This window comes from Rutidosis leptorrhynchoides, chromosome 6 (assembly GCF_046630445.1).
Source record: "Rutidosis leptorrhynchoides isolate AG116_Rl617_1_P2 chromosome 6, CSIRO_AGI_Rlap_v1, whole genome shotgun sequence".
Taxonomy (NCBI): Eukaryota; Viridiplantae; Streptophyta; class Magnoliopsida; order Asterales; family Asteraceae; genus Rutidosis; species Rutidosis leptorrhynchoides.
This window is the reverse complement of record NC_092338.1, coordinates 425,903,173-425,975,261: the sequence shown is the minus strand read 5'-3', so window position 1 is coordinate 425,975,261 and position 72,089 is coordinate 425,903,173. Positions and strand designations below refer to the sequence as shown.

The 72,089-nt window shown below is 33.9% G+C and overlaps 1 protein-coding gene and 1 pseudogene across 1 annotated transcript; both read right to left on the bottom strand.

Annotated features, from left to right (window-relative positions):
• Positions 1 to 1,657: 1,657 nt before the first annotated feature.
• LOC139855201 (heat shock 70 kDa protein 3-like) lies at positions 1,658 to 3,693 on the bottom strand. Its single transcript, XM_071844441.1, has 2 exons — positions 3,474 to 3,693; positions 1,658 to 3,036 (listed from the first exon to the last, which is right to left on the bottom strand). Exons 1-2 carry the CDS (start codon positions 3,691 to 3,693, stop codon positions 1,658 to 1,660), a joined length of 1,599 nt encoding a protein of 532 aa, XP_071700542.1.
• An 11,618-nt stretch (positions 3,694 to 15,311) lies between these two features.
• LOC139855200 (heat shock 70 kDa protein 3-like) lies at positions 15,312 to 68,945 on the bottom strand (annotated as a pseudogene).
• Between the last annotated feature and the right edge of the window lie 3,144 nt (positions 68,946 to 72,089).

Below are 72,089 nucleotides of genomic sequence, written 5' to 3'. Positions count from 1 at the left end.
ATATGCAACTTTTCAACGAAAAGATGTAACTCTTCATTTACATCTTTTAGAAATGACATCACTCTTCATGAAGAGATGTAACCATTCGTGGTTACCTTCCCATGAAAAGATGTAATTTTCAATACCTTATTGAATTAACTCGAACGAGCGTGCACTCCACACTCTCCAAACTCGTCATTGAGCTTAATTCGATAAGCCTTTGCTTTCTAGTAAATCCCAATTAACTAAAATGATTGTTGATAACACTAAAATCACCAACAAGTTTATTTGCAGGTAATCTTTTAATGCTAAAGTTTCAATTTTGTGCTACAATCAACCTCCCACTCGATCTTTAAAATTTGTTTTTTCTTCAACCTGTTTTCTTACAAAACATTGCACACTATATTTTCCTTATTTTTTCATGTAAAGGAAGGTTTGACTCACCCGGGGAATGACGAATTGTAATTATAATTTATTGAAACAATTTTAATATATATAAAGAAACTATGTATTATTACAAACGAGTCGCCGTAATGCGTGGGCCCTTTTCCACTCGTTGTTGATAATAATAATAATAATAATAATAATAATAATAATAATAATAATAATAATAATATTGCTAGAGGTGTGGGGGCCCAGATTGTCTCTAGGCTTTCCACTAATTTTTTGTAAGTTTAAAAACTTTTAAGTTTATAATAATAATAATAATAATAATAATAATAATAATAATAATAATAATAATAATAATAATAATAATAATAATAATAATAATAATAATAATAATAATAATAATAATTTGTATCAATCGTCATAGAACATACAACGAAGAGTCTTGATAAATGATGATTGAGACGAGATTTCACATCTTTAAATCACGAAACACTCGGCTGACTACTATCACTCAATAATCCGAGGCCTGGAGAATCAAACATTCACGTATCTGGGTAGTAGGCTTGGAACAAGAAGGTTCGTCGTGGCTTGTTATAGAGCGAAATCATTTACTGTACCTTTTTTCCCCCATTTATTAAACATAACAACAACAACAACAACAACAACAACAACAACAACAATAATACACCAACAAATGCTTGCTTCAATGGTATCATGCCTCAGTGGAAGGATCCGCGATAGGAGTTTCCTTATAGTGTGTGCGGGTGCAAATGATGAGGGTCGTTGGAATAAATGATCCACTGATGCAAATTCGCCGTTCAAAAATAAAACAACAACAACAATACCCAATCCCGCACATGCGAGGTATGTGGGAGGTGAGATGTAGACAATCATTCCTCACACTCTAAAATAGAAGAGCAGTCGTTTCTCTAACCACGAGTCGAGAAAGAATTCTTCACCCACAAGAGTAATTATAAATTACCGAATCAATATTTAGACCATTTTTTGAACCAACATGCGGACCTACCCACTTCTTAGAGCTAAGATCTTAAATCAGACCTAAAAAAAATAAAAAATTAACAAAAAAAAAAAAAAATTAACAAAAGAAATAATAGAACTTTTATTCTTGAACCACCTTATTATTCTACAAGAGAAAAAAATTAATGAACCTAATTTACACGTACAATTAACCAAATGTATATTTCCATCTATATACGGAGTAACATATAAACATGTGTCATCTATCTTGAAGTCAAAATACCTTACAACTAGATACATCATTCTTGCTCTATGTTGTTTCTTCATGTGAACCTTCAAGAAAGAAATGTTCACTCCCAGCAATTCTTTTACTTGTTTTTTGACCCGTGGATTTCACCTCGGTCTCGAGTACGATAATTCCATTTTCATCTATATTAAAGCCTATGATTACCTTCTGTGTGAAGGCAGGGGATGGTGGAATGCCGTCTAGATCAAACGATTCGATCAAGAAGTTTTCATCTGTGTTTATGCTCTCACCCTGATATACTTTGATCAACGCACTTGGTCGATTGGCACGTGCTGTGTAGTAGCCACGCTTCATGACGGTGGGTATCAGTGTGTTCCTTGGGACTATAACATGCATTTCATTATGAAAGACCAAGATGCCAAGAGACAGAGGGGTCACATCAAATAAAATCAAATCCTTCATCTTTTCATTACCATTACCATTGCCACTCAAGTTTGACGCCAATACTGCTGCACCATACGCCACAGCTTCATCCGCATTAGTGCTCTTGCAAAGTGGTTTTCCGTCAAAAAACTCGATCAGCATTTCTTGTACCTTTGGAATTCTTGTAGACCCACCAACAATAACTACATCATTAACATCATTCTTGTGCATATTCCCATCTTTCAAGCAGTTCGTCACATGCTCGACGCACTTCGTAAAGTAACCATCATTCAGTTTCTCAAATTTTTCCCTGGTAATCTTCATCGAAAAATCAATTCCCTCGTATAAGGAATCAACTTCGATTGTTGTTTGAGTTGTTGACGACAGATCCCTCTTCGCTTTCTCACATGCAACTTTCAACCTCATCATTGCTTTTGCATTCTTACTAATGTCCTTGTTTTCCTTCTTCTTAAATTCTTCTACACAGTGCTTCACCAACGCCTTGTCAAAATCTTCACCACCCATATGAGTGTCACCGCCCACCGCTTTAACAGTAATGGTGCCATCCTTGCTAATATTAAGAAGAGACACATCAAACGTCCCTCCACCCAAATCAAAAATAAAAATGTTTCTGTCTTTGGGACCGTATTTATCAGCACTCTTATCCAGACCATATGCAATTGCTGCTGATGTTGGTTCGTTAATCAACCTCATGACATTGAGGCCCGCTAGTTTAGCGGCAACCATGGTTGCCTGTAGTTGCTTGTTATTAAAATATGCAGGAACAGTAATCACCGCATCCGTGACTGTTGTTCCAAGGTAGGATTCAGCCGCCTCTTTCAAATGTTTTAGAATCAATGAAGATATATACTCTGATGAAAATTCCTTGTCCCCATATTCATGTTCAAATACAATAATTGGCTCCTCTTTACACCCTTCCTTAACCTTAAAAGGCCATAGCTTCATGTCCTCCTGCACTCTACTATCACCAAATCTGCTTCCAATTAAGCGTTTAACGTCTGAGGATTTGACAAAAAAAAAAAAAAAAAATGTTAGCGAATTCAAACAAATTACTATATGATCTGTTTCAGAAACATGAAAATAGACGCATATGAGTAACTCTCAGGCATCATGCACTTTTCATTTATGTAAATTTTATCTTTTTTTCTTTTCCTTCAAATGGTATACTTTGTATTTAAACTGTACAATATATCATCTCTCATCCAAAGAGCCCAGATTACTAAAGTGAAGTCAAGATTTAGTTTATCGGGTTAACTGAATTAAATCAGGTAACGGTTTGTAAATAAAAATTAAACTAGTCACATAAATTAACACATCTTAGTTACGTTGAGGTCATGATAATTAAAGTAGCTATATACTGTTTTTTTCCTATACCTTATAATAACTGAAATTTAGAAAGCACTAAATAATGAAAGTTATTGATAGCCGAACTTACCAAAAACAGTGTTCTTAGGGTTCCTGGAGATTTGGTTTTTTGCAGCCTCGCCAACCAAGAGATTTGTCCCGTCCCACGCAACGCATGAGGGTGTAATCTTGTTGCCTTGTTCGTTAGGAATGATCTCAACACGATTGTGTTGATCAAACCACGCAGCCACACACGAATATGTTGTTCCAAGATCAATGCCAATTGCAGTTCCACCAACTGATTTCGACATCTTTATACAACAAAACTACCAGTCCTAATGTATTATCTACCCATAATTATCAGAATTTAATACGTAAACAAACCTAGCTAGCTATTAACTATTTTGTTAGACGTACAACTGAATCGACTCAAATTAAATTTAATAACGGTGACGATCGATGATGTATTTATATTGATTGATTCATGTGTCCTACGTAATATGAATCCCAGTCCAACTCTATCTTCGATACTACGTATTTCATAATTATACCCTTCAATTTATGTTATTTTTTTAGTTACCCTCCAACTATTTATAAATATTTTATAATGGTGCTACATTTATATTTTGTCATCAATAATAACCTTATCAATGTTTCCTGTTAACATTTATCCTAATTCTAATAATTATAATTATACCATTGGTCTCTACATATATTTTACTCAAAATAATACCGGTTGTCATTTTCTTTCCAAAATTATATTGGTAGTCCGTGTAGTTTTTAAAATACAAAAACAGTGTTCCTAAACATAATGCTAGTTAATTTGTTCGGTTAATTAATTAACTGGTGTTAAGTTCAAGACCACTGATGTGCACTTTTAAAACCACTACGTGTTATGTTATCGTGCACTTTTAGAACCACTACGTGTTATGTTATCGTTCTCCTGATCTCAAGCTTGCCCTAAACCACGTCATCTTTTACAAATCTCAAATCTCAAATGCTCTTTTTCCATTGCAATACAAACTTATATCGTTAACTCTCCTCCACAAAATCTAACCACCCATAAACAAGTAAAAAATTATTCATTAAGAAAAGCTCATAACATTTACTCAAAGTCCCTAAAATTCATCTGAATTCAGATCTTAAAATTGGTAATGCTAAGCATTCAATTTTAATACATGACCTATGAATTAATTAATACTGTCAGAATTAAAATTCTTATAAATCACCTACTAGTATTGATGAATAAAGCACCATTACATTGCAACTTATATTTTGGTATTAAGATAAGTATTCATTTAAACATGTATACTTGTAAGTTGTAACAGTCGTTGTAGACATAGTAGCTAATAGTATTAGATAATTATTTTAGTTACGTATTAGCTAATCATGGTAGTTTATAAGCATGTATCATTTAAGTTCATAGTCATGTTAGTTTCTAAGCATATAGCAATCACGTTCATTGAGCAACCAATCATGGTAATTTCTAAGCATGCAATAACTAATCATGTTAATGTCTAAACACGAATAAACTAATCTCTAAACACATAGATGTATACGTGTACAATAATGTACAACTTATATTTAGGTAGAAAGAGTACGTTTATGAACTTTCACTTTTACTTTAGCATTACTTGTCATTGCTTATGATTGTTGTCATCATCAAAACATAGATTAAAATTTGGATATATACGTTGGATCTTAAACCAACCTACACAAATCGAAAATTAAATTTAACCAGAAATCGAAACGACTGCAGAAATCAATCAACGGCTAGAAGAATCAAAGATGTGAAGTAAATTTAAATCATTTATTTAAAACTAGTGAAATGACCCGTGGAACCACGAGTTTGTTTAAACGAAATAATTTAATGATATGTTTTGAGTATTAAGTGAACGTAAATGCTAAAGTTATTTAGTTTAATGACCCGTGAAACCACATAGTCCGACTAAGAAACTCGTCAGCTGAACATTTCATCAAACACCTAAAATGCATATTAAACAATCTACATCCAATCATAAGAGATAATATTGGTTGTCATTTTATTTTAAAAGTGTAAATTAAAATATAAATTTAGAATTGATTTCCTTCTGCCTAGTTTTTATACCTTCTCGTACTCAATTCAAAAAAATTAGTTAAAATTAATTAAAATTATTTAAATTAAATAATTATTAATATGATTTAATAATAAATAATTAATTAATTAATAAGATTTAATTTTAATTTAAAATTATTTAGATTAATGACATTACCCACCATGCTTAGATTTTTTTCTTTTTGATTTTTTCTTAATAAAGGAATTAGTCTAATAATGACATCATCATTATATGATTTTAATATTAACTATAGATAGATGAGGATGAGGATGGGGGTAAGATGGTCAATATACTCACCTTTAACGTTCATTACATATTAACATTCATTACATCACCCATTACCACCACATTCCACCACCACGACCATCCACGACCATCGCCACCCACCACAATCACCCACCCTCACAACCTACCACCACCAACACCACTAACCACCATCACCTATCAACACCACTGTCACCTACTATCGCCACCACCAACCCACCACCACCCCACCACCATAACCTACCCTCACAACCTACCACCACCACCACTAACCACCATCACCTATCACCACCAATGTCACCCATCATCACCACCACCAACCCACCACCACCCCACCCTCACCGAAAAATCGTGAAAATTCAAGAACCGGCTAAGTTTTTCATTATCGTGTAACTTTCCAGATACTGTATTACTTGTTGCGGAAGTCAAGCTCGTCTAACATGTTTAGCGTCTAACTCCGCCTAAGTTAGTGTTAATATCGCCTAACACTAGTGAAGTTACATGGTGTCCACCTAATCGAACCCAAATACCGGTTAGCTTACACCCTAAAACCACCGTGGAAGTACTTATCACATAAATTTTATCGTCAAACACCTAAAACCGCCTAAGATTTTCCGTGTAACTTTTACACGGAACGTGGGTTTAGGAGACATATTTGGAGAACAAACCTTGGTTTGGTAAATATATTTTAAAAATACCCCATTTATTATTTTCATAAATACTTAATGAGAAAACAATACTGTGGGTAATATTTTGAGAGACGCAGACTAAACTCTGGAATAGGCGGGCCAGTTTCTTTTCCTTTGACCTGGTTTGACCCGTTTTCTGACCCGATTCAGTCATAACCTAAGTTTCAAACTTAAAAGGATTCAATTTTGACTCTGAAGTTTTTAACGACGTACTGAACCGTTAATTTTGTGAGCTGACTGACGACGGCTTACCTGACTTTGATCAAATATTAACCTTTGACTTAAAATTCAACCGCAAATATACAAAACTACCGCTATCCAAATCATTCGCTCATCGTGTTACACTCCTCCTAGTAACATCAATCAAATCAATCGATTCAAATCGATTCTCCCACCAAAATTCGCCGGAGTTGTCCTCCGATTCAACGGATTATTGAGTTCTTGTTGCCGGATGTCTTCATCTATTTTAGATTTTAAGAGGTTTAGAAAGATAATAAAAAGATGGATCATTTCAAGAAAATCAAACAAAGTGCAGATAAGGTGTTCGATAAAATGTCAAGAAAACAAATCAATGGCGTTGATAATGGAGATGGAAACGACAATGATAATAGGATAAAACAAGTCCTAAAGAAACTAAATGAAAAAGCGTCACGAGTACCTAAACCTTCTTGTGCTAGATGACGTTGAGAATCAAGGTGGAAATAACAAGAATTGCATAATGCAGAAAGTTGTTAAGACACTGAAAGAAAAAGTGTCAAGAAGATCCAAACCTCCTGTGTCACAACCTATACCACGCCCGATCCCAACTAACAGGGAGAATGACGATAGGACAGCCAAAGACGATGCTTACTTTGCTGAGTAAGTATATACTCTTTCAATTAATATGTAAATTGATTGATTGGTTATTTATTTACATGCAGCTATGGCTTATGAACTGTTTCTTTTTACTATAGGCGTTATGTTCTTCTAGTGTAGAGACAGGGGTAGGTTAAAAGGTTTAGAGGAGGTTATAGGTTAGTGGGTAATTAGGACATTGACAATATGAACTGGATACAAGGACCCGATTAAAATTCATGTCAGGATTAGGTAAAATTAAGGGATCTTGAACTCATATGATCCACAAGGTGAGCTACTCGGTTTGATTACTCCAACTCGCAACAACTCTTCTACCTGTTTTTTAAATTCCCCATTCTCCAAAACTCGCAGCCCCTTAAACTTGCCACATTATAAAAAGTGAATCCTTCATAAATCTTTTTATTTATGTTAGTTAGTTTGAGTGATGAAGGTTTGAAATTGTTTGATTCTTTTTTGATCATTAAGCTTGAAGCTTGATGAACAGCGTGATGTTGACTTGATTACATCATCATAATGTCGACTTGATTGCATCTTCGTAATATTGACTTGATTGCATCATCGTAATGTTGACTTGATTGTAGTGATTATAGTTATTGTAGGGCGTCGATTGTGAATGATTCTGGACGAGAGTGTAGATTGTGAATTATCCATCTGTTTACAAATTCATTAGTGTAATTTCGTTAGTTTTATTAACTAGATGCAATTTTCCCGTGAAGCCTCTCGGTTGTGTTTTCTAAGTGCTCACTCTGTTTTCTCATAAAGAAGAAGCCTATGTTAAATGTTTAGGTCTTCATTCTAGAAAAGGAACAATTTTTTTTTTTAATATTTAATACATGTTATACTTGTATAGATACTGATTTTTGTTATTATTATTATTTTTTTTTTCTTTATGAAGATTGAAAGCGTATATGAAGATGCTGGTCGTACCCTTTCCTAGTATTCTGGCTTTCTATGGCATACTTGCCACGATGTTGGGCTCTGAGAGAACTGACACGTATAGTCCATTCAATCATCATAAGTGGCTCATTGGTATTTCTATTGGATTAGTGTTTTACGCATTTGCTGTTCTTGGGTTTTTCTACGTCCTCCGTCTCTTCCGTATTACGATATGTACTAAGCGGGTCGTGATTGTTGTCATCATCAGTATGGTACTTGCGGCAAGAGCGTCATGCTTTTTACTGGTTATTGCTTCTTTTAATTGACTATATGATTTGATTTGTAAATAGAACATTAATACTGATCCGTTACATATTAATGTGGCACAACGTTATTGTAAAGATGTTGACAGTAATTGTCTTTTAAGTGGTTGACGAACTTGTATCTTTTGTAATGGGAATGGAACAATAATAAAATAGGAACAATGAATATAGGGTAACAAATATTTTTATTATTTCTCTCTAAACTACATGGAGAGGCTTAGTCCGTTTTTCTCTCTAAACTAGTGGGTAGAGCTGATGCACGGGTTTAGTTAGGTTCCAATATTCTCATATATTTAGAAATTGTTTTAGTATAAAGTTCATTATTATAACTCAAAGAATAAAAAGTAGTTAAGTATGGTTACATATAATAGTTACACTTTTTAGATAATGTCATACGTACTTACATTCACAACTCACAACGTTTGATTGTTTATTAGAAAAAATCTAAAAATATATCCAAGAAAATACTCAAAGAGTAAAGTAGACGTTTGATTGCGTTCTTGCTACGGTATTTTGAAAAATAGTCTACAAAAGCGTATATTGGTGTTTTCTTATTGTTGGTAAAGAAAATCATAGATAGACAGGGTTAATCTGCACAGGTGATCGTTGACATGTGGGTTTAGGATTGGACGTGTCTAGAGCGATGGGCGAGGCGATGTTGTCTCATGAAATAATTCTATAACTGAAGTCTTGCTCACTTCAGTTGCTCTTATAGTGTAAAAAGATGATCTTCTAGGTTCAAGAAGATGGTGGCAAATGAAACCGAGATGACCCAAGCTACTAATTATGAGATTGGATTTACGCTCATCGGTGTTTTTGGTGTGGAAAGACTTCATTCTATTGTAGGTTAGCTGTTAGAATGTGGTGTGATTTGGGTGTCTCATTCGATGGTATCAAAAGGAGTTGTTAAATCGACTAATTTAGAGTTATTGTGGGATTTGTCTAAACATAGTTGACGGGCAGGGCCGGACTTTGGGCGGGGCTGAAGGTGCAACCGCACCTAGGCAACATAATCCAAAGGGCATCATAGTATTAGTCCAATTTCATATATACTAGGGATTCTTCTACTTTTCTTATGACCGTAGACTTAAAATTTAAAACTTTTGAGCATCATCTTCATCTAATGCTTCAAGAAATCTGCACCACTAGCGACTCTTCTATTGGAGGTTTTATTAAAACTTTCGTGTAGGGTAAAAATAATCGATAGCCGGATAAATCACTGAATCGTGGTATCACTTTCCGAAAATAATTATTCGACCCTTATTGCCTGAGTTACACGAATATCACTTTGGGATAAGACAGAGATTAGTTCTTGTTATTGACAGTAAACAAGAACTCTTATGCATAAGAGTATTAAGGTGTTTATATGTTTTTATTCTCATGAATGATAGTCCATATTTATAGGCACCCAAAAACAAGTATTATTCCACGATGGAGATGTTTCACCTACTCCACGATAGAGATGTTTCACCTACTCCACGATGGAGATGTTTCACTAACTCCACGATGGAGATGTTTCACCTACTCCACGATGGAGATGTTTCACCTACTCCACGATGGAGATGTTTCACCAACTTTTTAACAGCAAAAGTGGGTGCAGGAATAATACTTCCGTAATCACTCAAATTTGTGATGATGGAAAACCACTTTCGGGTCCGGGTAATCTATCACTTAATGGGTGTACACTTCGTACCTCCTAACCCATTTACAAGTGTAGATTAAATCCCTTAATTACACTAAATTTCCAACAATCCTCCCCAATTTAGTGCAATTCGTTTCATGAGAATTAAACAAATTAAAATAAAAACTCATGCATAAATGAAAATATCTTGAAGATTGAATTTTCACCTTAGTACATTACACATTCCAAATATTCGAGAATCAGGGTGTTCTAAGAATTGAACCCTTCAACCCATTTGAATAACTGAAAATAATATACACATAAGTTTTCAAATACTCTAAAGCTATCCTGACACTTTACAAGCCATGTGTCCATATCCTTTCATGAATGTATCTAAAGCAAAAGTCCAAGCCTTGTTAAAGCGGCAAAACTTCACATTCACATAGATACTTCATTTCAGTCATGCACCTGCTCATGCACTTTTTCAAATAAACTATCAAGAAGCTAGACTTCAACCTCATCTTCAGCAGGTCCGAGTACATACCTTACCTTGGGATGATATAAAATTTATGTACTCCAAATTTCTAAGTATAAGCCTTCCACATTGAATTCAGCTTCTGATTTTCATCAGAAGGGAATTGGGTATCTTATAATTAGAAATTTATGTGGACTTTAAACCCATCCCCATAGCAGACTTGTCAACCAAGTCTCTTGCCAATCCCTTCGTCAAGTGATTAGGTAAATTCTGTTGTGACCTCACGAACACTATAGAAATCACCCCATTCATGATAAGTTCACGAATCATGCTATGTCTGACACCTAAGTGTCTAGACTTTCCATTGTACATCTGGCTATAAGCCTTTCTCAATGTCGCAGCACTATCACAATGAATAGACATAGGTGCTATAGGTTTAGGCCATAATGGTATCTCATGGATCAAGTTTCTAAGCCATTCTGCTTCTTTACCAGCAGCAGCTAAAGCAACAAACTCAGATTTCATCGTTGAGTTGGTAATACATGTCTGCTTCTTAGAAGCCCATGAAATAGCACCTCCCCCAAGCAAGAACACCCAACCACTCGTTGAAGAATGATCTTCAATATTGGTTATCCAACTCGCATCAGAATATCCTTCTATTACCGCAGGAAACCCATTGTAAGATAAACTATAGTCCATAGTTTTCTTCAAGTACTTCAGTACCCGCCTAATTGCTTGCCAGTGATGAGTACTAGGATTACTAGTATATCTACTCAGTTTTCCCACTGCAAAAGCAATATCCGACCTTGTACAAGTCATGGCATACATCAAACAGCCAATTACCTGAGAATACTCAAGTTGTGATACAGCTTCACCTTGATTAGGCATAAACTTCTCACTTGGATCCACAGGGGTACTCACAGGAGTACATTCAAAGCAATTGAACTTTTTCAACACCTTCTCAATATAATGAGATTGACAAATCGAAATTCCTTTACTTTCACGTTTGATCTTAATGCCAAGGATAACGTCAGCCTCCCACATATATTTCATGGAGAATTTTGATGACAAAAATTCTTTTGTTAAATCAACTCGATTTTGGTCAGTCCCACAGATTAACATGTCATCAACATATAGACAAATTATAACTCCTTTACCAGAATCATCAAATTTACTATATACACATTTATCTGCTTGGTTTAATTTAAAACCACTAGATAAAACCACTTCATCAAACTTCTGATGCCATTTCTTAGGTGCTTGTTTCAAACCATATAAGGACTTCACAAGTTTGCACACCTTGCCTTCATTTCCTGGCATGAAAAAGCCCTGAGGTTGGTTCATATAAACCTCCTCATCCAAATCACCATTCAAGAATGCTGTCTTCACATCCATCTGGTGAATAACCAGATTGTGAAGTGTAGCCAAAGCAATCAGTAGTCTAATGGTAGTGATACGTGCCACAGGAGCATAAGTATCAAAATAGTCAATTCCAGACTTTTGTCTAAAGCCTTGAATGACTAACATTGCCTTGAACTTTTCAATAGTTCCATCCACCTTCATCTTCTTTTTGAAGATCCATTTGCAACCCAAAGGTTTGCAACCATGAGGTAGATCAGCTAACACCCAAGTGTTATTGCCCATGATGGAATCCATCTCATCATTAATTGCCTCTTTCCAGAATGCAACATCCTGAGACCTCATTGCTTCATCATATGTTTTGGGATCATCATCAACATTGAAACAATACGAATATTGAGTAGAAACATCATCCCTGGAACCTTCAACTAAGTATAGTTGAAAATCTGGTCCAAATGATTTAGGTTTCCTTTCTCTTTTGCTTTTCCGAAGCTCAAGTGACTGATCAACAGCCTTTTCGGAGACTTCATCATTACAATCCTTGTTGATTCCATTGTTACTTGGAATCATATTCTTTGGTCTATGTATAGATGAAAATTGATTTTCATCAAAGATTGCATTCCTTAAATCAATCACAGAATTGACTGAGACAAACTCATTAGGCTCTATTACCTAGAACCTATATGCCTTGGAATGTTCAACATATCCAACAAATATAAAATCTATACCTTTTTCACCTAAACTTTTCTTCTTGGGATCAGGCAGTCTTACTACCCCCCTACAAACCCATACCCGAAGATAATTCAAGTTAGGTTTCCTTTTATTCCAAAGTTCATAAGGTGTAATCCTGTTTCTTTTGTTAGGAACTCTATTAAGCAAATAAAAAGCTATTAACATAGCTTCCCCCCAAAATCCTTCACTTAAACCCGAATAGGATAACATGGAATTAACCATTTCCTTGAGGACCCTATTCTTCCTTTCAGATATACCATTTTGTTGTGGAGTATAAGGAGTTGTGGTCTCATGGATAATACTAACGGATTGAAAATACGATTGGTCAATGTATTCACCTCCCCTATCCGTTCTAAGTTATTTAATCAAAGCCTTTTGTTGTAATTCTACTTCAGTTTTAAATATTTTAAATTTATCTAATGATTCATCCTTAGTATGTAACAAATAAACATAGCAAAACCTAGAAGCATCATCAATAAAAGTCACAAAATATTTCTTGTTCCCTAAAGTAAGAGTAGCATGCAAATCACAAAAATCACTATGTATTAATTCCAAAATTTCAGTATCACGATGTACATTTTGAAATGGTTTCTTAGTGATCTTTGTTAACATACACGTTTTACACTTTTCATTGTTCATGTCAAAGGCCGGTATTAATCCATCTTTAGACATATATTGCATTCTTTTAAAGTGTACATGTCCTAGTCTAGCATGTCAAAGTGTAGAATTATTTATGCTAGAAGTAGATATAAAAGCAAAATTAACATTCAAGAAATAATGTTAAGTCTAAACATTCTATTGCATAAATAACCAAAACCAACAAACATACAATGTTTTGACAAAATAAACTTATCAGATTCAATCACTTATTTATAACCACAACAATTTATCACACTACTGGAAACCAAATTTTTCCTTATTTGTGGTACATGCAAAACATCAAACAAACAAACAAACAGTTTTTCCAGAACTAAAACACAAATCCACACTTTCACGTCCATGAACAGAGGCTGTTGACTCATTTCCCATATGAAGAATTGATCCATCAGTCACGGACTCGTAAGTCTTTAACCAAAATATATCTTTGCATACGTGGGTGGTAGCTCCCGAGTCAACCCACCACGCGACATCATCATCCTGCACAAAATAAGCCTCAGATATATATGAAACATAATAATTCTTATTTGAATTATTAAATATATTCTGACCTTTTGAGTTGTGGTTGTTTAAACCATTTCCCGAACCGCTTGTGCTAGATCCTTTGGCATTATTATTACCAAAAATAACCTTGCAATCCCTTTCATGTGTCCAGTTTTACCACACTTTCAACAAGTCAATTTAGACTTCTTATTCGAATTAGCCTTGTTATAACCTTGATGTTTACGTTTGCCCTTTTTGTCATTATTACCAGTGAATTTTTTATGTTTCACCATATTGACAACAGACGTACCAGCAACTTCGTTGCTCTTTGGCTTGTCATTATCCTGCAACCTGAGGGATTCCTCAATACGCAGATGACTACCTAACTCAACAAGAGTTAAATCCTCCTTCTTATGTTTCAAAGAATGTTTAAATTCTTTCCAAGATGGAGGTAGTTTATCAATTATGCTCGAGACTTTAATAGACTCATCCATATTCATTCTATGTTGTGTGAATTGACCAAGTATACGAATGAGCTCATTGTATTGTTCCAAGACCGGTCTAGAATCGACCATCTTGTAATTATTAAAATTACTCACAAGGAACTTTTTACTAGAAGTATCCTCAAACATATACTTGGTTTCTAAACAGTCCCATAGTTCTTTAGCAGATTCAACATTTTGGTAAATATCAAAAAGGGAATCAGCCATACCATTGAGGATTAAACCTCTAGCGATGTAGTCATCGTTCTCCCACTTGCACCTTTTCCGAATTTGTTCAACAGTGGCATCATCACCATGATCTTCAGGAATTGGTGTGCTGAGTACGTACACCACACTTATGCTGCTCAGAAAAAAGTGCATCTTCTTTTGCCATCTCCTAAAATCAATTCCCTCAAACTTATCAAGTTTGGAGAAATTCGCCGTCATGTGTTTCATCGTAGCCGCCATCGATTATAGCAGATAATTACTTTCGATTGTTGGAGGTTTTATTAAAACTTTCATGTAGGGTAAAAATAATCGATAGCCGGATAAATCACTGAATCGTGGTATCACTTTCTGAAAGTAATTATCCGACCCTTATTGCCTGGGTTACACGAATATCACTTTGGGATAAGACAGAGATTAGTTCTTGTTATTGGCAGTAAACAAGAACTCTTATGCATAAGAGTATTAAGGTGTTTGTGTGGTTTTATTCTCATGAATGATAGTCCATATTTATAGGCACCCAAAAACAAGTATTATTCCACGATGGAGATGTTTCATGTACTCCACGATGGAGATGTTTCACCTACTCCACGATGGAGATGTTTCACTAACTCCACGATGGAGATGTTTCACCTACTCCACGATGGAGATGTTTCACCAACTTTTTAACAGCAAAAGTGGGTGCAGGAATAATACTTCCGTAATCACTCAAATTTGTGATGATGGAAAACCACTTTCGGGTCCGGGTAATCTATCACTTAATGGGTGTACACTCTGTACCTCCTAACCCATTTACAAGTGTAGATTAAATCCCTCCATTACACTAAATTTCCAACATCTTCTACTTTTCTTATGACTCGTTGACTTCACCTCGGTCGTGACATTGACAATTCCATTAGCATCTATATTAAAGCCGATGGCTACCTTCTGTTTGGATGCACGGGATGGGGGAATGCCATCAAGAATAAATGATTCAAGCAGGATGTTTTCTTTCGTGTTTATGCTCTCACCCTGTTATACCTCAATTTTCATAGATACTTGATTGTCGTATTTTGCATTGTAAATATGCTCCATGATGGTGGGTATTGTTGGAAAATCGTGTGTACTTTTACCAATTCAGATTAACGCAGCAGATAGTTAAAATAATAATCTTTTATTATTTTATGAACAAAATTTTAAAAGATTAAATATTCACTTATTTAATGAAACATGCACACGATTAATCTTTCTCAATGATCCAGTTACACCATAATAATTGTCATGAATATAAAACAAAAGAGGAGTAAACGATATACCTTTCTTGAAGAAACAGATTGAAGGAGAGAAACCTACGATAAAAAATATGACCGTCTCTTAGGATAGTCCACACTACACTTCAAACAACGTCAATGGATGCTAGTCCAAACCCAAGTAATAATTAATCAACCTTTGATTAATATTATGAACTCAAAATGATACTCCGTATGAAACAATGTTATTTTTCTTACTTACTCTCTTTTCAATTCTCTCGTCCATATATATAATATGAAGTAAAGTGAAGTGTATCAAATAATTTAGATCACGGATATATTTTCCTTTATAAGACAAACAACTTTTTCAAAACAAAGATATTGAAATAGAAATAAGATACGGAGTGTTAAATTCATTAAACGATAAATTCGTATTTCTCAAATACTTTAGGGGTATGTTATATAACTTATAATTAATAATTTCTATCATGTCGCTTTCATGTGAATAGTAAATTAATTAATTTCGTTTCATTTACTATTCATATGAATAGTAAATGAATTAATTTTGATTTACTATTTTGTTACTTGAGTAATATATATATACATCATATATATATATATATATATATATATATATATATATATATATATATATATATTTTATTTGACGTCTCGGTGTGTATGTGTGTGACCCCGAAGGCTCAAATGAAGTTGGCCATATAGTTATATGTTGTACCTTGCACATTAATCCTTCAGACTCCCACTTGTGCATGGCACAACACCAAATAACTATACAAACAGTGGTAAGCATCTAGCAATACGTCATTGTCCCCAAATTCACGTGAGGGTAGTTTCTCGAAACCGTTTATGGTAAGTGTTAAATGTCATTCATTCTTTTGTTTCAGATACTTTAGTTAAACTTGAGATATGGATCATCGGTCATTCTCATTTGTTTAACAATTTTGTTTCTCGATCTTAGAACTAAATTAGATCACCAAATTAATTAAGTATCATCTTAATTACATCTGGGTGAGGCCACACAAATATCTTATTCATTCATCGAGGAGCTCAAAAAGTATCTAACTCCAAACATTTTAGAGGAACAAATCCTATATTGCATACACGTGTCTAGCACGAGCTTTACATTATACCCAATAATGGCCTTTATAACAGCCTTATTCAGAACAGCGTTTAACCATATCAAAGTACAATGCTACACTCATCAAGACGGGCGTGTATCTCAAGTCTAAGGACACAAAGACATAATCACTAAAAGATTCACTACTGACTACGATCCATGTAGTGACATCTCATGGTTGGGTCATTCCAATATTCATCATCAATGAATACATATGAATTTTGGTCTCAACAAGTTAACTATTCATCATCAATGAATATAACCAAAATTTCACATTAATCTTAATTCATGTTATTCCCATAACATGACCGATTATGGAGATTTTGAATAATCAACAATTAATAATGGATTAAATATGCTAATATAGAATACAGTGATATAAATGAAACTGATCATACCAACTATATATCAATTAATTAAGATAAAACTGCTTAATATTCTAAAAATATCCAAAATACTAAATTACAAATTAAAAAGATCAGCAGCATAACGAAGTCCAATACTACTAGCATGATCATCATGCTTGTTGTGTGTCATGGGCTTCGTGAACGGGTCAGCCACATTATCATCTGTATGAACCTTAAGAATACTAATATCATTCCTCTCAACGACTTCTTGAATGTAGTCAAACTTTTGAAGAATGTGTCTGCTACCTTTACATACACGTGATTCTTTCGCAAGTATAATAACACTTGAATTATCACAGTACATTTCCATAGGGGATTCAATGCTGGGAACTACTTCGAGTTCAGCAATAAACTTTCTAATCCAGATAGCTTCTTGAGAAGCTTCTGAGGCAGCAATGTATTCTGCTTCTGTTGTAGACTGTGCAACTGTGTTCTGCTTTGAGCTTCTCCAATCAACTGCCCCGCCATTCATGACAAAGACATACCCTGATTGGGATCGAGAATCATCTCTATCAGTTTGAAAACTAGCATCTGTATAACATCTAATACTCAACTCTTCTTCCAAACCATCGTAAACCAAGAACATATCTTTAGTTCTCCGCAAATACTTAAGAATGCTCTTAACAGCAATCCAATGTTCTTCACCTGAATTCTGTTGATAACGACTCGTCAAACTCAAGGCTAACGAGACGTCTGGTCTAGTACATAACATGGCATACATAATGGATCCTATAGTCGAAGCATACAGAACACATTTCATTCATCTTATCTCATCAGGTGTGATAGGACTTTGAGACTTGCTCAAGGTTATGCCCTTTTGCATGGGCAATGCTCCGCGCTTGGAGTTTTGCATGTTAAATCTTCGTAAGATTTTGTCAATGTATGTACTTTGACTCAAACCAATAAGCCTTTTGGATCTATTTCTATAGATCCAGATTCCTAGAATATACTTAGCTTCTCCAAGATCTTTCATGGCAAAACATTTTCCAAGCCAAGATTTGACATCTTGCAAAGTTGGAATGTCATTTCCAATAAGTAGTATGTCATCAACATACAAGATCAAGAAGACAACTTTGCTCCCACTAGCTCTAATGTAAACACATGGCTCATCTCCGTTTTGAGAAAAAACAAACTCTTTAATTTTCTCATCAAACTTAAGATTCCAGCTCCTGAATGCTTGCTTTAATCCATAAATGGATTTTAGAAGCTTGCATACTTTAGTAGGATGCTTAGGATTCACAAACCCTTTCGGCTGAACCATATATACGTCATCGCTTAGGTTGCCATTTAGGAAAGCGGTTTTGACATCCATTTGCCATATTTCATAATCATGAAAAGCAGCTATGACAATAAGTATCCTAATTGATTTAATGCTCGCGACTGGTGAAAAAGTTTCCTCATAATCAATTCCTTGAGTTTGAGTATAACCTTTTGCCACCAATCGATCCTTAAAAGTGTTTACATTACCGTCCATGTCAGCCTTCTTCTTGAAGACCCATTTACTGCCCACTGTCTTGCAATTGGGTGGAAGATCAATCAAGTCCCATACTTGATTATCTTTCATGGACTACATCTCTGCCTTCATAGCATCTCCCCATTTGTCAGATTGTGGATCTGACATGGCTTCACCATAACTAGAGAGTACATCATAATCCCCTAGATGAGGTTCATCTGAATTAATTAGAAGATATAACCTCTCAGGTTGATGAGGAGTTCTACTAGATCTACGAAGTATAGGCGCAACACGTTCTGGCTCACCAACTGTGAAGACCCGGAAATTTCTGACCAAATTTAAACTTTATCTTTAAATGATTTAATGTTTTCGACACGATAAGCAAAGTCTGTAATCTCAAGTTTTAGAACTATATTCATGTAATCAATTATTCTTTGACTGTTCTCGAAGATTCACGAACAATATATATATATAACTTAATGTGCATATATATATATATATATATATATATATATATATATATATATATATATATATATATATATATATATATATATATATATATATGATTTCAAGTTATTTAGTAAACGATAGTAACATTCGATTATTGATTCGATTGATATTTAGATAAGTTAGCTAAAACGTTTAAAATGAACCAGTAAAACACTAATTTGCTACAGTATTTTCGAATTGCTACAGTACCCGAAAAGCTACAGTGTTTTCAAAAATCACTATTTACTACAGTAAAAAAACTTTGCTACAGTAAAACACTATTTCAAAATGAAAATGTATATATGTATATGTATATACTACGAGACGATGATTTATAGAAGCAAATAACCGAAACACTAAATTGATTAAAGCTACACTTCGAGTAACATAGTTTATCAATGATTAAGTTTAATTTTTTATAAAGGTACACGTCGCGTAACGAAAAGTACTAGTTTTCTAAGCGTACGAAAATGCATTCGAGAAACCGGAAGCGGGACATAAGTCGAACGTAAACGTACAAGACATCAGAACTAATATTACAAGTCAACGTTGCACGAGAATATAATATAATATATATATAATTATTATAAATATTATATATTATATATATAATTAAAAATTATGTCGACAAACTACAAAACAAAACAATGTGAGCTGGACAATGGAGCCATGCGATCACATGGCCATTGCCCACGAAACCCATGCAATCGCATGGTGGCTGGAGGTAGGAAAAGTTGTATAAATTGCTCGACTTCTGGCTCAGTTTTCACACTCTATCTCTCACGATATATAAATATATATATTTATATTATTATTATTATTATTATTATTATTATTATTATTATTATTATTATTATTATTATTATTATTATTATTATTATTATTAAGATTAATATTATTATTAATCTTATTATTATTATCAATAGTATTAATATTATTATTATTATTAGTATTATACATAAAATATTACGACGAGTGCTGTCCAAGTGATTTCAAAATGGTTTTTCAAGTAAGTTAAAGCTAAAAAAATTATGGGTTATAGCTATGGAGGTTATGGGTAATGGTCATGGGTATTGTTTGCAAGTCAAACCAAGTGTTTATCATCTCCGTTGTGTCTGCGTACTTTCCTGCAATATTGAATCACAATATTGATACGTTGAGATCTACAGTTATTTGGTATTCCAAGTTTCGGTCACATTTCGATGAACGACTTTATGTGCTGCTAAGGTGAGTTTCATTTGCTCCCTTTTTAAATGCTTTTACAATCTATATTTTTGGGCTGAGAATACATGCACTTTATTTTAAACGCAATGGATACAAGTACATACTTAATTCTACACTGAGTTTGAACCGAAAATCCCTTAGCTTTGGTAACTAGTAACTGCTAATTATAAGAAATGGTAGGCGCGAGTAGTTGTATATGGATCCATAGGGCTTGACATCCCCGTCTGTTCCAGGTATAGAAACCCTAGCCTGAACTATAAAACAGACGTATGCTATTTGAGTTTAGTACACGTTGAATTGCGTGTATTGTACATGTTGGTTGCATGTATGTTAAAACAGGGGTACTTATTATAACATTAAAGTTTAGTTACCAGGGTGCTCAACTTCATAGAATATTTTGATAAACATTTCTGGATGAAACAACTGAAATCTTGTGGTCCACTTTTATATACAGATTATGTGAAACACTAAAACTATGAACTCACTAACCTTTATGTTGACACTTGTTAGCATGTTTATTCTCAGGTTCCTAGAAGTCTTCCGCTGTTTGCTTATATGTTAGACAAGCTATGTGTATGGTGTCTTACATGACATATTTTTCAAGGAAACGTTGCATTCACCAAATCATCACCATGTATCTTATTTTGACTGCATTGTCAACGGAAGTATTATTGTAAACTATTATTTACTGTGATTGTCTATATGTAGAAATCATCAGATGTCGAAAACCTTTGATTTAAATATTCATTTATGGTGTGCCTTTTCAAAAGAATGCAATTTTTACAAAATGTATCATATAGAGGTCAAATACCTCACAATGAAATCAATGAATGACGTGTTCGTCCATATGGATTTGGAGCGATCGTCACAGTTGGTATTAGAGCGTTGGTCCTAGCGAACCAGGTCTTGCATGAGTGTGTCTAACTGATAGTTGTTAAGATGCATTAGTAAGTCTGGACTTCGACCGTGTCTGCATGTTAAAAGTTTTGCTTATCATTTCTTATCGGAAATTACATGCTTATCATTCTTAAGTCTAGACACGTTTTCCTGCATTTATTGCATAAATAGTGTATAGACAAAAATTCATATCTTAGCGTATCTGTTACTGTAAACTTTTCCTAACACCTTCCGAAAATTTCTCCGTGATTTATGGAATTTGGTATTATATATACATATGTAAATTATGTATTGAAGAATACCAAACTAAATTCTATAATCTAATTCATATCAAAAATTATCCCCCTAATTATACAAGATGGATCCCGTATCTAGTTCAGATTCCTTAAACTCCGACAGCTATTTCGGTATGGATATTCACCTGAATTCCGAAGACAGTGTAACCGGAATGGATCAATCAATCAGCCATCACCTATTCTGGATGAATTAGGGATGGGTTCGTAGCCTGCTTAGTCATTGGAGACAAGAAGAAGGTGATCCCTTCCATCCACCACATTGCCCTCTTGGCGAAGAACCTGAAGCACTTACCGGCGAACCTATTCGAGACACCATTTTCTCTCTCATTTCCAGAGTGTCTCGTCACGATTATATATTATCTCAAATTCTAGATCTTATTCGTCCACTCGTCCGAACCGACAATCACCCCGGTGTAATAGAAGAAGTCAACGAGCTTCGCGCTCGAGTAGTGGCTTTGGAGAATGTGGTGCAAAGGTTACAAGCACCAGCAGCAACAGTACCACCATCATCAACACCAACAGTACCATTACCACCAATAACAACAACATCCGCATCCCACACCTCAACATCATAATCTGTACCTCGACCATCAACGTCATACGCAACATAGATACCAAGGAATACCAACAACAACAAACGATGAAGTATTGATTCATAACTTCATCGAAGAAATATTCTGCAGAGAATATGTAGTTTCTAAAAGTTTTAGAGATTACTTATTCTAGTTCTAAACCAGATTAATGAGCGAATAGAAATAATGAAATAAAACCCTGATCGGAATGGTGCACGATTTACAAACCAGATCTCTTTTACCAACAGCATCAACAGTACCGTCAGCATCACCAGCATCGTCAGCATCAGCAGCATCTACAACATCATAAGCTCCGCCAGATCCATAATCACCGCAAACATCATAACTAATCAACAACGCGTATATCGTATCAATGAGTTATGAAGTATTAAATCATTCCCTCTGAAGAAATTATATGTATATTATATATATATATATATATATATATATATATATATATATATATATATATATATATATATATATATGTATATATATATATATATGTATATATATATATATATATATGTATATATATATGAATCTTGAGATCAAAATAAATCTTTTCGTACTAAGCTATTACGTGTGAATCTTAACTACTCGGTTAGTTCATGTTATTAATATGCTATGATGTACATCCTTCGTTAATGACTTAACAATCGTTAACTATAATCTCTGCTTCGACTTAATAGATTCCATTTCATAATAAATCAAGTGTATTATTCAAACACATGTTTGATTTTACACTTTAATTTTCAATGTACTTGAAACTTTCCAGAAAACATCATTCGTACCTTGCGAAGTTAGCAAGAGTTCCATAAGCACCAACATGATTCACTGAGGAAATATCAATAAAACTGAATAACGAAGTATTGATTATATTAGTGAAATACTCCGCGAAAATTATGTAATCTCTGATGGTTTAGAGATTATTCATTTCTAATTCCAGCCAAAAAACAAATAAGCTTAATATGATATTAACTCATTAAATCCGTATTACATCTGAAGAAAATATACATACATATATTTTCATAAAGACTGTAATGAAAATTCTTTTATACAAAATGTTACTTGTGAAACTTTTAACGGGTAGGTAATATCCGGGAGATATATAAAGTCACAATTAATATGTTCGATTTTGATTCAGCAAATCATCAACTATACTCACTACTTTCACAACGATATACATTTTTTCATAGAAATCAAAACAACCATTCTAACCCAAATTTGATTACATATTCGAATTTTGACAAATCAGAATCCAAGTTAAGATTTAACAGAAGATATCACTCTTAGATTCTTACATCTTTCAAATGCCATACTTTGAATTCAAAACTGTACTAGAACATCATATGTATACATATAACATTCATCTCTTAGAATTATGAGCTTTCATTCTGAAATTCTGAAAAGCAACCAGTCTACGAATCAATACTCTGAATGTTGAAAAAGCCGATGTAGCAGCAAAAACTGTAAACGACTTTAACAGTCAAAAGTTTGATAATAAAGAATAGTGTGTTGGCAAAGCTCAGAAAAGTTGGAACTGGAAAACGGATTGAGCAAACCATGAAGGAGGCTGTGGACAAATCACAAAGACTAAACCTGCCTTCAAAGAATCCAAATGATTCAGTGTCTGATGAAGTCATTAACGAATACCTTGCTCTTGACTCTAAACTTTTACGGACAAAATCTTCTTCATCATCTTTCGATATTAGAAATTCTAAGATATCACCATATATTTCATTATAAATATCCTCGATATTTCTGAAGATATTTTCATAACTATTCTTATCTGAAATCATTTATCTCCTCGCGTTATCTGTATTACATCATAAAGGAAACTGTTTAGTTTCTATATTCTGTAAACCTTCGAGTTTAAATTATGAATATTTTTGAAGCAGTGTTGGGAACTGAAGCATGAATTAGTATAATATAATGACACTTGATCAACGTGATTATATTACAGTAAGTCATGCTGAGTTTCTAATAGAACGTGATGATTCACATATCACACCCTCATCATAAACCATGTTACATAACTCTTTCATTCTATCTAATCTCTAAACATATCAATAAAATATTTTTCTTGATGATTCGGTCTTTTCCAGATATTCTGGTAATTTGACAAATCAAGATCGTGCCATTACAATTTCTTTCTTAGAACATTAGCTACATTCCGAAATGTATAGCTACGAATTCTGGACCATTATTCGCTTGACTTAAGGTTGGGAAGAGAAAATGAAAGCATGAATTTCCGAAATATAATGGAAAATATAAAGCCCGATAACAACCCCGAAATTACAAACCGTGTATATCAATGCGTATAGCAATATACAGACACGGGAGAATGAAAAACACTATAACCCCAAGGTAATAGTAGAAAAAAATAACCTCCTCTGGTGGCAGATGAAAAAGAAGAATGAAGGATACGATAGCCAAGAAAATATCAAGAATCAGAACTGGATTAAGCATTTTCACAATCTATTAGGAAGTATGAAATAAGGAAGAAGCTTATATGAGTGGTGAAAATAAATGAAACGGAAGAGGTCAATTTATAGTGAAATATCAGACATAGCAATCAAGGCAGATTACGCATTTAATTAAAAAAGATCTTAATCTCCTTAATTCCCGAAGAATCAAATCTTATTTAGAATATGAAGATTTTCTATTCCTTAAATTCCAGAAATCAATCGTTACTACGCTAAAAATTAAGACGAATCTCTATTCCTTCATTTCACTCTTTTACGATAATTTCTCTCATACGCTTCTAGTAATTGAATTGTTTTATCCATATTATTCAGCGGTGATAAAACTCTAATTATCAACTCATATTCGTCATGAAAACAATTTTATTGTTAGCCATGACGACCTTACTCAAATTTCGGGACGAAATTTCTTTAACGGGTAGGTACTGTGACGACCCGGAAATTTCTGACCAAATTTAAACTTTATCTTTAAATAATTTAATGTTTTCGACACAATAAGCAAAGTCTGTAATGTTGAGTCTCAAGTTTTGGAACTATATTCATGCAATCAATTATTCTTTGACCGTTCTCGAAGATTCACGAACAATATATATATATAACTTAATGTGCATATATATATATATATATATGATTTTAAGTTATTTAGTAAACGATAGTAACATTCGATTGATATTTTGATAAGTTAACTAAAACGTTTAAAATGAACAAGTAAAATACTAATTTGCTACAGTATTTTCGAATTGCTACAGCACCCGAAAAGCTACAGTGTTTTCGAAAATCACTATTTACCACAGTAAAAAAAACTTTGCTGCAGTAACTTTGCTACAGTAAAACAATATTTCAAAATGAAAATGTATATATGTATATGTATATACTACGAGACGATGATTTATAGAAGCAAATAACCAAAACACTTAATTGATTGAAGCTACACTTCGAGTGACATAGTTTATCAATGATTAAGTTTAATTTTTGATAAAGGTACACGTCGCGTAACGAAAAGTACTAGTTTTCTAAGCGTACGAAAATGCATTCGAGAAACCGAAAGCGGGACATAAGTCGAACGTAAACGTACAAGACATCAGAACTAATATTACAAGTCAATGTTGCACGAGAATATAATATAATATATATATAATTATTATAAATATTATATATTATATATATAATTAAAATTTATGTCGACAAACTACAAAATAAAACAATGTGAGCTGGACAATGGAGCCATGCGATCGCATGGCCATTGCCCACGAAACCCATGCGATCGCATGGTGGCTGGAGGCAGGAAAAGTTGTATAAATTGCTCTACTTCTGGCTCAGTTTTCACACTCTATCTCTCACGATATATAAATATATATATTTATATTATTATTATTATTATTATTATTATTATTATTATTATTATTATTATTATTATTATTATTATTATTATTATTAAGATTAATATTATTATTAATCTTATTATTATTATCAATAGTATTAATATTATTATTATTATTATTATTATTATTAGTATTATACATAAAATATTACGACGAGTGCTGTCCAAGTGATTTCAAAATGGTTTTTCAAGTAAGTTAAAGCTAAGAAAATTATGGGTTATAGCTATGGAGGTTATGGGTAATGTTCATGGGTATTGTTTGCAAGTCAAACCTAGTGTTTATCATCTCCGTTGTGTCTATGTACTTTCCTGAAATATTGAATCACAATATTGATACGTTGAGATCTACGGTTATTTGGTATTCCAAGTTTCGGTCACATTTCGGTGAACGACTTTATGTGCTGCTAAGGTGAGTTTCATTTGCTCCCCTTTTAAATGCTTTTGCAATCTATATTTTTGGGCTGAGAATACATGCACTTTATTTTAAACGCAATGGATACAAGTACATAATTAATTCTACACTGAGTTTGAACCGAAAATCCCTTAGCTTTGGTAACTAGTAACTGCCGGTTATAAGAACTGGTGGGCGCGAGTAGTTGTATATGGATCCATAGGGCTTGACATCCCCGTCTGTTCCAGGTATAGAAACCCTAGCCTGAACTATAAAACAGACGTATGCTATTTGAGTTTAGTACATGTTGGATTGCGTGTATTGTACATGTTGGTTGCATGTATGTTAAAACAAGGGTACTTATTATAATGTTAAAGTTTAGTTACCAGGGTGCTCAACTTCGTAGAATATTTTGATAAACGTTTCTGGATGAAACAACTGAAATCTTGTGGTCCACCTTTATATACAGATTATGCGAAACACTAAAACTATGAACTCACTAACCTTTGTGTTGACACTTGTTAGCATGTTTATTCTCAGGTTCCTAGAAGTCTTCCGCTGTTTACTTATATGTTAGACAAGCTATGTGCATGGAGTCTTACATGACATATTTTTGAAGGAAACGTTGCATTCACCAAATCATTACCATGTATCTTATTTTGACTACATTGTCAACGGAAGTATTATTGTAAACTATTATTTACGGTGATTGTCTATATGTAGAAATCATCAGATGTCGAAAACCTTTGATTTAAATATTCATTTATGGTGTACCTTTTCAAAAGAATGCAATGTTTACAAAATGTATCATATAGAGGTCAAATACCTCGCAATGAAATCAATGAATGATGTGTTCGTCCATATGGATTTGGAGCGATCGTCACACCAACAGTGTGTTCAGCTTCAACGTGCGGTTGGCTAGTGCCTTCAGAAGGTATGTTACTTTGTGATTCTTGAAGTTCTTCAAGATCTACTTTACTCCCACTAACTTCTTGTAAGAGAAGATCTCTTTCCAAGAATTCAGCTGTAGCGATCCGACCAAATCATGTTTGACGGCGCCGACTAATTCGGTCTCGTTGCGTGGTCATAAGTCTTTATTATGACGTTTGACCAAAATATGTCGCATTCATTTCATAAGTAAAAGGATGTTTCAAGTTTACAAATGTAGTTCAAAAGATTAGTTACAATACAAAGTTTAACGTACGAATGAAACCTATGCGACACAATTTAAAGTAGTCAAAAGACGCTCCAACTATGCATGCATACTCGACATCCAAGCAAGTATCAAAAAGAGTGCGGAAGCATGTATCAAGTAGCTTTCAAGGACCTGAGAAAACATATAGAAAACTGTCAACGAAAACGTTGGTGAAATCATAGGTGTTTTAGTAAACGTTGCATTTGAACCACAAGATTTAATATAATATGATTATCAAAATCATTTGCATTCCAAAGTTGTTATTTGTTTCGCGGGCACCCAATTATCAAACTTAACTGTTTTGCGCCCTTTGCGTAGTGTTAGAACATACACTAGACCCGAAAATATATTTCATCCGCTAACGGTAGCGAACCGTCCGAATGAGGCTCGTCAAGCCCATGTGATCACATAATATAAGTTCACGTTTACACCCTGCAAGTGTAACTAATGATAATTGAATTGAGGATTTTCGTTCAAACCCGTACGTGGAATGTTCGTTTTCGTACTTGTGTTCAATGTATAAAAGTATGATACGTATATGTTTCTCATCCCATAGTTTAAAGCATAAAAGTTGTTTGAAAGATGGGACTATGATCTCACCTTGAGTGCACGTACGAAAAGTACTTCACAAAATAACGTGTGCGAAGGATAGTGCTAGTCTTGACCTAAACAAATAGGTCGTATCAATAACGGTAAACACGATAGGTCAAAGATGTTCAATTAGTCCTATGGCTCGTTACGACTCGATTATGTAGCATGTGAAATAAAATTGTCAAGTATCATGCAAGATACAAGTATAGAAACAAGTTAGGAAGGTTGCATAATCATTTGGTTAAGTTTGACAAAAAGTCAAACTTTGGTCGGTCAAAGTCAACGAAAAAGTCAACACGTTCGGGTCGGGTCCCGAACTATTTTTCTGAGGTTTTTAATCATATATGAGAATGTTAGAACAAGTTACATGTGAATCGGAGGTGCGTAGCATAGCAAACATTATTCGAAAATCGACAAAGTTGGACAGACCACTTTGGCGCGCCGCGCGGGTATATGGCGCGCCGCGCCATTACCTGTGCAGAGAATTCTGGCAGTTTTTATGTTTTATGCACGAACCTAACTTCAACCAATCACCATTTATGACCCGCAAACAACCAAAGCATGTATCTTATATCATCGGAAAGGTATTTTGACAAGGAAAACAACTAAACACATTTCATCCATAACATTTACTTTTACAACAACCAAAATCACATTCAAAGCTCCTCATTAAATGCACTCAAGTTCATAAATGAAATTCGATGATTCGGCAACCAATTTACATGAATGATATGCCGTTTCGAAGGTGATCAAGCATACAATACAACCTAACACTTACAAATAACATTTCATGTCATTCAAAGCATCAAAAGTTCATTTCAAGTTCATCAAACCCTAACCCAAATCCACCAAAACCAATAATCAAGTTTATGAAGTTTTCTAAAACAACCTACACATCAAATTGAAGCTAGTGCTACTAGTAACACATTTAATACTTGCACTTTACCATAACAACAACATTTAAGCAACCAAATTACCAAATCAAACACACCAAAGTTTATATTCAAGCTAGTTACTTCAAATAACGAAATCGAGCATATAAATCATATAATCATGTTAGACTTGAGCCATAGACACTAATTAACAACTTTATAAGTTAAAAACATCAAGAACACAAAATCTAGTGATTTTAGAAAGTTACCCAAACTTGATGAAATCGGTATAGAATCGAAGAGGAAGATGAGAGGATTCCGAATATGCAATTTGTTTAGATGGATGCTTGCTCGATTTGATTTGGATGATGAATCCTTGAAGTGGTGTTTGAGAGATTTGGTGAAAGTATTAGAGAAAAAGGAAAAAAGAAAAGGAATTAATGAATGGATGAGAGTGAAGGGTTGACTAGTTGACCTAGTCACCTCTTTGCTCTCTTGGAAAAAATGGTCCCTCTAGTTCGGTTGCGGGTGCGTGAATTACCTAAACGAGATATTTTAAAACGCGTATTAACGAGGGATGTCATAATCATATAACGGACTTTAAATAGTTAAACGGAAAAGTAAACGGAAAAAGGCGGGATGTTACATTACCTACTCCTTAAAAGAAATTTCGTCCCGAAATTGAAGTAGGCGTAGTAGTTGTTGTTTCTTCCTCGAAATTTTGCGTTTCCGGAATCGGGAATAAGTGACGGTATTTCTTTTGCATTTGATCTTGCCTTTCCCAAGTAAACTCGGGTCCTCTTTTGGCATTCCAACGAACCTTGACAATTGGGATTCGGCTTTGTTTCAATGTCTTGACGGAGGTGTCCACAATTTCAACCGGTTCCTCCACAAAATGAAGTTTGTCATCAATAGTAAGTTCCTCGAGAGGGATGACGATATCGGGTTCGGCAAGACATTTTTTCAAGTTAGATACATGGAAGGTAGGATGAACGGAGTTCAATTGAGGCGGAAGATCTAAACGATAAGCAACGGTTCCAATACGCTCCAAGATTTCGAAAGGACCAATATACCGCGGATTTAGCTTTCCGCGTTTCCCAAAATGGATTACACCCTTCCAAGGTGCGACTTTTAACACGACGCGGTCACCGACTTGAAATTCAAGGTCGTTGCGTCTTTTGTCGATATAGCACTTTTGACGACTCCGGGCCGTCCGAAGTCTATCTCGGATTTGAACGATCTTCTCGGTGGTTTCGTGAATGAGTTCGGGTCCGGTGATTTGTACGTCGCCTACTTCGGCCCAACAAAGAGGAGAACGGCATTTTCGGCCATATAATGCTTCGAATGGGGTGGCTTTTATACTCGCATGATAACTATTGTTGTAAGAGAACTCGGCGAGAGGTAAGTGCTTATCCCAAGCTTTTCCAAAATCAACCACGCAAGCTCGTAACATGTCCTTTAAGGTTTGAATTGTACATTCGCTTTGTCCATCGGATTGAGGATGATATGCGGTGCTCATGTCTAAACGCGTTCCCAATGCTTCTTGCAAGGTACGCCAAAATTATAAACAAAACGGCCATCTCAGTCGGAGATAATCGATAAAGGTACACCGTGTCGGGCTACGATCTCCTTGATATAAAGTCGTGCAAGTTTCTCCATTTTGTCGGTCTCCTTCATGGCGAGAAAGTGTGCGAATTTGGTGAGACGGTCAACAATAACCCAAATGGTATCATAACCGCCCGTCGTTTTTGGTAGTTTGGTGATAAAATCCATTGTTATTCTTTCCCACTTCCATTGCGGGATTTCGGGTTGTTGAAGTAATCCGGACGGTCTTTGGTGTTCGGCTTTGACTTTGGAACATGTCAAACACTTGGAAACATAAGTAGCTATGTCCCTTTTGATGTTCGGCCACCAATATAGTTGTTTAAGGTCGTGGTACATCTTATTGGCACCGGGGTGAATCGAGTATCGTGACTTATGGGCTTCATCTAAAATAAGGCTTCGTAGGTCCCCATAACTAGGCACCCAAATCCTTCCGGCGTAATATCGGAGTCCGGTCTCCCTAATTTCGAATCGAGAGACGAGGATGTTCAAGAGCTCGTGTGAAAGGTTTTCATCCTTGAGAGCCTCATCTTGGCTACCCGAATTTGGCTATTAAGGTTTGTGTGGATGGTGATGTTTAAGGCTCGGACACGAAGAGGCACCGCTCTTTCTTTTCGACTTAAGGCATCGGCTACTACATTTGCCTTTCCGGGATGTTAACGAAGCTCGCAATCGTAATCATTTAAGGTTTCAATCCACCTTCGTTGTCTCATGTTTAGTTGCTTTTGATCGAAAATGTGTTGGAGACTTTTGTGATCGGTAAAGATAGTACTCTTGGTTCCATAAAGATAGTGTCTCCACATTTTAAGTGCAAAGACAACGGCTCCGAGTTCGAGATCATGTGTCGTGTAGTTTCGTTCATGAATTTTAAGTTGTCAAGCAATGACTTTCGTTCGTTGCATCAATACACACCCAAAACCATGTTTCGAGGCATCGCAATATACAACAAAGTCATCATTGCCTTCGGAAAGTGACAAGATAGGAGCGGTGGTTAGATTTGTTTTCAAGATTTGAAATGCGGATTCTTGTTCCGCCCAATTGAATTTCTTTCCCTTGTGAGTTAAAGCGGTTAGAAGACGAGCAACCAAAGAAAAATTCTTGATGAATCTACGGTAGTATCCGGCGAGACCCAAGAATTGACGGATGTGAGTAGGAGTAGTAGGAGTCTCCCATTTACTAATGGCTTCAATTTTCGTTGGATCGACTTTAATACCTTGGTCACTTACAACATGACCAAGAAATTGAACTTCCTTTAACCAAAATTCACACTTGGAGAATTTGGCATAAAGTTGTTCTTGTCTTAAAAGTTCAAGCACAAGTCGGAGGTGTTCCTCGTGTTCTTCTTCGCTTTTTGAATAGACTAAAATATCATCCATGAACACGATAACGAATTTGTCAAGATACGGTTTGCACACGCGGTTCATAAGATCCATGAACACCGCCGGTGCGTTAGTGAGACCAAATGGCATTACAAGAAATTCATAACTACCATAACGAGTTCGGAAAGCGGTTTTGGAGACATCTTCCCCCTTAATCATCAATTGATGATAACCCGAGCGGAGATCGATTTTTGAATATACACAAGACCATTGTAATTGATCAAAGAGGTCATCAATGCGAGGAAGAGGATATCGGTTCTTAACCGTCAATTTGTTTAGTTCATGATAGTCAATGCACATTCGTAGGGATCCGTCTTTCTTTTTAACAAACAAAATCGGAGCGCCCCAAGGTGAATGGCTAGGTTGGATAAAACCACGATCAAGTAGTTCTTGGATTTGACTTTGCAATTCTTGCATTTCGGATGGAGCGAGTCTATATGGTGCACGTGCTACGGGTGCGGCTCCCGAAATAAGATCGATTTGGAATTCAACCGGTTGATGAGGTGGAAGACCCGGCAATTCGTCGGGAAATACATCGGAATAGTCACTAATAATTGGCACATCATCGATGTGCTTCTCATCAGACTCGACTTTCTTAACGTGATCAAGGATCGCAAAACAACCCTTACGGAGTAGTTTTCTAACTTTAATACACGAAACGAGGTTGAGTCCAGTGCAACTCTTATCGCCATAGACGATCAAAGGTTCACCATTCTTGATAGGGATTCGGATTGCGTTAAGATCACAAAGGATGTGAGATTTCGTTTTGGATAGCCAATTCATACCGATTAATACATCAAAGCTTCCTAGTTCCATGGGTATCAAGTCAATTTCAAACTCATTACCCAAAATGTTTAACGTACACCCCCGGTAATATATGTCGGCACTCAATAGTTTTCTGTTGGCCACTTCAATGGTATAAGTGGTATCTAGTGGGAGTGGTGGAGTATTAAAAGAATGAGTCAAAGTCTTGGATACAAAACTCTTATCGGCACCCGAATCGAATAAACAAGTAACATAAGTGTTGTTGAGGAGAAACGTACCCATGACTAATTCATTGTCATCTCGGGCTTCCTCGGTGTTGATGTTGAAAGCTCGGCCGCGTGTGTTGGGGTTGGCTTTCTTCTTCGGACATGCATTTCTAAAATGACCCGTTTGGCTACATTCATAACAAGTACCCGGTTTTGGTGCATTGGGCACCTTTTGAGCGACGGGGGCGGCACTTCTACAATCGTTGGCCACATGACCACCCCTTTGGCACCGGTGGCAAAATAGATTGCTACATTCACCATAGTGGTGTTTGTGGCATTTGTTGCAAAAGGGTTTATTTCCGCCATAACTTTTCTTGGCGTCGGAGGTGTAAGGCTTCTTAGAAAAGTTGTTGTTGCTTGATTGGGAGGGTTCCCACTTTCTTTTGTTGCCGCCCGATTTATCCTCGGCCTTAGGTGCCGGAACTACGATTTCGTCAACCGTTTCGATCAATTGGCGGGCCATGTTCAATGCTTGTTGTAGGTTAGCGGGTTTGGATGACATCACCCCTTGTTTGATGCTCTTTGGAAGACCATACATATAAAGTTCGACCCTTTGAGATTCGGGGTTCACGAGGTTTGGACACATCAAGGATAGTTCGGCGAATCGTTGATTATAGGCCTTGAGATCGTTTCCGACCGCCTCTAAGGTTCTTAGCTCTTGTTCGAGCTTTCGGGTCTCTTCGCGAGGGAAATATTCGATGACCATCTTTTCCCTTAAATCGGCCCAAGAGAGGGCGTGAGCTTCATCGGTACCCACCGATTGTACATAAGTATTCCACCATGTAAGAGCAACACCGGTGAAGGTGTGAGTGGAGTATTTGACCTTGTCTTGGTCCCGACAACCGCTTATGCTAAACACGGCTTCCGTTTGCTCAAACCATCGGGTGAGCACGACCGGTCCCCCGGTTCCATCAAAAGTGTGAGGTTTGCACCCCATGAAGGATTTGTAGGAGCACCCTTCGTTTGAGTTACCGGCCCCATTGTTGTTGTTGTTGTGGTTGTTGTTATTGTTGGAGGAGTGATCGGCCATGGCCGCTTCCACGGTGGTGGCTATCATTCATTGTAGAGCTTGTTCGGGAGTCTCATGGCGTGGCACACGACGAGGAGGCATTGTTCCTTCAAAACACAAGAATACCGTTGATTAGTATTCTTAATAATACTAACCATGATATGGAATAAGGATAGAGAAAAATTTTCCTTGACTCGCCTTAAATTCTTTATGTCATAATGTCGGAATGTTCATATGAGTCACCGTAATATAATCCCGGAAATTATATTACCCTAATTCATATGTGCATTCGACACTAATTCATATAGTCAAGGTGGCGCGTCAATTAAATTAAGTAATGTGAGGTTAAGGTTGAATAAGAATTTGATGTGATAGACGAGTTCGAGTATAATGCACAAGTAGTCAAGTAATTCCTACTTCAAGTCTATATGCCGGTTGTAGTCTAGACTCACCAATGTACCCTATGACTCGGGGTTGACACCAATAAACTCTAAATCCCTACAACCAACGCTCTGATACCATCTGTAGCGACCCGACCAAATCATGTTTGACGGCGCCGACTACTTCGGTCCCGTTGCGTGGTCATAAGTCTTTATTATGACGTTTGACCAAAATATGTCTCATTCATTTCATAAGTAAAAGGATATATCAAGTTTACAAATGTAGTTCAAAAGATTAGTTACAATACAAAGTTTAACGTACGAATGAAACCTATGCGACACAATTTAAAGTAGTCAAAAGACGCTCCAACTATGCATGCATACTCGACATCCAAGCAAGTATCAAAAAGAGTGCGGAAGCATGTATCAAGTAGCTTTCAAGGACCTGAGAAAACATATAGAAAACTGTCAACGAAAACGTTGGTGAAATCATAGGTGTTTTAGTAAACGTTGCATTTGAACCACAAGATTTAATATAATATGATTATCAAAATCATTTGCATTCCAAAGGTGTTATTTGTTTCGCGGGCACCCAATTATCAAACTTAACTGTTTTGAACCCTTTGCGTAGTGTTAGAACATACACTAGACCCGAAAATATATTTCATCCGCTAACGGTAGCGAACCGTCCGAATGAGGCTCGTCAAGCCCATGTGATCACATAATATAAGTTCACGTTTACACCCTGCAAGTGTAACTAATGATAATTGAATTGAGGATTTTCGTTCAAACCCGTACGTGGAATGTTCGTTTTCGTACTTGTGTTCAATGTATAAAAGTATGATACGTATATGTTTCTCATCCCATAGTTTAAAGCATAAAAGTTGTTTGAAAGATGGGACTATGATCTCACCTTGAGTGCACGTACGAAAAGTACTTCACAAAATAACGTGTGCGAAGGATAGTGCTAGTCTTGACCTAAACAAATAGGTCGTATCAATAACGGTAAACACGATAGGTCAAAGATGTTCAATTAGTCCTATGGCTCGTTACGACTCGATTATGTAGCATGTGAAATCAAATTGTCAAGTTTCATGCAAGATACAAGTATAGAAACAAGTTAGGAAGGTTGCATAATCATTTGGTTAAGTTTGACAAAAAGTCAAACTTTGGTCGGTCAAAGTCAACGAAAAAGTCAACACGTTCGGGTCGGGTCCCGAACTATTTTTCTGAGGTTTTTAATCATATATGAGCATGTTAGAACAAGTTACATGTGAATCGGAGGTGCGTAGCATAGCAAACATTATTCAAAAATTGACAAAGTTGGACAGACCACTTTGGCGCGCCGCGCGGGTATATGGCGCGCCGCGCCATTACCTGTGCAGAGAATTCTGGCAGTTTTTATGTTTTATGCACGAACCTAACTTCAACCAATCACCATTTATGACCCGCAAACAACCAAAGCATGTATCTTATATCATCGAAAAGGTATTTTGACAAGGAAAACAACTAAACACATTTCATCCATCACATTTACTTTTACAACAACCAAAATCACATTCAAAGCTCCTCATTAAATGCACTCAAGTTCATAAATGAAATTCGATGATTCGGCAACCAATTTACATGAATGATATGCCATTTCGAAGGTGATCAAGCATACAATACAACCTAACACTTACAAATAACATTTCATGTCATTCAAAGCATCAAAAGTTCATTTCAAGTTCATCAAACCCTAACCCAAATCCACCAAAACCAATAATCAAGTTTATGAAGTTTTCTAAAACAATCTACACATCAAATTGAAGCTAGTGCTACTAGTAACACATTTAATACTTGCACTTTACCATAACAACAACATTTAAGCAACCAAATTACCAAATCAAACACACCAAAGTTCATATTCAAGCTAGTTACTTCAAATAACGAAATCGAGCATATAAATCATATAATCATGTTAGACTTGAGCCATAGACACTAATTAACAACTTTATAAGTTAAAAACATCAAGAACACAAAATCTAGTGATTTTAGAAAGTTACCCAAACTTGATGAAATCGGTATGGAATCGAAGAGGAAGATGAGAGGATTCCGAATATGCAATTTGTTTAGATGGATGCTTGCTCGATTTGATTTGGATGATGAATCCTTGAAGTGGTGTTTGAGAGATTTGGTGAAAGTATTAGAGAAAAAGGAAAAAAGAAAAGGAATTAATGAATGGATGAGAGTGAAGGGTTGACTAGTTGACCTAGTCACCTCTTTGCTCTCTTGGCAACAATGGTCCCTCTAGTTCGGTTGCGAGTGCGTGAATTACCTAAACGTGATATTTTAAAACGCGTATTAACGAGGGATGTCATAATCATATAACGGACTTTAAATAGTTAAACGGAAAAGTAAACGGAAAAAGGCGGGATGTTACATCAGCAAACCGAGCAGTAAACACTTTGTTTTCAGCTTGGTAGTAAAAGTAGTAACTCATTGTTTCCTTTGGGTATCCCACAAAGTGACATTTGATACCTATGGGTTCTAACTTGTTTGAAGTGTCACGTTTCACATACGCTTCACAACCACAGACTTTTAAATAAGACAACTTAGGACTCTTTCCATGCCATAATTCATATGGTGTCTTTTCTACCTTCTTGGTTGGACCCATATTGAGTATGCGTGCAGCAGACTCTAAAGCTTAAACCAAAAATACATCGGCAGAGTAGTTAGACTCATCATATATCGAACCATATCAAGTAAAGTTCGATTCCTCTGCTTCGACACACCATTGTGTTGTGGTGTGTAAGGTGGAGTGAACTGTGAGACAATCCCACGATTCTTCAGGTGGTCCAAAAACTCTTGACTCATATATTCCCCTCCCCGATCAGAGCGAAGGGCTTTAATGGTCTTTCCAAGTTGATTCTCTACTTCATTTTGGAAGATTTTGAATGTTTCAAAAACTTCATGTTTATGTTTCAGCAAGTAAACATAACCATATCTACTATAATCATCAGTAAATGTAATGAAGTATGATTCGCCATTTCTAGACATAGTTCTAAAAGGGCCACATACATCAGTATGTATTGGTCCTAAAAGATCTTCATCTCTCTCACCTAAACCGGATAAAGGAGCCTTTGTCATCTTTCCACATAAACATGACTCACATAAATCAAATGACTCAGAGCCAGTTGATTCCAAAATCCCATCCGATTGGAGTTTTGAAATGCGTTGTTTATTTATATGACCAAGACGACAATGCCATAGATAGGTCTTGTTCAAGTCTTGCTTGAATCGTTTGGCAGTACAGGTATATACATAATTATTATTTGAAATAACACCATGCATATCAATTTCAAAAATACCATCACGTGGAATAGCATTAAAATAAAATACATTATTCTTAGAAACTGAAATACCAAGGTGCGTAAAAGTAAGTTCAAAACCAACATCTTTCAAAAGAGAAACTGAAATTACATTGCTCGTAATACTAGGAGCATAATGACATTATTCCAACAAAATAATAAGACCACTAGGTAGAGTAAGCTCATAGGCACCAATAGCTTCGATAGCAGCTCGATCCCCATTGCCCACTCTTAAGTCTAGTGTGTTGTTCTTCAGTCTCTTACTTCTTCTCATTCCCTGCATATTGTTACAGATGTGAGTACCACAACCAGTATCAAAAATCCAGGAATCACTAGAAAAAGTATATAACTGTATATGAAATATACCTGATTTGCTGGTCTGGCCAGCTTTGCCTTTTCTCAACTCAGATATGTAGGAAGGACAGTTCCTCCTCCAATGGCCAACTTTTCCACAGTGGAAACATTCGGCGTCTTTCACTGGGTTTTCTTTCTTAGGAGGTGGTGGAATCTTTTTCTTAGTAATTGACTTACCTTTTCCTTTTCCCCAAGTTTTTGGCTTATTCTTTTTCACCTTACCATCCCTAATCATCAGGACATCTGGATTGAAAACCTTATATGGAATATTCTGTTCAGCAGTTTTGAGCATCGAGTGCACCTCTGCCAGAGATTTCTCCCAACCTTGCATATTGTAATTCATTACAAATTGGTGATATGATTTTGGTAGTGAAACCAAAACTGTGTTCACAGCCAAGTTAGGCGGCAAGGTAGTTCCAAGTTTTTCAAATCAGTCAATGTAGCTTTTCATTTTCAAGACATGAGAACTCACTGATTGACCCTCCTCCATTTTGCATGTTTGAAGAAGCTTATAGGTTTCATATAACTCTTGACTAGCCTGTTTTGAAACATATTTTTCAGCTCAGTCATCATATCATATGCTGTACGATCTTCCATTTCCTTTTGGAGGTCAGAAGTCATACTAGCAAGCATGTTTAAAGCTATCTTCTCTTACTCATCAAACAACTTCTGATAAGCATTCTATTGAGCAGCAGTAGCTATCTCAGGAGGAGCTTCGGGTAAGGGTTCTTCAATTTTGTTCAACTTCCCTTCATATTTGAGAACAATTCTCAGGTTGCGGTACCAATCGAGGAAGTTTGAACCATTGAGTTTCTCCTTCTCCAACAAAGAATGGAGGGTGTTTTGTTTTACGTTTTGATTGTTTGACATCTACAAAAGAACAAGGTTCAATTTTAGTATCTTCCATAACTACATCTGTTGATCAGCTAGCAGTTATAGAGTCTACTGGTAGGTAGCCGATATTGCTTAATATATGCATATTCTTAGTCGCAATATCAGTCCCAAATGTTATGATTTTATGTGTATTCGAGTAGTTTTCGGTTTGTAATTGGTTAAAATTTTCAAAGCGTCGAATAAAATGTTATTATGGATTTTCAATTATATAAAGATCAAAATGAAGATAAAATGAAGATTTCTAATGAGCAACAAAAGAGTACAACATCGCGCCTCAAGACTACAAGTTAAAATGATCAAAATCACGAAATCTGCGCGCCTGCACGAAAAAAATCATAACTAAATCATACGGACTCGAAAAAAGGCGAATCAGGTGTCCAGACGTCCGTAACTCAAAAATCTACAACTTTCATGAAGATACCTTACGTGAAACGCGTACCTATCTACGCAAAACACGTAGTTTTTTGACCAGATTTAGATTCCAATTTCACATGGGTTGTGCACTTTAATATATTTAAAGACAACTTTCAGCTGGATCAAGAATATTTACAGCTCTCAAGATTTACTTTAAATAAAATAATATTAACTAAATCTCAAGATTGGAGTATAAAGAAAAGGAGCTGCGGTTATGAAAAGAGGGTAAGTAGTTAGACAGTTTTAGTTAGAGACAGTAGGTAGTCAACATACGGAAGAAAAATATAATACCTACTGTCAATAATTAATTATCTCATACACTCCGTTATATTTATCCCTGATAGTTGTTCAATCCCATATTTATTTTCAAGTTCAAATAGGATAGTTTCAGTATTTTACGGGTATTATTGTTCTTGTGCACGGGTGCTTTCATGTCCATTTTCTACCATTTGTAATCATTAAATTGAAGACCTTTTGTAAGTTTGTTACTTTCATTTTTATTATTGTCATTGTTACTTATTATTATGTTTATGTTTATGTATTATTATTTTTACTCCCGTATCATTATCATGATTAGTTAGTAAATTCCCATAGTGTTTTCTTAGATGTAGAGCCCTAGTGAAATGGATTGTTATCATTCGTAAATATTAAAATGTAACTTAAGTATTTCTAACATTGAGCCTAGCTAAAAGAACCATTGTTATATGATTAGATATTTAATCCTTATCACTTAATTTGTTAGATATATATAGCGAAGGTTATTTCTATTGATATAAATTAAGCTTCAACACTACAAGTGATTTAGACGAACCTATGAATAAGTTATTAACACTAATTTAGAAATAAGGTTCGGTGGTTCGGGTGATATCATTAGTTATATAATAGTGAAAATTGTAAAAAGGGAAACCGTTATGATTTGAGTTTTGGCGAAAGTCAAAACTAGGTTAGGTCTCAATTTAAATACTTGCGGAATAGTAAACTATCTAAATAAGATCAAATGAAAATTAGATTTAATTTAGTTAGTTGAAACTTTATATATTCGAAAGAAAATATAAAGTTGTATACTAAAACATTTTAATAGGACTTAAAATTAAAATAATCCATGAATCTAGAGCTGAAATATTTAAGTAAACACTCCCAATTATATATTGCAAATTATTATTATTTTTACGTTTTATTATTCAGAAAAATTAAAATATAAATCAATCTCCTTCATTCTTAATACGTACTATTTTGTCACATCAAATATAACATACGCGGAACGCGTATACATACACACGGAATGCGTAAGTGTAGATACAATACTGTATGATTTTAGTTTAAATTTTAAGTTTTAATTAAATCTTTTAATATTACTTTAAATTAATTTAATCCATAATTATTAATACTGAAATCTCATTTGATTCACTATTACACTTAATGAATTAATCTTGTAATGTTGTAATTTTTATTAATAAGTTGTTTAATTAATTTAAGATTAAGTTATATTTTATTATTATTTCGCTAAATATAAATTCCTAATCCAAAACCCCCACTTTTTAGTATAATTAATTGTTGTTAGATTCTTGAATACGCTTCTCCCTGTGGAACAAACTTGACTTGCCAGTATCTATTGCTGCACGATCGGGACCAGTTGCCCGTAGTGTGATAATATTTATTAGTTAGTTTAGTTGTAAAATTTAAAGGTCGGTTTTATCACATCAACTTTTTGGCGCCGCTGTCGGGGAGAAATTGTTCATTCAGGAATTTAATTACTTTTAGTTATTTGATCCTTTCGTCGGGATTTATTTTCCTACGAAAGTTCTGTTTTATTTTTTCTCTTTGTTCTTTTTAAATTTCAACTAGGTTCCAGTCATACTGTAATATGGATGATTTTGAGAATATGACCATGGAAAATCTTTTTAATGCCCAACAATTTAATCAATACTCTCAAACAAGTTTTGATGATAATTGGTGCGATTCATCTATGTTTAATAGGGTTGAAACTACATATATTTGTGAAAATTGTAGAGGTTACCATTTGACTTGGGAATGTGATTATCATATTTCCATGGATCAAATGGAGAGTTATGAACCCATGAACTATATATGGAATGAATATCAAGAGAATAACTCGAATCCAGATTTTTATTATCCAAACCAACCTTATTACGATTCCCCACAAAATTATCAACAATACCAATTTTCTAACCAAATGCCACAAAATTTTCAACAAACTCAAAATGAAGAAAATTACTCATATGATTTTCAAAGTATTATGATGAGTTTTATTGAAAGTCAAACCGAAACTAGGGAATTACTAAATCAACAATGGCATCAAAATCAAACATCTATTCAAAATCTAGAAAGAGAAATGGAGCGTTTATTTACTATTCTTTCGGAAAGACAATCGGATGATTCATCGGTTGAGTCTTCATATTGTTATCCTAACCCTATTTTACAGGTTCCAAATGAACAAACAGTTAAACAGGAGGACAAGGTGCAATTTGAAATTGTAAAAATAAATTCACAGGAACCTCTTGAATTAAAAGAATATGAAACCTCTATGAAATATATAAATAAGATAAGTCAAAATGAATATGTAGTGAATGGAAAGAATAATGATGAGGATTCTAATTCCGAGGTCGAAATGGTAGAACCGGTTATTCATACACCCGAGAACTTTTCAGTTTATAATACTTCACTCGGGTATAATTGTGATAATGAGGAGGTCGAGTTGATGAAATCATCAGGGATCATTGAGGATGAGGAGTTATATATATTAAAACCACTTGAGGAGTCACCTTCTCATGTTGAATTCGTATATCCTCAAGAGGTTAACACTTGGAATACCTTGAAAGATGATCCATTTGGGCAGGATCCACCTAGGAGAATAAAATTTTTATTACAAGCCACACTTAGAGAAGAGTTGTGCATTGACTCTCGGGTTGAGTCATCTTTTTTCGGTCAACTGAAAAAGGATTTATCTGATATATTATATACCATCCGAGATGTAAATGAATGGCTCACTCTTCTAATTCGTGGAACTTTCTCCACTGATTTTACATGTCGTTCGATAAATATAGAGAAATTTGACCCCCGCTAGGCAACAAATTATGGGGTTGAGTCGAGAAAACGACTTGTTAAAAAATCATGTTTTGAGTGCCCCTTTTTATTCATTATATGATTTATAAAATTAAAGTCTAAAAAAAAATATTAAAGTATGTTTATTTATCAAAATTTTAAAATTTTTTAACTTTTTAATAGATTAAATTTTTAATTTTGAATTTTAAAATTTATAAACGGATAAAGACTAGGTTTTATAACCGAACTTTCCGTTATGAGAAATATAAATTTTATAAATGATATTTTAAATAGTTACTAAGTTGAAGAAAGTAATAATAATAAAATAATTGTGTTTTTAGCTTATTATATTTTTGTTTATTTATATATATACAAAAAATTTAAGTGTGGGGTAAAATTTTTGTACTATTAATGTACAACCCCATCTTGTGTGTGATTAACATGTTTGTTGACAGGTACTTATGATGATGATGCATTCGACATAACGAAACACTACATTTATATTGTGATAATGGGATTGGATATATTCATACGATAAGCATTTTACAATGTCCAATTACTTAACAAAGAAAGTTTCAAATACTTTACACTTTTTGTCCTCTCAAATTTATACATTTAATCTGATTTTATGTAATGAGGGCATTACATAATCTTAAGTGTGGGGTGGGAATATATAAATTCTCGAGAACTTATAACTTGGTGGTTTTTACGAAAAATTTTGAAAAGTTTTAAACAAATATATCTAGCCAATTTTTAAGGTAATTATGAGCAATTAAAGATTAGGTGTCAAAATCCGAAATTATTGTTTCCATACATTAAAAATATATAAGTTTATTTGATTAAAACCTATAAAAGAAAACCAAGTATAACAGAATTTATAAACCCATATGTTTAAAACCATTTATCACATGTTTCTATGAAGTTTATTGCAGATATCATTGCTTTGGAATGTATAAACCTGAATATCCCATTGATATGAGTAATAAAGGATGAATCAAGTCCATCCCTTAAGGAAGTAAAGTCTTCCAAAATGACACACTTGCTAACTTATGTTAGAAGATGTAGTCCATAACAGCTGTAGGTTGACGAAAAATCTTGAAAAGTCATCTCTATCATCGGCTAGAAATCCACCTCACCTCAGCATCAAACAGGGTTTTTGGTAGTCAGACTTATCCTAACCATGAGATGGATCTGTCTCGTACAATGGGGGGGGGGGGCACATTGCAAATTAGCTTTTAAGACTAATGAATCTAATCCCCAGATGGATGATCTCCGTAAAGATCAACCGCATCTATGTTTGACCGCGGTCAATATACATATGCCATAACAAATTGAGGTGTGCAAACTCATGGTTCACCGATGATATTTGGACACGATACAATTTTCTTCTAAAACTTATGCTATTTTATGAATTATATTGTGTAAAACCATTTTTAGGACATTCAGTTTCAAGTTCCATGATACTTCAATCATGGGGTCGAATAGCTTGCTAATCGCCGACTGAGACTACGGTTTTCAGTTACCCTCGACCGAAATTTGAGGTTAAAACCGGAAAATGTGTCTAGTGTAAAAACTAGCATGCCATTTTATAAAATCATAAAACGTTTTCACAAGATCCAATTTTCCCTAAGGATCCAAATTTTTAAAACCTTAATCACGAGTTTCTACTTTGTTTCTGTTGTCAGAATTTCATCTCGTGTAGTGTGCGTGTGATCCAATAAATATTGTGTAGTGTTTCCAATCTATCTCATAAAGCGTGTGTTTTTATTTCGTGTGGCGTGTATTTCTGATTTAAAATTTGATATGGAAAAATATGTAGTATTCCGAGTCTATTAAAAAGTTTTTATTGCTTGAGGACAAGCAACGTTCAAGTGTGGGATAATTTGATATTGCTTAATATATGCATATTCTTAGTCGCAATATCAGTCCCAAATGTTATGATTTTATGTGTATTCGAGTAGTTTTCGGTTTGTAATTGGTTAAAATGTCCAAAGCGTCGAATGAAATGTTATTATGGATTTTCAATGATATAAAGATCAAAATGAAGATAAAATGAAGATTTCTAATGAGCAACAAAAGAGTACAACATCGCGCCTCAAGACTACAAGTTAAAATGATCGAAATTACGAAATCTGCGCGCATGCACGAAAAAAATCATAACTAAATCATACGAACTCGAAAAAAGGCGAATCAGGTGTCCAGACGTCCGTAACTCAAAAATCTACAACTTTCATGAAGATACCTTACGCGAAACGCGTACCTATCTACGCGAAACGCGTAGTTTTTTGACCAGATTTAGATTCCAATTTCACATGGGTTGTGCACTTTAATATATTTAAAGACAACTTTCAGCTGGATAAAGAATATTTACAGCTCTCAAGATTTACTTTAAATAAAATAATATTAACTAAATCTCAAGATTGGAGTATAAAGAAAAGGAGCTGCGGTTATGATAATGCTAAAAACGAACATATATTTCATAGCATTATTCCTCAAGAAAGACAAGCTTTTAGTTGCAATTGTTCTATTTACAAGTGATATTCGTTTAAATAATAAAAGGTGAAGACAAAAGACAGATTCGACGAATTGAAGACGCAAACGACCAAAAAGCTCAAAAGTACAAAAGACAATCAAAAAGGTTCCAATTATTGATAAGAAACGTCTCGAAATTACAAGAGTACAAGATTCAAAACGCAAAGTACAAAATATAAAATTGTACGCAAGGACGTTCGAAAATCCGGAACCGGGACCAGAGTCAACTCTTAACGCTCGACGCAACGGACTAAAAATTACAAGTTAACTATGTATATAAATATAATATAATATATAATTAATTATATTAATTATATATATATTATATTTATATATAAAAAACCGTCGGCAGAGAAAACTCCAAGGACTGAGCTGTAAATACATTCTCCGCGACTCGCGGAGTTTGAAGGGGATTTTGCCGCGAGTCGCGGAGCCCCAAATTTCAACTCTGGCTATAAAGCAAACCGAATTCTGATCAAAATTTCATATTCTATTTTCTCTCTTCTCTATCTATACGATATATATATATATATAATTTATATTTTAATTTTAATTTTAATTATAATTCTAATAATAAGGGTATGTTAGCGAATGTTGTAAGGGTGTAAGTCGAAATTCTGTCCGTGTAACGCTACGCTATTTTTAATCATTGTAAGTTATGTTCAACCTTTTTATATTAATGTCTCGTAGCTAAGTTATTATTATGCTTATTTAAAACGAAGTAATCATGATGTTGGGCTAATTACTAAAATTGGGTAATTGGGCTTTGTACCATAATTGGGGTTTGGACAAAAGAACGACACTTGTGGAAATTAGACTATGGGCTATTAATGGGCTTTATATTTGTTTAACTAAATGAAAGTTTGTTAATGTTAATATAAAGATTTATAATTGGGCGTCCCTATAAATTACCATATACACTCGATCGGACACGATGGGCGGGGTATTTATATGTACGAATAATCGTTCATTTAACCGGACACGGGAATGGATTAATAGCCACTAGAATAATTAAAACAGGGGTGAAATTACATTCAAGGGTAATTGGTGTAATTGTTAACAAAGTAGTAAAACCTTGGTTTACACGCAGTCGATAACCTGGTGTATTCATTAAACAAAGTATTAAAACCTTGTTACAATTCGAATCCCCAATTAGTTGGAATATTTAACTTCGGGTATAAGAATAATTTGATGAGGACACTCGCACTTTATATTTATGACTGATGGACTGTTATGGACAAAAACCAGACGGACATATTAAATAATCCAGGACAAAGGATAATTAACCCATGGGCATAAAACTAAAATCAACACGTCAAACATCATGATTACGGAAGTTTAAATAAGCATAATTCTTTTATTTCATATTTAATTTCCTTTATTTTATATTTAATTGCACTTCTAATTATCGCACTTTTATTTATTGTTATTTAATCGCACTTTTAATTATCGTACTTTTTAATTATCGCAATTTTATTTTATCGCATTTTTATTATTCGCAATTTCATTATCGTTATTTACTTTACGCTTTAATTTAAGTCTTGTATTTATTTTATATTTTACATTAGGTTTTAACTGCAACTAAAGTTTTAAAATCGACAAACCGGTCATTAAACGGTAAAAACCCCCCTTTATAATAATAATATTACTTATATATATATTTGTATTTTTATAAAAGTAAACTAATATAGCGTTGAGCTTTGTTTAAAGATTTCCCTGTGGAACGAACCGGACTTACTAAAAACTACACTACTGTACGATTAGGTACACTGCCTATAAGTGTTGTAGCAAGGTTTAAGTATATCCATTCTATAAATAAATAAATATCTTGTGTAAAATTGTATCGTATTTAATAGTTTTTCCTAGTAAAATATAAACTATTTTATATACACCTCGCATAACATCAAGTATTTTTGGCGCCGCTGCCGGGGATCCATCTTAAAAGCCGGAAGCGCAACGCTAATAAAAAAAAAAAAAAAGATTTTTAGTTTACTTTTATAAAAATTCGTTTTTGTAAAAATATGTTTTAATTATTCGAAAAATATAAAAAGAAAAACAAAAATATAAGTATTTTTAAGATTTTGTTAAATATTTAAGTTTTATAAGTTTCTTTATTTTTATTTTAGTTTATAAAAATATAAGTTTTATTTTAAAATCTTTTATTTATTTTAAAAAAACAGAAAACAGAAAATAAAAAAAAAAATAGAAAAACGCGTAAAAATTCTAAGCTGTCAACTGAATTTCTGAACCCCGCGACTCGCGGGGTTTGATGCAATAAATGCCGCGACTCGCGGAGCCTTTCTGACAGGCGACAAAGAAGCCCTAATTCAGCATTAATTACGGGTTTTAATTATTTATTATTATTATTTAAACCTTATTATTATTATTATTATTATTATTAGTTTTATTTTTATTTTTACTTTTTATTTAATTTATGTATTTAGTATTAATTAGTTTTTATTAAATTGTAAAATTAGTAGTTTTATTAAAAAATAATATAAAAATAATATTTTTATAAAAATTGTACTTTTTACAATTTTTTGTATATTTTTATATTTTGTCCCTTTTTAATCGTTGTAGCGTAATATTTGTATTTTTTAGCTCATATTTAATTTTAAACTTAGTTTTTGCTATAGTTATTTTTACTCCTAGATTTTTAGGCTTTGCCGTAGAATTCCTTAAGTGCTTTTTCTTTAGACTAAGATTTAGGTGCTTTAGAATTTTGCGACGCCTTTTTAAGTTTTAGTTTCTTTTTAAGTTATTTCTAATTGGGATTTAGTTTTTCCTTGTAAGCTTTAATATTTTTAGACCTTTTACTATGTATCAATTATCATTCCAATTAGTAATTTCAATTTGCGATTATAATTTTAAGTTAGTTGTAGTAATAAGGTTAGGTTAGTTAAGTATTTTTAAGTTTTTATAAGTTTCTTTTATTTTTCCGTCACCTTTTATTTTTCAACCATTTTTTTTTCTTTTTCGACCTTTTTCGACGAACTCTTTTTCTCTCTTATTTCTCGCTATTCTAGTTTTTAGGACATAGATTTTTATTCTACTTCTTATCTAAATTTCTTAAAATTACGAAAATTTATTTTAAGTGGTTAAATTAATAGACATCAAAATTTTCTGGTTCGTAGTAATAGTTGGATTTGTACGTGGACCGGGTTATTGGAGCCAAACAGTCCTCAATTATATTGAGACCAAACGAATCCTGCCCCTCTGCTGCATCTTTTGGCTATTCGAAACGTGGGCAAAATCAGAAAAGTCTATTGATTGGATAACTTATTATAATTTTTCTTTCTTTTTAAAAACTAATAGGATATTCAGTGAATGCACCGAGCAAGACGTTCATCACCTTTTGTACGTTCACCACCTGTAACTAGATCAAGACATTGTTTAACAAATATAACCGCCGTTGATTTTTCTTTAGAATCGTCATCCAGTCGACCAAGTACTTCAGTTCAAATTTCCGATAATCCATTTTTTGAACCCAACCTCACAATTGAGAATCCGGAAAATATTCAGGAACGGTTCATAGATCCTGAACCACTAAACTTTCCTCCGAAACCACCAATCATTCAAACAGAGATTGTTGAGGAACGAACCATTAAATCAGAATCATCTAGTGATACTGATTCAACAAATTCAATTATGGAGAATCTGGAACCTTTAAGTATGGAAGACCGAATGAGAGCTCAACGCACTGGCCAAGGTCACGCAATTACTCATCCAGACATTAATGCGCCAGATTATGAAATCAAAGGACAAATTCTACACATGGTGACAAATCAATGCCAATTTAGTGGTGCGCCGAAGGAAGATCCAAATGAACATCTACGTACCTTTAATAGGATCTGCACACTATTTAAAATCCGAGAAGTGGAGGATGAACAGATATATCTCATGTTATTTCCCTGGACTTTAAAGGGAGAAGCCAAAGATTGGTTGGAATCGTTACCTGAAGGGGCGATCGATACATGGGACGTTTTAATTGACAAATTTCTTAAACAATTCTTTCCTGCATCTAAAGCCGTAAGACTTCAAGCAGAAATTGTTACGTTCACACAGAAACCAAATGAAACTCTATATGAGGCGTGGACAAGATATGGAAAGTTATTAAGAGGATGTCCGCAACATGGTTTAGACACCTGTCAAATAGTACAAATATTCTACCGAGGATGCGACATCACTACAAGAAAAGACATAGATATAGCAGCTGGTGGTTCTATTATGAAGAAAACCGAAACTGATGCTTACAAAATTATTGATAACACTGCTTCCCACTCACATGAGTGGCACCAAGAAAAAGACATCATTAGATCATCTAAAGCAGCTAGAGCCGATTCTAGCCATGACTTAGATTCCATTTCCGCAAAGATAGATGCTGTGGAAAGACGAATGGAAAAGATGACTAAAGATATTCATGCTATACGAATTAGTTGTGAGCAGTGTGGAGGACCACATTTGACAAAAGATTGTCTCAGTATTGAATTAACAATGGAACAAAGAGAGAATATTTCATACATAAACCAAAGGCCTGGAAATAATTATCAGAATAATTATCAACCGCCAAGACCGATTTACAATCAAAACCAGAATTATAACCGAAATATTCCTTACAACAACCAACAAAGTCCTAGCAATCAACAAGTATCCAATAATACTTACAATCAGCAAAGACCGAATTTTCAAAACAAACCACCACAACAAACCGATGATAAAAAGCCGAATTTAGAAGATATGATGACGAAGCTAGTTGAAACTCAAACGCAGTTTTTCACATCTCAGAAACAAACTAATGAACAAAATGCTCAAGCATTTAGAAATCAACAAGCTTCTATTCAAAATCTGGAACAAGAAGTAAGTAACCTAGCAAGGTTAATAGGTGAAAGAAAACCGGGAAGTCTACCGAGCGATACAAATGCTAACCCCCGGAATGAAACAGCTAAAGCTATTACCACAAGAAGTGGTACAACACTTAAACCACCTGAAATACCTGTAACTTCTGATGAAACCATTCCTACTCCACAAGAACCACAACCTGATCAAGATAAGGAAAAAGAACCGGTAGTTGAAAAGGTTAATGAAGATAACACAGTTAAGGATAAACCTTATGTTAAACCATACCAACCACCACTTCCTTACCCGAGTAAAATGAAGAAAGAAAAACTTGAAGCCGAGCAATCCAAATTCTTGGATATGTTTAAATAGATAAATGTAAATCTTCCTTTCATTGATGTGATTTCAGGAATGCCAAGGTATGCTAAATTCTTGAAAGATCTAATCTCAAATAGAAAGAAAATGGAAGAACTCTCGGCTGTTACTATGAATGCTAATTGTTCAGCAGTGCTGTTGAATAAGATACCAGAAAAACTATCTGATCCAGGAAGTTTCACAATTCCATGTTTTCTGGGTAGTCTTAGTTCAATAGAAGCATTGGCAGACTTAGGTGCTAGTATAAATCTAATGCCGTATTCACTATACGCTAAACTAGACCTTGGAGAATTAAAACCAACCAGAATAAGCATACAACTAGCCGATAGATCAATAAAATATCCTAGAGGGATAATGGAGAACATGCTAGTTAAAGTTGGTACTTTAGTATTTCCAGTAGATTTTGTTGTTTTGGACATGGAAGAAGATTCTCAAGTTCCTCTCATATTAGGAAGACCATTCTTAAACGCGGCTAAAGCAATGATAGACGTGTTCGGTAAGAAACTGACCCTAAGTATAGAGGATGAGAGTGTTACCTTTTCAGTTGATAGAGCAATGCAACAACCACAATCTGCAGATGATACATGTTATTATATTCAAACTATAGATGCACATGCAGAATTATTAGAAGAATTTCCAGAATTACAAGGAACAGGAGAATGTTCTTTAGGAGAAGGTAATGAACCAATTGATGAAGCTGAAATGTTAGCTACACTTATAGCTAATGGATATGAACCAACAACAGAAGAAATTCAAATGCTAAAAGAAGAAGACAGATATCAATATAAATCATCAATAGAAGAACCTCCGAAATTAGAGTTAAAGCCACTTCCAAACCATTTGGAATACGCTTATTTACATGGTGAATCTGAATTACCTGTAATAATATCGTCTTCTCTTACTGAAAATGAGAAATCACAACTCATTTCTGTGTTGAAAGCTCATAAACCAGCCATTGCATGGAAGATTCATGATATTAAAGGAATAAGTCCTTCGTATTGCACACATAAAATCCTTATGGAAGAAGGTCATAAAACGTATGTGCAACGCCAACGAAGACTAAATCCTAATATGCAAGATGTAGTTAAGAAAGAGATTATTAAACTGCTAGATGCAGGTTTGATATATCCAATCTCTGATAGTCCATGGGTAAGCCCAGTTCAATGCGTACCTAAGAAGGGTGGCATGACTGTCATCACAAATGAGAAAAATGAGCTTATTCCTACTAGGACTGTAACAGGATGGCGTGTATGTATTGATTATAGAAAATTAAATGACGCCACCAGAAAAGATCACTTTCCCTTACCTTTCATAGATCAAATGTTGGAAAGATTAGCCGGAAATAGTTACTATTGTTTTCTAGATGGATTTTCCGGATATTTTCAAATTCCAATAGCACCCGAGGACCAAGAGAAAACCACATTCACGTGCCCTTATGGTACTTTTGCTTACAAAAGAATGCCATTTGGACTTTGTAACGCTCCTGCAACCTTTCAAAGGTGCATGATGGCGATTTTTCACGACATGATAGAAGAATGCATGGAAGTTTTCATGGATGACTTTTCAGTCTTCGGTGATACATTTAAATCATGTCTAGTTAATCTGGAACGAATGCTAATTAGATGCGAAAAATCAAATCTAGTACTTAATTGGGAGAAATGCCATTTCATGGTTAAAGAAGGCATCGTTCTTGGACATAAAATTTCAAAAGAAGGAATTGAAGTGGATAGAGCTAAAGTAGATGTAATTGCTAAACTTCCACATCCCACCAATGTTAGAGGAGTTAGGAGTTTTCTAGGGCATGCCGGTTTTTACCGACGTTTTATAAAAGATTTTTCTAAAATTGCCACTCCTATGAATAAACTCCTAGAAAAGGATGCGCCATTCATCTTTTCAGATGAATGTATCAAATCTTTTAATATTCTTAAAGAGAAATTCACTAATGTGCCGATCATGATAACACCAAATTGGAATCTACCATTTGAACTAATGTGCGATGCAAGTGATTTTGCAATGGGAGCCGTTTTAGGACAAAGGATTGAAAAACGATTTCAACCTATATATTATGCTAGTAAGACGTTACAAGGAGCACAAACGAACTATACAACTACTGAAAAAGAACTCCTTGCTATTGTCTTTGCTTTTGACAAATTTTGATCATATCTCGTTCTAGCAAAAACGGTGGTCTATACCGACCATTCTGCTCTTAAATACCTATTTTCAAAACAAGATGCTAAACCAAGATTAATCCGTTGGATCTTACTCTTACAAGAGTTTGATATTGAAATCCGAGATAAAAGAGGAGCAGAAAATCTCGCCGCTGATCATCTTTCTCGTCTTGAAAATCCTGAGTTAGAAGTTCTAAATGAATCGGCCATACAAGACAACTTTCCTGATGAATATCTATTGAAGATAGATTATAAAGAAATCCCATGGTTTGCAGACTATGCAAACTACTTAGTTTGTGGATTCCTTGAAAAAGGATTATCGTACCAAAGACGAAAGAAATTCTTCAGTGATATAAAACACTATTTCTGGGAAGATCCACATCTGTTTAAAAGTTGTCTCGATGGAATAATACGCCGATGTGTATTTGGAGATGAAGCTAGTAAAATTTTAAACCATTGTCACACAGGACCAACAGGAGGGCATTATGGGCCTCAACTAACAGCAAGAAAAGTTTATGAAGCTGGATTCTATTGGCCTACAATTTACAAAGACGCACACCTTCTTTGCAAATCCTGTGATGCATGTCAAAGGGCCGGAAAAATAAGTCAACGTGATGAAATGCCACAAAATGTCATCCAAGTATGTGAAGTATTTGACATTTGGGGTATTGACTTTATGGGTCCATTTCCAAAATCTCATAATAATCTATATATACTCGTAGCCATTGATTATGTATCTAAATGGGCGGAAGCACAAGCTCTCCCAACTAACGATGCACGAGTTGTAGTCAACTTTTTAAAACGTCTTTTTGCAAGGTTTGGAACACCGAAAGCTTTAATAAGTGATCGGGGTACTCATTTCTGTAATAATCAACTTGAGAAAGTTCTTAAAAGATATGGAGTAACTCATAAAATCTCCACCGCATATCATCCACAAACAAGTGGACAAGTTGAAAATACCAACCGAGCTTTAAAACGTATTCTAGAGAAAACCGTAGGATCAAATCCAAAGGAATGGTCCATTAAATTGGAGGATGCACTCTGGGCTTTTAGAACAGCCTACAAAACTCCAATTGGAACCACACCTTTTAGACTTGTTTATGGAAAAGCATGTCATCTTCCAGTAGAAATTGAACACAAAGCATTTTGGGCTTTGAAGACATGTAATCTTGATTTACATGAAGCCGGACGTCTACGATTAAGTCAACTAAACGAATTAGAAGAATTAAGACATGAAGCATACGAAAATTCGTTAATCTATAAAGAAAGAACGAAGAAATGGCATGATAAAAGAATCAGAAGTTCAAAAGAATTTAAAGAAGGAGACAGAGTTCTTCTTTTCAATTCACGATTCAAGCTATTTCCTGGAAAATTGAAATCAAGATGGTCTGGACCATTCATAGTCAAAAGAGTTTTCCCATACGGAATGATAGAATTGATAAGTTCAAATGGGATTGAATTTAAAGTTAATGGTCACAGAGTTAAACATTACATACATGGTCCGATGGAAGTCGACAACGAAGTTAATCACAATTTCGACACCACAGCTAACTAAGTGTGGGGAGAATCAAATCTTTAAAGGATAATATGTATTTCTGTTAGAGTTAGATTGTCTGTTTTCGTGTAGTTCTCGAAAATGGAACCCGAATGGTCTTTCCCTAGCAGACCCTAAAGAACTAGTCTTCTCCCCCCATTCTGAATTTTTATTTTTTTTAGGTTTTTACGAAATGAAGACTGCCTGTGAACTAAACCATGGTCTAATGCTACACGCTTTGATCACTAAACGTAATAATGACATACTACCGAGCGAATTAGTATCAGTAATCAGAGAAAGAATGGACGGAGTTAGAAAAGAATCCAGATGCGAAGATAATAAGTTACAATTTGGTAAAGGAAAATCAAAATCCGCAGCGAAAAGAAGAGCACGACACCTAGAACGATGTCACAAATGCAGAAAATGGTCACATGGAGGTAAATGTTCAAATAATCAAACCTATTCAAATACCGAATTTGTTACTTTATGCAGAGACGGACCGTTCATATGTTTAGAAGAAAAGACACTGAATGCTCGAGGTTACGCTTATGTAGCAATGGAAAACCAATTAAACCGACTATCTTATGAATGGAATAGATCATATAACTAAGAAATCTATTTCACAGGTATATCTGTACAGTTTTTATTTTTATTTTTATTTTTAACCTTTTGATAATAAATGCTAATTTGTTCGCTAAAAAGTATTAAATTGGTATTAAATAAAATTAGGTTTGGCGACCGAAATTATTGATATCATTCAAAAATTTATTACATCACTGCGAAATTTAACGTTTATTCTTAAGGTATAAATATCTTTAATCAATCAACCCAAAATATTTCAAAAATTCGTCATGAGTTAAATTAGGTCTTGGAACCGAAATTACTTTACCGAAAAGAGGGGCGCATATTTTTGATAATATTTGATTGATTAAAGTGGGATAAAAAGACAAAAAGATTTTTAAATTTATTTTTACCATGTTTTTAAAATTAATATTTAAATCTTAAATTAATATTGTAAACTTTGTAAAAACAATATATTTAAAATATTTGAAAAATTAATATAAGTTTGGTGTGAATTTTTAAAATATAAATTTTTAATTTTATGCATTTCAAATTTTAAGTTTGGTGTGAATTTTTAATTTTGAATTTTTAATTTTGAATTTTATATTTAAGTTGTGTGAATTTAAAAACAAAAATTTACTTTATCTCATTAAGTTAAAAATATGATTTTTAAAATTCGTCGTAAGTTGAAGACTAGGTCTTTGAACCGAAATTGCTTTACCCGAGGGAGGGACGATAACTTTTATTATCATTATTTTTAATCTTATTGAATTAGAGTATGCCAAAAACATTGAAAAAAAACCCAAAAATCTTAGCTTTTAAAACAATCGCTACTAAAAGACAAATTTTAAAATTTTGTCGAAGGACGGACTAGGACATCGATCCGAAACGACCTCGTCCTAAATAACAAGGGAAACAAAATTTTAAAATTAAATACTTAATTGTTTTATAAGTTAAAGATTATAAAAAAAAAGAAAAAAAAAAAGAGCAAACTCCGCGACTCGCGGAGTTTGAAAGGGAAATCTCCGCGACTCGCGGAGGGACCGAAAATCAGAAAAAAATATAAAGAGCTGAACGATCAGTTCACTCCCCCCACACAAAAACACCCGAAAACTGCTGCGAAAAACCCCGAAAAACCACCCAAAAACACCCCAAAAATACCAATTTTTAACCGTTAATCACCAATTTTTTTGCTAAAATCATGTTGAGAAGGATGCTATCTAAGAATTACTCAAGAAAAACGGTAAATTTCTACACCTAAACACCATTTAATCCGAATTTTGGTGTTCTTGAGCTATTTTTTCCCCAATTTGATTTTGATGCTTTTTAGTGTAATTAGACTTAAATTGTTTATGTATTATGCTTGTATAACCTAGATTGATGCTGTTTAACATGATTAGAAGCCTTAAACTTCAAATTTTGAATAATCTAGGGTTTGTGTTCTTGTGCAATTTGGGGCTTTTTGATATAAACAGGTTATGGCCGATTTTTGTCATGAATTGTTGCTAAATTGAGTAGTGTAACATGTCTAGGTAGTTAAATGATCCAAACTTTGAGCCTAAACATGATTTTGAGAATTAAAGTGAACTTTTTCAAGTCTAAAATTCATGAACTTGATTTTTGAAAGATAATGCCATTTGAGACTTGTTTAATTGCTAGTAATGATTATTTTGACATGTTATTTGAGTTGAATGCTTATGAACTTGGCGAACATTTTCGTATATGCTTATATGAAAAAGTGTAGATTTGATAAAAATGTGAAAATGAGCTTAAGTTTGATATAAATTGATAATGTCATTGTAATTATTTTGATTAATGATTTTGCTGACACTAATGCATATTTGGATGCACAAAAATTGTGTTTGATGTGTTTTGCAGAATGAAAGGGGTGAATCTTCATCCCAAGCCCGCAATGCTCCTGCTGAGAATTTGGAACAACAGGAGGTGGATAACTACTACAAGCAGGATGTACCTCATCCAGTCATGACCTTTTCCGATATGCATTTGGAAGAGTTGCACCCGAACCTGAGATTTGACAGACTTTGGATAGATTATCCAAAATATCAATGGGGTTTGCATACTCTTCATTCCAAGGTTGTTGAGGTACCGAGGGTCATAGAATGGGGACCCTTAGAAGCTGTAGAATTGGCCGGGCCAATTAGGGAATTACTTGTACAGAGGTATGGTAATTCTTCTTTTAATGACTGGATATGTTTATTCACCATACGCAGACCTGTATATAAAGTATGGTGTGAAGAGTTGTTATGTAGTATAGAGTTGAATGATCGGGTAGCTAGTTTAACCGATCGTTCTTTTATTAGATTTTTGTTAGGCGGTTCGATGCGCCACATGTCTTTACTGGACATGGCTCAGGCTTTACGTATATATACACCTGAGGAGTTAGCGTCTGCCGATTGTAGAGGATTGATACTAAACGGTAGAAAGATAGATGAAAATTTTGATACACACGGTGTGTGGAGTCAAATGACAAGCCATCACCGTTTCAAAGGGGGAAATTACTCTTATTTGGATATAGATAGAGCCGAATTAAGAGTGATACATAGGTTTTTAGCTAATTCGATTACACAAAGGGGTAAAAACAAGGAAAAGTAAATGAACAGGATTTGTTTTACCATATGTGTATTCGAGACCCACAGAGGGCTGTAAGTATACCATATTGTGTGGGTTATTATTTATCAGCTATGGTTCGGGGGATGCGACCACATAGCATAATAGGAGGTGGTATTTTTATTACTTTGATTGGTGAATATCTCGGTGTGGATATAAGTCGGGGGGGATTATTACTAGAAGAGCCGGAACCCCGCGATACTATAGGTTTAAATGTATACCATGGTGCGAAAGTTTTGAAGAGGCGAAATAACGCCGCAGTACGATACCATGGTAGACATCCACAGGTGGAGAGAAACCAGCAACAAGGTAATGTAGGAGGGGGGAATGAGATGCAAGAAATGCATAGGTTTATAGCTTCTCAGGAATACGAAAATGCTAGACAGAGAGCATTTGAAGATTGGCAAGTTCATCAGAACCAAATCATAGCTCATTGCCAACATATAGGTAGAAACTATATTCCTACACCGAAACCCATCTTCCCTCCTTGGTCGATAGAGATGCAGCCACCATATCCTACGTATGACCCTGCCGAAGCATTCTATAGCACTTATGGTTATGCCTGGAACCCCTATTGGTACCAATATCATCCTTAGTTTACTTATTTTTTTTTTTTATTTTGTAATTTGTAATTATTGATACGTTTAATACTTTTGTTAATATTGTAATCATTTTTATAATTATCTAACTTTTATTCTTAGATTTTAATAATTTTTGAACGTGGGGTAATATACCAAACTTCAAAAATATATATATATGTTTGCAGTTTATCTTATGTACACAACAGGGTAAAACAACGCATTTTCAAAGACTGGCATTAAGTTCAGCAAAAGCAACTAATGTTGACGACAAGATGCAAAATATATGTGAAATAACAACAAGACGGAATGAACAAATGATGTGCACCATTTATCATTCAGCAAACAAACGCCAATATATTTGGAAACTTTGGTAAAAATTTAATCATTTTCACACAAATCACCCTCAATAATTTAAATTGTTACTGATTTCTTGCAAATGAGGGCATTGCAAGATCTTAAGTGTGGGAAGGGGTTAAATTCTTTCGGATTTTAAAATTTTTATATTAAACACTTGGTTACCATTAAAAATACTAGTAAAGCAGTAGTTGTATTAGAATCTAGTGCTCTCTGATAATAAAGAACAGCCCTAGTCTTATATACTGACTACCCAATTCTAGTAAAATTTTTCAAAATTTTCAATTAAATGAATTCAAAATCATGTTTATACATATTTATGAACGATAAAACTAGGTTTTAACACCGAAATTATTGTTACCTTGGAAAGGACATAAATTAAGAAACAAACTAAAATGTTAAAATTCATTTAAAATGGAATAGAGGACGATAAAAAGGAAATTAAAAGCCAAGTGTGGGAAAATTTACCAAGTTATTTTAAACATATGTCACATATATCTGTAACAAATAACTGAAAATACTTTTGCTTTGGACTAAACTAAACTGTTTTACCCGATGAAAGAAAAGAAGAGATGGATCTACACGATGAATCAATTCCACCATTAAAAGGAAGTAAAGTCTTCCGAAAAAGACACGCGCTTCTTGATTTAGGTCATGAAGTTGTCGTTCAGACCAGCTGTAGGTTGACGAAAAATCTAGAAAAGTCATCACTAAAATCAGCATGAAATCCACGGACCTCAGCATTAAACAGGGTCGCCAAGTGGTCAGATTTATCCTAACCATGAGAAGGATTTATCTCGTACAATGGGGGGGCACCATGCAAATTAGCTGGATAAGACTAATGAATCAGATCCCCAGAAAGGATAATCTCCTTAAAGATTAAAAATCAGCTTTTAAGACTGATATTACTCAATCCTAGAGATTGACCTTAAAGATTGAGAATTACAAACTCATGGAATTCAATGATATCTAAACTCGAGCTTAAACGAGAAAATATTTTGATCAAAATTACAAACCGATTTGTTTTCTGAAAACCCTATTTTCAATGCGTTCATTACCATTGAACGTAAAATCCTAGGAATTCACCTGGAATTCATTAGGTCACCTGAACTAAATCGGGTGTCAACCGTAAGAACGGTGGTTGCATAGTGGTCAAAGACAGGACCTTGTGCCAGACCGAAAAATTATAAGGGTGAGCTTTACTATTGCTCCTACCAAGGATAGTAATTGCGTCCGACACGTTATAGACCATAATTAAAAGCATGTCAGGGGACATTGCCTTAACAATTGCTTGTTCAACGCTTTCCTTTACAACCGGACGGTAGTTTACCGAAAGGTAATATACGGGACAAGTAAACTGGACGTGTTGCTTTCCAAATACAAGGTTAGCAAGTGGGTGACACAAAACCGCAAGTTTTGAGCTAAAATTTTCAAATCTGAAACCCACCAAACCCACAAAAATATTTTGCAAACACCGGTAAAGGGTTATTCCGGAAAACTTATCTAGGGTAAAAACTAGATTTCAAAAGATCAAATGTTTTCATAAAGATCCAATTTCCTTAATGGATCTAAATTTTTATAGTCATGTGGGACTGTAAACCATATCGTTACTACCATTGTTTATACCGCCGTATAGAAATCACTGATGTACAAAGTGTGAAGAATAAAGAAGTGATTCTAGTATTTCAAGACAATATTTCTTGAGGACAATCAACGCTCAAGTGTGGGAATATTTGATAATGCTAAAAACGAACATATATTTCATAGCATTATTCCTCAAGAAAGACAAGCTTTTAGTTGCAATTGTTCTATTTACAAGTGATATTCATTTAAATAATAAAAGGTGAAGACAAAAGACAGATTCAACGAATTGAAGACGCAAACGACCAAAAAGCTCAAAAGTACAAAAGACAATCAAAAAGGTTCCAATTATTGATAAGAAACGTCTCTAAATTACAAGAGTACAAGATTCAAAACGCAAAGTACAAAATATAAAATTGTACGCAAGGACGTTCAAAAATCCGGAACCGGGACCAGAGTCAACTCTTAACGCTCGACGCAACGGACTAAAAATTACAAGTTAACTATGTATATAAATATAATATAATATATAATTAATTATATTAATTATATATATATTATATTTATATATAAAAAACCGTCGGCAGAGAAAACTCCAAGGACTGAGCTGTAAATACATTCTCCACGACTCGCGGAGTTTGAAGGGGATTTTGCCGCGAGTCGCGGAGCCCCAAATTTCAACTCTGGCTATAAAGCAAACCGAATTCTGATCAAAATTTCATATTCTATTTTCTCTCTTCTCTATCTATACGATATATATATATATATAATTTATATTTTAATTTTAATTTTAATTATAATTCTAATAATAAGGGTATGTTAGCGAATGTTGTAAGGGTGTAAGTCGAAATTATGTCCGTGTAACGCTACGCTATTTTTAATCATTGTAAGTTATGTTCAACCTTTTTATATTAATGTCTCGTAGCTAAGTTATTATTATGCTTATTTAAAACGAAGTAATCATGATGTTGGGCTAATTACTAAAATTGGGTAATTGGGCTTTGTACCATAATTGGGGTTTGGACAAAAGAACGACACTTGTGGAAATTAGACTATGGGCTATTAATGGGCTTTATATTTGTTTAACTAAATGAAAGTTTGTTAATGTTAATATAAAGATTTATAATTGGGCGTCCCTATAAATTACCATATACACTCGATCGGACACGATGGGCGGGGTATTTATATGTACGAATAATCGTTCATTTAACCGGACACGGGAATGGATTAATAGCCACTAGAATAATTAAAACAGGGGTGAAATTACATTCAAGGGTAATTGGTGTAATTGTTAACAAAGTAGTAAAACCTTGGTTTACACGCAGTCGATAACCTGGTGTATTCATTAAACAAAGTATTAAAACCTTGTTACAATTCGAATCCCCAATTAGTTGGAATATTTAACTTCGGGTATAAGAATAATTTGATGAGGACACTCGCACTTTATATTTATGACTGATGGACTGTTATGGACAAAAACCAGACGGACATATTAAATAATCCAGGACAAAGGACAATTAACCCATGGGCATAAAACTAAAATCAACACGTCAAACATCATGATTACGGAAGTTTAAATAAGCATAATTCTTTTATTTCATATTTAATTTCCTTTATTTTATATTTAATTGCACTTCTAATTATCGCACTTTTATTTATTGTTATTTAATCGCACTTTTAATTATCGTACTTTTTAATTATCGCAATTTTATTTTATCGCATTTTTATTATTCGCAATTTCATTATCGTTATTTACTTTACGCTTTAATTTAAGTCTTGTATTTATTTTATATTTTACATTAGGTTTTAACTGCAACTAAAGTTTTAAAATCGACAAACCGGTCATTAAACGGTAAAAACCCCCCTTTATAATAATAATATTACTTATATATATATTTGTATTTTTATAAAAGTAAACTAATATAGCGTTGAGCTTTGTTTAAAGATTTCCCTGTGGAACGAACCGGACTTACTAAAAACTACACTACTGTACGATTAGGTACACTGCCTATAAGTGTTGTAGCAAGGTTTAAGTATATCCATTCTATAAATAAATAAATATCTTGTGTAAAATTGTATCGTATTTAATAGTTTTTCCTAGTAAAATATAAACTATTTTATATACACCTCGCATAACATCAGGTTATGAAAAGAGGGTAAGTAGTTAGATAGTTTTAGTTAGAGACAGTAGGTAGTCAACATACGGAAGAAAAATATAATACCTACTGTCAATAATTAATTATCTCATACACTCCGTATTATTTATCCCTGATAGTTGTTCAATCCCATATTTATTTTCAAGTTCAAATAGGATAGTTTCAGTATTGTACGGGTATTATTGTTCGTGTGCACGGGTGCTTTCATGTCCATTTTCTACCATTTGTAATCATTAAATTGAAGACCTTTTGTAAGTTTGTTACTTTCATTTTTATTATTGTCATTGTTACTTATTATTATGTTTATGTTTATGTATTATTATTTTTACTCCCGTATCATTATCATGATTAGTTAGTAAATTCCCATAGTGTTTTCTTAGCTGTAGAGCCCTAGTGAAATGGATTGTTATCATTCGTAAATATTAAAATGTAACTTAAGTATTTCTAACATTGAGCCTAGCTAAAAGAACCATTGTTATATGATTAGATATTTAATCCTTATCACTTAATCCGTTAGATATAAATAGCGAAGGTTATTTCTATTGATATAAATTAAGCTTCAACACTACAAGTGATTTAGACAAACCTATGAATAAGTTATTAACACTAATTTAGAAATAAGGTTCGGTGGCTCGGGTGATATCATTAGTTATATAATAGTGAAAATTGTAAAAAGGGAAACCGTTATGATTTGAGTTTTGGCGAAAGTCAAAACTAGGTTAGGTCTCAATTTAAATACTTGAGGAATAGTAAACTATCTAAATAAGATCAAATGAAAATTAGATTTAATTTAGTTAGTTGAAACTTTATATATTCGAAAGAAAATATAAAGTTGTATACTAAAACATTTTAATAGGACTTAAAATTAAAACAATCCATGGATCTAGAGGTGAAATATTTAAGTAAAAACTCCCAATTATATATTGCAAATTATTATTATTATTTTTACGTTTTATTATTCAGAAAAATTAAAATATAAATCAATCTCCTTCAGTCTTAATACGTACTGTTTTGTCACATCGAATATAACATACGCGGAACGCGTATACATACACGTAGAACGCGTAAGTGTAGATACAGTAATGTATGATTTTAGTTTAAATTTTAAGTTTTAATTAAATCTTTTAATATTACTTTAAATTCATTTAATCCATAATTATTAATATTGAAATCTCATTTGATTCACTATTACACTTAATGAATTAATCTTGTAATGTTGTAATTTTTATTAATAAGTAGTTTAATTAATTTAAGATTAAGTTATATTTTATTATTATTTTGCTAAATATAAATTCCTAATCCAAAACCCCCACTTTTTAGTATAATTAATTGTTGTTAGATTCTTGAATACGCTTCTCCTTGTGGAACGAACTTGACTTGCCAATATCTATTGCTGCACGATCGGGACCAGTTGCCCGTAGTGTGATAATATTTATTAGTTAGTTTAGTTGTAAAATTTAAAGGTCGGTTTTATCACATCAGTAGCGAGTACCAATTGCATCACATGTGCAACTCTTAGATCTTTATGGAACCTTCAGATATGTGTAGTCTAACAAACCACTATTATCTATTGGCATGTTTGTCCCATCCTGCCTCGAACTCAGGTCTCACCTTGAATACGATTAAGTCGTCCAATTTGGAAACAGTGGAAATTCAGCCTAGTCTCACTCGTAACTGAAAATCCACCTCATGGCTATAATTCGATTAGGTCTCACCGTAATCAAAAAATAACGAGGAGTGTTTGCAAGCTCATTGGATGGCATGACTTAAATTTGACGGGTATTTTGAAAATGTTTGTGTTAACGAATAATGCATGCACACAAGATTCGCTACACTATTTGTTAAAAATCATTTTAACCAATTTTATATATGTCGATCGTGTTTATGCGTCTAGTTTGTTATTTTATTTTTTATAAAAAAAATAACAAATACACATTGTGTATCATTTTAAAACATTTTTAAAAGATGTCGCCCATATATATTATTTGAGTTTCAAAAAAATATTTAACTTTAAACTCGTTAGAGTTTAACTTTTTAAAATCATCAATTTTAACCTTTGAAACTCGTTACTAGTTTTATTTGATGTTTTCATTAAAAACATTTAGCATACATTATAATCAACAATTAAATATAAATGCGTAAAAATAAAACACAACCATACCATGCATCACACACACATAGCCTAGCCCAAAAATCCTATGCTTGATCCCATGAGCCGACATGGGATCAAGAGGTCAAACTAAGGATAATATCATAGCTCCCACTTAATTCAAGAATCAAGTGAAAACTTCACAAACGCCATTGTTGTAAACTTGACCTGTTCGTCATCTTCTAAGTCAAACTCCACGTTGCATCTTTATCTTTAATCTTCATCTTATTACATATATTTAAAATTGAAAAATACAACTAATCTAGTACTTTTACAATTTAGAATAAACTTAAATACAATACTATGAAAATTAAAAAATAAATATATTACAACTTTGGCTTCAAAATGGCCTTTCTAATAAATAATCAACATGACATAATATTGCCGTAATCAACAATCACAACAATCATACATAGGTCGGGGCATTATGGGCTATGTGTGCAATCACAATTTTAATAACTACATTATTAAAACCTACATATGGCTTGTCTATGGTTACAATGCATGTGTACAACCATGGAATGAAATAAACAACAATTATTCAAGCCATAAAAAATAAATTCAAAATTTATAACAGTGATTTTTTCCAGATCTTATTTGTGCGTCATGAGGTAATCAACAAAGTTGACTTTCAAAACCATAAAGGTTTTGACTGTTACCAATTCACCACAAAGCTAAATCTAAAGAAAATCACGCGACAATTAAGATGATGTAAAAGCGGCTCGGATACCACTTTTGGAAAATCGTGTGTACTTTTACCAATTCAGATTAACGCAGCGGATAGTTAAAATAATAATCTTTTATTATTTTATGAACAAAATTTTACAAGATTAAATATTCACTTATTTAATGAAACATGCACACGATTAATCTTTCCCAATGATCCAGTTACACCATAATAATTGTCATGAATATAAAACAAAAGAGGAGTAAACGATATACCTTTCTTGAAGAAACTGATTGAAGAAGAGAAACATACGATCAAAGATATGATCGTCTCTTAGGATAGTCCACACTACACTTCAAACAACGTCAATGGATGCTAGTCCAAACTCAAGTAATAATTAATCAACCTTTGATTAATATTATGAACTCAAAATGATACTCCGTATGAAACAATGTTATTTTTCTTACTTACTCTCTTTTCAATTCTCTCGTCCATATATATAATATGAAGTAAAGTGAAGTGTATCAAATAATTTAGATCACGGATATATTTTCTTTAATAAGACAAACAACTTTTTCAAAACAAAGATATTGAAATAGAAATAAGATACGGAGTGTTAAATTCATTAAACGATAAAGTCGTATTTCTCAAATACTTTAGGGATATGTTATGTAACTTATAATTAATAATTTCTATTATGTCGCTTTCATGTGAATAGTAAATTAATTAATTTCGTTTCATTTACTATTCATATGAATAGTAAATGAATTAATTTCGATTTACTATTTTGTTACTTGAGTAATATATATATATACATCATATATATATATATATTATATATATACATCATATATATATATATATATATATATATATATATATATATATATATATATATATATATATATATATATATATTATTTGACGTCTCGGTGTATATGTGTGTGGCCCCGAAAGCTCAAATGAAGTTGGCCATATAGTTATATGTTGTACCTTGCACATTAATCCTTCAGGTATTGCTGTGTTTTTTGGGACTATAGCACTCATTTTATCTCCCGGGATAGAGATACCAAGAGATAGAGGGGTCACATCTAATAGTATCAAATCATTCCTCTTTTCATCACAAATATTACGATTACCACTCAAGTTTGACGCCAAAACCGTAGCACCATATGCCACAGCTTCATCTGCGTTGATGCTCTTGCAAAGTGGTTTTTCATCGAAGAACTCCATCAACATTTGTTGTACCCTTGGAATCCTTGTAGACCCACCGACAATACCAACATCATCAACATCCTTCTTGTGCATATTCCCATCTATCAAGCAGTTGTTCACATGCTCAATGCACTTCCTAAAGTAGCCATCATTTAGATTCTCAAATTTTGCCCGGGTGATTTTCATAGAAAAATCAATTCCCTCGTATAAGGAATCAACTTCGATTGATGTTTGAGTTGTTGAGGACAGATCCCTCTTTGCTTTCTCACATGAAACTTTCAACCTCACCATTGCTTTTGCATTCTCACTCATGTCCTTGTTTTCCTTCTTCTTAAATTCTTGTACACAATGATTCACCAATGCCTTGTCAAAATCTTCACCACCCAAATGGGTGTCACCGCCCACCGCTTTAACCGTAATGCTACCATCTTTTCTGATATTGAGAAGAGACACATCAAATGTCCCTCCGCCCAAATCAAAAATGAAAACGTTTCTGTCTTTAGGACCACAGCATTTATCAGCAGCAGCGCCCTTATCCAGACCATAGGCAATTGCTACTGAAGTTGGCTCGTTAATCAACTGCCTGCAAGTTTAGCAGTAGCCATAGTTGCCTGTCGTTGCTTGTTATTAAAATATGCAGGATCCGTAATCACTGCATCCGTGACTGTTGTTCCAAGGTAGGATTCAGCAGCTTCCTTCAACTTTTTTAAAATCACAAGATATTTCTTCTGATGAAAATTCTCTGTCCCCATTTTCATGTTCAAATACTATGATTGGCTCCTCTGCAGACCCTTCCTTCACCTTAAAAGGCCATAACTTCATCTCCTCCTGCACTCTACTATCACCGAATGTGTTTCCGATTAATCGTTTAACATCTGTAGATTAAAGAATAAATAAATAAATGTTAGCTAATTCAAACACCAACTTACTATTACTACTCCTATAATTTGACAAAAAGAAACCTGAAAAGCATGAGAACCAAAAAGCTTTGGACAACAGTATATGCATTTCTTATTTATGTAAATTTTATCCTTTTCCTTCTTTTCTTCAGATGGCAAACTTTGTATTCTTACAATTGTAGTACACTAGTTGTAGCCCTTGCTTCGCGCCGGAAGCTCCGTTTTGAATGCGAGCTAAAAAAAAAAGGTCTTGATCTATTTTGTAAAACAGAATTTTTTTCAACATCTAACATTGAAGGGTTGTTTCTTTTGTGAAAGTTGCTTCTTTTAACGTTCGTTTTTTTTTTTTTTTTTAAAGTTAGTTGATCTATTTTGTAAAAAAAAATGTTTTTCGACATCTTTTGTTAGCATTGAAGGGTTGTTTCTTTTATGAAAGTTGCCTCCTTTATCATTGATGAATAGTGCTACAGGGTTTTGTCTATTAGATACAGAGTATATAGATAATTTATCATCTTTCATCCAGTGGTCGAGAGCCCAGATTAATAAAGTGGAGTAAATTCAGATTGAGTTTATTTATTGGGTCAACTGCAAGCATGTAACTAAGACCACAGATATCGCAGCGTTTCTAGACCAAACCACCGTGACATGTCGTTACAAACGCCCCACAAACGCCAGGAATGGTGCGTTTGTGGGCGGTTCTCTGGCGGCGTTGGTGTTGAAGAAACGCGGTGGAGAGGGGCTTTTGCTAATGATGTGGGGGCTTTTGATTGGTTAAGTGATAATTTATTTGGGTAATCTGTTGCTTTTGATTATTTAAAGTAAATAAAATGAAGGTGGAGAGAAAATGAAAATAAAGATCTTCAAAAAATGGTTCACACCTGCAACTTGATAAATTTCAAGGAAGAAGATGATATATTTTTATTTGGATTCTTTTACAAAAATATCATTTAACCCCCTAAAGAATATGATAGTTTACAAAATAATATACTGTAAGTTATTGTGTTTATAATTTACTCCCTCAAATAGTAATTGGTAATTTACAAAATACGTAAAACAGTAAATTTATTCTATTCTATTTAATTTGTTAAATTTATGTCATGTTTTATCTAAATAAAACCAAAAAAAAAAAAAAAAAAAAAAAAGTAAAACAATTAATATTATTTGGAACCTCCCGCCAAACTTTCGCTCCATGCAAAACTAGTGTTTTTTTTAATAATGTAATTTTTTTTTATGTTTTTTTAAGCGTGTAATGTAATGTTTTTTTTTTGCGTGTATTTTTTTTTATTGTAATTTTTTTTTTTTATATAATTAATGTACTTTTGTCTAATTTATTTTATATTTTGTATTAAATAAAATAAAAACTAATTTAAAAACAATTAAAAGAAAAAGAAAAAGAAAATGCCACGTCACAGTCTTACCATGACAAAAGCCCCCCATTACAACTCCCCCCCAAAATGTCATGGCCCAGTCACAGTTTTTCCCCAAAAAGTGCACCTCACCCACTCCACGTCACAATCACCAATATCTGTGGTCTAATGGTTTATCGAAATAAAATTTTGATGACTTACACACATGTCACAATTTAGCTTTGAGGTCATGGTAATTTACCATATCATCATAATCATATGATTAAGAATGTAAATGTAAATACCAGCGCGCACTAGGAAATAAATAAATCATAAAATTAAATCTTGAAAGTAAAGTAGCTAATTGATTATTGATCAACTGGACTTACCAAAAAGGGGATGATTCTCACACACACTTTTTTGATCCTCACACATCTATTTTAACCTTTTACTCTTTTAATAATATTCAATTAGTGTGTGAGGATCAAAAAAGTGTGTGTGAGAATCATCCCCCTACCAAAAACAGTGTTGTTAGGGTTCCTGGAGATTTGGTTTTTCGCAGCCTCACCTACCAAGAGGTTTGTGCCGTCTCACGCCACGCATGAGGGTGTAATCTTGTTACCTTGTTCATTAGGAATGATCTCAACACGATTGTGTTGATCATACCACGCAGCAACACACGAATATGTTGTTCCAACTTCCAAGATCTATGCCAATTGCATTTCCTCCAACTGATTTCGACATCGCTTTAAAAACAAAAACAAAACTAGCAGTCCTAATGTATTATCTACTTTTATCAGAACTTAATACGTAAACAAACCTAGCTAGCTATTACGTATTTTGTTAGACGTACAGCTGAATCGACTCAAATTAAATTTAATAACGGTGAAGATCGATGATGAATTAATATTGATTGATTCATGTGTCGTACGTAATCCGAATCCCAGTCCAACTCTCGCTTATATACTATGTATAGACAAAATCGCTGAAATGATCCATGTGGTTTGTACCAAAATGCTGGTTTCGTCCCTGTGCTTTTTTTTTTACTAATTTGATCCCAGTGGTTTGTCAATGTTGCTGATTTAGTTCATATTTCTGACTGACGTTAAATATCTTCGTTAAATCTGATCATGTGCAATGCATGTGAGGGAAAATCTGTCTTTTTCGGACCCATTCTTCTTTAACTAGTTCTTCGTCATTTTCTTCAATTTTTCTTCTTCAATTTTTTATTCTTCCTTCATGAACCAAAGCCGTTTCTTAATTTCTTCACCCCCAAATTCCTTCATCAAACAGCTAAATTATTTTCATTCTATTAATTCCCACAATTTTCCAAACACTACTAAAATAACCCTTAAGAACTGAACTTACAAACCACAACGTTAACAAATTATCATATCTGCAAAACCCAAAACAAAAATTCATCAAGCAAGCAAAAAAAATCCAGATCTAAAAATATCCAAAACTTGATTGATTTAGCCACGGCGCAACAATCATCCCCGTCACGTCCTCCGGCACAACGCCTCCGTCAGCATCAAAACCTTCGCCACCATGTACAACCTCCGTCGGCATCGTCAACCTTCCCCACCATGAAGTTTGAACCAAGTTTTTGGGTATACTGTTCGACCTTCGACCTTCGATTGACTCCTGATTCATGTACAAGTTTTATCCAACCAAAATGGGAAATTAATCTTGCTCATCGTCAAATGCAATTAGATCTGGCTTGTAAGTAGGTGCCTTTTTGTTTATATATTATGGAGTGATGCCTTTTTGTTTATATATTATGGAGTGATGGAAAATCGTGTGTACTTTTACCAAAACAGATTAACGCAACGGATAGTTAAATTAATAATCTTTTATTATTTCATAAAACTTTTACAAGATTAAATTTTCACTTATTTAATGAAACATGCACACGATTAATCTATCCCAATTAGATCCAGTTACACCATAATAATTGTCATGAATATAAAACAAAAGAGGAGTTAACGATATACATTTCTTGAAAAAACTGATGAACGGAGAGAAACCTACGATCAAAAGTATGACCGTCTCTTTGGATAGTCCACACTACACTTCAAATAACGTCAATGGATACTAGTCCAAACCCAAGTAATAATTAATCAACCTTTGATAAATATTATGAACCAAAATATGTAATATGTGTTTTTGTTCAGTTCACCGAAAGAATGAGAGATGAATTGTATTGTTATTGATTGATATAAATCCTTGTGTGTTTTTCTAACCAAGAATCTCTCATGATATATATATATTAATGTGTATCTCACATGCCAACAAAATGACTACGGTCCTTTTATTTAAACAAATCTACTTTTAAGATTTCCAAAATCAATCCAAGATCCTTTTATTTAAACAAATATACTTTTAAGATTTCCAAAATCAATCCAAATCTCCTTTTCATATTCATGAATATGATTTATTACATTAATTAATTACTTTTATTTAATTACTAGAATAATATATATCAAATATATATTATTAATTGACGTCTAGGTGTATATGTGTGTGACCCCGAAAGCTCAAATGAATTTAGTCATATAGTTATATGTTGTACCTTGCACATTAATCCTTTAGACTCCCACTTGTGTATGGCACAACACCAAGTAACTATACAAACAATGGTAAGCGTCTAGCAACACGTCATTGTCCCCAAATTCACGTGAGGGTAGTTTCTCGAAACTGTTTATGGTAAGTTTTAAATATCATTCGTCCTTTTGTTTCAGATACTTTAGTTAAACTTGAGATATGGATCATCGGTCATTCTCATTTGTTTTGTCATAACCCGACCTTAACCACGAGGACGAATACAATAACATATGATTTCATCGCGAGGTATTGACCTCTATATGCGACGTTTTTCAAAAACTGCATTCGTTTTTACAATACAAACCATAACTTTTATTACAAATACCAGGTTTAAACAACATAATAATGATTATCTTTTAGCGATAATCTTAGCCTTACAAACTTTACATGTGATGATAACAATACGATTTCCAACATATTTTACTTTACAAATCCTCCGATATGCAGTTTTATTTTTGACACAAATATGCTTTAACACCCCGTCAAAAATCCCTTTAACGGAATGTTAACTCTAGTCCCAGTGCTTGGCTTGACTTCTACGTAACAGCAATATTCTACAGCGGAAGCAATTAATACCTGAGAATAAAACATGCAAAACGGATCATCAACAATGTTGAGTGAATCTACAGGTTTTAGGTAAACAATACAGTATGTTTAAGAAATATATTTCAAAAACGGTTATTAGTGGAAGACCACCAAGGTTCAATGTTAAAAGTTAGACAACTCCGTGTCCCATTTCAAAAGTTTGTTGACACTACCATGTCAAGTTTCAATCATTTGTAGACAATACCATGTCAAGTTTCAAATATTCGTAGACAATACCATGTCAAGTTTTATCTCATTTGTTCATAAACCACAGTTTTAAATAACGTTGTATAGTATCTGAAAAACAGTTATCAAAAATATAGTTTAGTTTCCTTGACCACGAGATTTTACAAGTACAACTCCAAGTTGCGAAACGTTTGCATAATACCTGCCTTTACCTCATAAAAATGTTATACACTTGTACGAATGTATTATGTTCAAAATAAATGCACCACAGTTTTTATAGCGGGTGAGGTTGTCAACCTAACGGATCCGTCTATCTAAATTGTGCCTACACCGATGGTATTTAAAGTATTCAAGCTAGAGGCTTTGTGTACAAACTCAATATGCAGATATAGTACTCGTGTCAATACAAAAAGCATTTGATAATGTAAGTATAATAGTGTGTATTCTCATCCCTGAAAACATGTAAAAAGCGGGACTGTAGACTCACCTTTGAATAAGGCTCGGATTGAAAAG

Bases quoted from the DNA above. Each gene is read 5' to 3' on its own strand.
- LOC139855201 (XM_071844441.1), bottom strand. From the start codon at position 3,693: ATGTCGAAATCAGTTGGTGGAACTGCAATTGGCATTGATCTTGGAACA. The intron at 3,037-3,473 runs GTAAGTTCGGCT...TCAAATCCTCAG, and splicing joins CCCTAAGAACACTGTTTTTG to ACGTTAAACGCTTAATTGGA.